This window comes from Vigna radiata, chromosome 1 (assembly GCF_000741045.1).
Source record: "Vigna radiata var. radiata cultivar VC1973A chromosome 1, Vradiata_ver6, whole genome shotgun sequence".
In the NCBI taxonomy this organism is placed as follows: Eukaryota; Viridiplantae; Streptophyta; class Magnoliopsida; order Fabales; family Fabaceae; genus Vigna; species Vigna radiata.
In genome coordinates, this window is record NC_028351.1 from 3,266,153 (window position 1) to 3,336,967 (window position 70,815).

Below are 70,815 nucleotides of genomic sequence, written 5' to 3' on the forward strand. Positions count from 1 at the left end.
GTTTTCACGCTCAAAGATTCTCTCTCAAATGTTCCTCAGATTACAAATCTGAAAATGAGAAAATGAAACCCAAATTTGAAACTTGCCCCCAATTCTCATTGNCACATCATTCTCATATTAAAAATTCATTTTCCACGTGCACCACTCACATTTGAACACGTATCCCGTGTCTAAATGTTGTCAAAATCTGTTGTTTACATATCATTTTCCTTTTCGAAGACCCTCCAAATGAGCTTATGTAACTTTTAAATATTTCTATTGTACTATAACTTAATCTTAGTTAATAATTACTAGTACAAAAATCATATTTTATGACGTACAAAAACAAACTATGACGTACATAATTTTGTAAGTTATAACAGGTCTACATATTTTATGAAGTAGCAAAGATTTACGTTATCTGAACATATTATGACACTGTTTCTAGAAGAAATAACTCTAATGAATGTGAACATAAATAATTTTACTCAATTAATATTATGACACTCTTTCTAAAATCAATCCATTTTTTTTATATGAATATTGAAGAAAATTGTTTCGAATTGATATTGAGTAAAATTATCTATGTTCACATTCATTGGAGTTATTTCTTTTAGAAACAGTGTCATAATATGGTCAGATAACGTAAATTTTTGCTATGTCATAAAATATATAGACCTATTATAACGTACAAAACTATGTACGTCATAGTTCATTCTTGTACGTCATAAAATATGACTTTTGTACTAGTGAATATATAAAAAATAACAAATAAGAAGTAACATAATATTAACGGTAAAAACTAAAAAATATATATATATCTATAACAGTTTCATACAAAATATATCAAAATAATGATTATTTATAAAATACTAATTAATAATTATATTTTTAAAAAACATTCCGTCATGAGTTATTAATAATTGCTATAATTCAAAATTTATCTTCAGAAACATGTTTGAAAAAACCCTTATCTAATTATATTAATAAAATAACAACTTCGCATAACACATTATACAGATTATCATGGATAATTTCATTCACAAACACACAAACACAAAGATTATCTGCTACCCATAAAACAATCATAATCAACTATAATTAAACACACAACAAGATACATATGTTCTGATTATAGCAACTATAATCAAACACACAATAAGATATATACCTTATGATTATATCAACCATAATCAAACACTCCATACATAATAGTAATAACAATAGGATTCCAAATCCTTTAACATAAACAATTCAATCATACTAAATTATCTGATCTTCGATCCCCGATCCTTCAACTTCATGAGAAGTTTCCTTCCAAACCTAAAGAGTAAACAAAACCCTAATTAAAGTTAAAAGGGAATTGTGGGATTTACTTTAGAATTTTTTTTTTTTTTAATAATTATATCTTGACAATTTTTTTACAACGCATATATGATAGTTTGGTCCGTTTTAAATACTTTTTAAAAATAAATTCAAACAAATCAATAAAAAGGTTGTACGTCAAAAGGTTTTTACAAAATGTTGTTAAAATATCATATGATCTGGTCATTGTTTTTTATATAATCTAACTGATTAAAAAATATATATATAAATAAATAAGAATTAAATATATTTTTAATTTCTAAATTTTAATTTCAAATTAAAATTTGTTCCAAACTTTAAAAATACATTATATAATTTTTATATAATTCTAATATATATATATATGTGTATGATGAGTTAGGATATTGTATATGATTACTCTGTTGGCTCATGTGTGCTCTACAAAAATTTCACAGATGTTGATGATTAGCATTTGTTTGTCCTTCTGGATAAAGTTCCCTCTCAAATTATATTAACATTTTACTTTTGAAGCTTTATGTAAATATTTTTTGAAGGATATTTAGATAAACATGATAGGGAAAGATTCAGCTATGATCAATAAAATCATTCCAATCACCCATAATAACTTTAATAGCGAAAAGAGGGTCCATTACAGAATTTTAAATCACAGCAAAAGGAAGTCTTATTAACATGTTTTTCTAGACTAATGATACATGCATACTTTTAGAAAGTACATTTTCTTAGTTAACGTTGTTTATTTTCTTTTTCTCTTATAATAAATAATTAAATTAAAGACGATGAAGAATAAAATAAAATATTTTTTATTTTATTTTTCTTATTTCTTAAGTTTTTTATTCTTTCTATTCATCTTTTTCTCTTTTTAAGGAAGGATAATGATATTTAGACAACATTTTTTTTTTACAAAATTTGAACATTGATTACGTGTCATTCTGTGATCTGTCCTAAATTACTCCATAATAGTGTTTATGATTGTTATTATTGATTAAATTGGAAAATTAAATACAAATTTATTATTTCTGCTTTCATATTAAAAAAAAAAATCATCCCATCCATATAGTATGTTTTTATCTCATGAACCTTTTTATACTATTTTTTTTAGAAACATAAAAGGGAAAATGACTGATATGTTTTTTAATGTGGCTTATAATTATGATACTTTTCCTTTTAGTAATCATCTCTCTTAATTATTAATTTTAGTAATCATGTCTCTTAATTTTTGATTAGATTTTGATAGTTTACTTTTAATTATAAACTTTATTTTTTAAAAGTAGATATATTACTTATCAAGAATAAAAGAATAAATTTATTTTTTAAAAGTGATAAAAAAAATTACATGTGAAGACGAACAACATAAACTCCATTTCTTTAATTATCTCGAAGAAAGATACTAATAATATTGTTCAATTAAGACGTCTTTTGTGAACAAAATTAATCTTTTAAATTGTAGTGCACAAGATAAGACTAATTTAAAACTTCGACTTCAACGTTTTAATGTTGATGCTATTAATTCACTAATCAGATTTGAAAAAATTATCAATTATGTTTAAATTGTGTCAATCTTTAATAAAAACAGAATAATAAAATGATCATATAGTATTCATCGCTTAATTTATCCTTTTTTAAATCTTCTTGATTTTGTAGTTACAACAAAAAGATAATATTTTGTAACAAAGATTATCAAAATAAGATTGTAAAATAATGTGAAAAATAAATTTCTTATATATATATATATATATATATGATTTATTTTATAATTATTATTTTTGAATGCATTATTTTGCCCTTTCAATATTATTCCTCAAGATCCACTGGCTGGTTTGGTTCAAAGACGTGGATGTTTCGTAAATATTCAAAAAAACTTTTGAATGCAAAATAAAATATCTGTTTCTATTTATCAAGAGAAACAATAAATTCATGAATTGAGAAATCTTTGCCTTTTTGTTTTCTTACTCTTTTAAGATATTAATCTTGGCAAAAACATTCTTAAGATACCTAACTTTTGAAACCCATTTAAGAAAAGAAATTAAATCATGTAAACTTCCAAAAAATTAACAAAACATCATTTGTGATTGTTCATGCATATTACCTAAAACCTACTCATAATATAACCCATTGTACTACAAAATAATAAATTTATATTTGTTACTTATTTCTTAATCTAACCCAATACTTTTTTTGAATATCATATATACATTTGAAGTTGAATTTTTTTCAACTATTTATTATTTTTCATCTACATTTATACTTTCATAATTCAAGAACATTTATTTTTAATGATAATTTAAAATATATAAAAAATTATAACACTATAAAGAGAAAATTAACAAACTAAATAGTTTTATTTATTAATCAACTTAACATAGTTAGGTGAAAATAACAAAATATTCATGCATAAGAAAAAAGCAAGACATTAAAAGTTCATAAAACAATTATAAAACCCTAAAACTAAAATATCCCATATATCCAATTATTGAGAAAAAAAAAAAAAAAAAAACCCTGAGCAGTGAGGATGATTGACGGAGGAAGAAGGGACGGGAAACCTATGGCCAGCGACGGAAACGGGTTATCGGAAAAGAGCAGTGAAATCTTGTCCCGTTAAACGATGTTTAGCAATTAAACCTTCTATCAGCAAACGAAGGCAGTTGAGGACATGGTATAATTCTCTCATGGCAGCATCATTATTTTGACTATCTGCAAACATAACGACACGAAACGCATGGTTTACTGCTATGATAGCGTAATCTTCATAAATGGCTTCATCACTGATCTGTGAGTACCTGTCAAAGTTCAATCTCATAAAGTGAGGATTGAGGATAAGGGAATTCCATGTTTTGGAAACGCATCTGAATCTCATAAGAGTCTTCAATGGAAGCCATGACAGAATTTCCGGTGTGAGGTCATCAGGAATTATTTCATCCGATGCCATCTTTTTTCAAAAACCTCCCCAATGAGCTGATGTAACTTTTAAATATTTTTATTGTACTATAACTTAATATTAGTTAATAATATATAAAAATAACAAATAAGAAGTAAGGTAATATTAACAATAAAAACTAAAAAAAAAATATCTATAACAATTTCATACCAAATATATCAAAATAATGATTATTTATAAAAAAAAATAATTAGTAATTATATTTAAAAAAATCAATAAAATTTATCTGCCGAAACATACTTAAAAAAATCTTATCCAATTACATTATTTTGAGTAATAAAATAATAAAATAATGAACAAAATATTCTAATTATACTGTCTTAACTTGTAAAACAAAAGTTTAATACTTATTTTGATTCATCATAGAGTATGTTCAAAGTTATCCTTTTTTCTTCAAAAGTTTACTAACATCCTACATTTCGCAAAAACGATGCATATTACTCCTTTTTCCTTACAACGTAAGGCTAACAATAGACTTGTCCCCTGGCAAAAAGTTAATGACTCGTACAATTTTGGTTGATGTGTTAAAATTAATTGTTGATTCATCCTGTTAGTAAAGTGATTCGTGCTACAGTGAGCAAAGTTGTTGTTCCCAAATTTGAAAGTAAAGGGTTAGGGTTGTTGGTGATTCGTGTTACACTTGTTCGCAAATTTAAAAGCAAAGGGGTTAGGGTTAGAAATGACTTCTTCACAAAGTTGTTCTTCTTGTTCAAAGACATCGAACAAAGGATTTTTACATTTCTCACACGGTGTTGTTTCGAGGAGAGTTGAGATAACCCCTATTTGCCACTGTGGTGATATTGTTGTAATAAAAGTTGCCAGAACTGTAAGGAATGCTGGAAGGCAATTTTGGGGATATCATCATTACAAGGTTTTTTGAATACCCTAGTCACTTTATGTGTATTGAGTTTTACGTGTTCATACATTTTTGTGTTTGCTGAATAATATGGTGGATTTTCAAATGGGATGTCATGTAATTTTTTCAAGTAGTGTTTTGAAGACAACACTCATGATAGAGATGGTACAATTGTGAGGCAAAGCAAAAAGGATATGTGATCTCGAAAATAATGTGAAGGAGTTGTAGAGAAGGATAAAGTTCTTAGTTGGAGTTGTGTTTGTTCTTATTGTGCTGAAAATTATCATATTGTGACTGTGTTTAGCTTGATGTTAGGTGGACAATGTGCAATGTATGTTTTGTTCATATAATGGTTTAGGTGTTTAGCTTCATGTTTTGTTCATGTAATATATGTTGATGTTGTAATATGAGTAAACAATATAGGTTCTTGTAATAAAGTTCGTTTTAATCTCCCTTATAACTTAAAAATGTTAAATGTGGTCTTTTTTTTCTAAAAAAATGTGTAATGTGTTCCCTAACGTATATATGGTTGTCATACATATTAAAAATACTTAACAGAAAATAATAACAGATATAATAACATAATATCACTACATTTAATAACCAACAAAGTATTTAAAAGTTTGTTATTAATACACTTAAGTTTTGAAACACCTTTCGAACTATTATATATTGACTTAAGTTTTGAAATACTTTTTGTAAGTAATACCCACACCCTAATTTAACGGAATTGTAAAAACTTGGAAATAAGGTAGTTAGAACTTTGAAACCAACCTTTGGTGTTTTGAAGTAAAATATAGTCTAGAGTGCTGAAGAGTGAATCTCGACTCCATATATATATATATATATATTTCATTTTTAAAACTTAATGATATTTTATTTCAAGAATTTGAACTCAATGATATTTGAGTCAAGATAATATTAAAAATTATTCATATACTTCCGTTTATCAACTTATATTATAGTAAAAAGTAATAATTATGCTAGATAATGTCACATAATAGTTTTAAATGATCTTCTTTTGAAAAAATAAATATTCAAAAAGTTTGGGACCATGACATCTGCCAGACACACTAAGGTCAGCTTCTAATACGAAGTGGTTTATGCTTTCTCAAATTTTCCCGTCAAAAATGCCAACAAATAGATTAACGAAATTTTTTGTCAGTCATTCTAAAAAAAAATAGTTATTCTTTTCATAAATTAAGACGTACAAAATAAAAGAAAAAAAATTAGAAAAATAAGAATACTTTTTTTACTTTTAAAAAACATAANTGAGAAATTTATAAAATAATACCCGTTATAATAGGCTTGCTTGCATTTTTATTATATTATTTAATTTCATTAAGTTAATTTTTATCTATATATAAAAGAATTTTTTTGTTTAATTTTTTTTTTAAATTTATCCTTTAAATAAAAAAATTGAATTAAAATAACTGTTTTGCAGATTTATTGTGTTTAAGGGATTGTTTAGTGTCTATTTTTATTTGATTGTTTTTTTAAAAAAAAATTTGACAAAGATTAAAATTTAAGATAAAAAAAAAAAAACTAAAGTTATTGATTAGAAATGAAAGAAATAAAATTCGAGAAAGTTAAAAAAAATTAAAAATATAAAAAATAAATGAAATGTTTATTTGAAGGAAAGACTAATAATAAAATTAAGGAAATACTAAAATTAATGCGAACAAGTAAATGTTTCAAGCAAAAAAAATTTTAATAATTTTTTTGACAATTTTTTGATAAATCATACTTGATAATTTATGATTGTTTCATTTTAAATATCTTTTCTGAAATAAATTGAAACAGACGAATAAAAATTGTGACACCCTGTTGTCAAAAAATTGTTAAAAAGTGTTATTAAAATATTAAGATCCATGTTTCAAATAGGGGAAATCAAGCTTGGAACATAGTCAAAGGAGAGGATGTCAGTGTCACATATGAGAGGGTCGATATTCAAACAACGTTCTACTTTATTATCCTTCAAAATTAAAGATAATAAAATTGAAATATCGAATGAGCACCAACATATCACCTGAAATTGTCAATAGCAGCGGCCTCCTTATATCATAGATAGAGAGACTTTTCAAAATTATTCTCAGCAGTAACCGAATCCAAGATGTTTCATCTCAAATATCCTTCACTACCAAAACAACAAAGTATGTCTGTCCATCATTGTAATAAACACAAAGACAACCATTCAAAACTCCCAACCGAATCCAAGATATTTCATCTCAAATGTTCTTCACTACCTAAACAACAAAGTATGTCTGTCCATCATTGTAATAAACACAAAGACAATCATTCAAAACTCCCAGAGAAGTTAAACAAGAATCTTTAAGGACGACTTCAGGCACCAACAAATATATGTAAGTATCGTTCTTTAGATTATATGAAATAATTTGTAGCTTCCCAATTTTCGATTCTTCCAAAGAAATGCCTATCCAATTAACAGTGTCATTGAGAAAGTATCCATTACTTTGAAGAGTGTGAAAAGCTGGAAGGATTATTACAGTTCGTCTCCAACATTCGTCACCCATGTCGTGAACCCACACACTCNATCAATGTGTACGGCTATCCAAAAACATTGCCACCACCTTGTAACTGTGCTTCCGATCATCATACCCAAATCCGTAATTCATTTTCTCACCTTTAGGGTATATGGGGCAATAGAAATGCAAACTTGGCGAATATCTGTAAGGAGTCCTGGTGGCAGGGTTCTCAAAGGAGACCCAATACTTTTCATACCCAGAATTATGGAAACGGGAATGATGCATGCAAAGCAAACCATTACAAGTACCGACTAAATTTTTATTTAAATTATCGGGGCAGAAAAGTAATATCGGTGACTATTATTATAAAAATACAGTGGAGGGTTTTGGATTAAACAAGGTATAGAGCATAATGAATCTAAGAATGATGACCACTCAATCCTGTGTCTCGGTATTAAGAATATCTGTGTTTTTGGATGACTTTTCAAGGTGCAATTTCACATAATAAAGGCCAAATATAAGAGAATTTCATGTCTTAAAACGCACCTGAATTGCATGATAGTCTTCAAAGGAAGCCATGATAGAATTTCTAGTATGACATCATCAGGGATTATTTCAAAATCCACGTCGTCATCTTCCTTCCAAAATCCCTAGCAATCCTCTCTCTCGTAAATTGTGATGTCTATCTTTTAAATATTTTTATTGTATTATTTAATAATATATAAAAATAACAATAAAATAAACATAATTTTGCATAAAACCTTTAGATAAAAACTAATAATTTATTCAGTACACATATTTTTATTTTAGTATAATAAATAGAAAAACTACAATCTTTTTACACAAAACTTAATTATGCTAATTTTACTAATAATTAATCACTGAATTTGATCTGTAGTGATTTTCATTCGTTTTCTTCTAAAACGAAAATTAATGTTATTATGTAAATAATTTTTAAAATATCCTCTATTTCTTTATTCTTTACTTTATAAAATTTAAAATTCTTAATGTAAAGAAGAAATTCTCAAATCAATAATTTTAGAAAGAAAAACAATTCTCGGAAATAATTTTGTGATTCTATTTTCAAAAGAAAAAATCATGTAAATTATTTGACAACTATTTTAATTTATTCACATTTGATTGTTCATTGACTATTTTGTAAGATGTGATTAAGGGGAAGGAATTCACTCTTTGATTTAATTGATCATGATAAATAAGAGGAATCTTTCAACTCACTTGTATCTATCGAATTAATATCTTTTTTATTTAAATTAATTTTAAGAAATATATATATATATATATATATATATATATATATATATATATATATATATATATATATATATATATATATATATATATATATATGAGATTTGTTAATTTGAATACGTTCTTTTTTCAGTTGATATATTATTATACCAGGTTTATCCTTATATATTATGAATTTTGTGTTTTAAGATTAACAGTATTGGAATAATTTTCATTCTCAAAATTAAAAAAAATCTTAAACCCTTATTGATCTCTCTCATTCTTCTTAACTCTTTCTTTCTCTTACATCTCTCTCATCCCAACATTTTCTCTGTAATCCTTAGGATAGTTCCAACTTTCGAAAACACTCGCCTAATTCTAATCTACCTTTCTCACTTATTCAATTTGTTTTCCACTTTAATAACAAAATAACAAAATATTCATTCATAAGAAAAAAAACAAGACATTAAAAGTTTATAAAACAATCATAAAACGAACAGAACAGGAATACAGTGTTTCCTGCTTTCTGTTCATTCTTTTTATTTTGAGTGTGAAAAGTACTCAAGCCTTGGATATGTGGTTAATTTTCCAGTGATAGTCGTAATACTTTTGAGTTGCCTGCTTGCACGAGCACAACATATGAAATGAAAAAAATTCCTTTAGCATCCCACCTTGCTACATTTTATATTTTTCACAATTTTGGTAATATTTTTATGACATCAAATATCTTCTCCCTTTTTTCTGTGTGCTATATGATATACTTAAGATTACAATGATGGCTATATACAGTATGTTTGGTCCGTAAAAGGTTTTTTAGTGAAATAATCATTTTTTACCAGTCTTTGGAATGCTTTAATTAACTTTTTTGGACACAAATTGGTTAATTTTTCAGATGAAAAAAAAGGGGTTTGTGTTAGGCTATGTTTGTTAAGCTAAAAGGATTGAAATAGAATTAAAATCTCTATGTCTGTGAAATCTGTCTTTAGAGTTTTTTTCTAGATATAAAAGTAAAATTTTCTATACCTATTTTAGAGTAGGTATAAAAAATCAAAAACTTTCTATATCCCCTGTTTCTGTATCTACTTGAAAATAGGTATAAAAAGTCTGTTTTAAAAAGTATAAAAAGCTTTTTTATACTATGTATGGTTTTAAAAACTAAATTATTGGTCAGTAAAATAATCTAGTCACTAATTCAATTAATGACCAATTTAAAGTTGTCATAAGTAGTTAAAATAGTAATAGCTAATCTTAACTAAAATATTGATAACTAATGATAACTTTCTAATTTATAAATTAGTTTAGTAACTAAATATATAAAACCAATTTAACAACCAATTATTTTAAAACCAATTTTGCAATCGAATATATAGAAATTAATTTAGTGATCATTTTAAATAGAGACCAATTTAATGGCTATATATATATATATATATATATATATATATATATATATATATATATATATATATATATTACATAAAATACAATTTAGTGACCATATTATTTAGAAAACAATTTAATGATAAAAAAATATAAAAAATCAATAGATATTCTGGTCGTTTATAAATATTTTCCACTTCTTCATTTGTCTACAAAATCGTTCATATCTTATATTTATTTGTAAATTTGATTTCATTAATGTTAAAATAAATTATCAATAACTAAAATTTATTTTTACTATAATTTAAATTATTGATTATAATACTTAATAATAAATTAATGATTTTTCTTTATACAGTATTTATTTTTCTCACATTAAATTAAATTAAATTATATTTATATTTTACTGTTGTGAAAATAACAATATTTAACTTACGTATAAATCAAATGGTAATATATTTAGAAACATTCATTTATATTACTTAAATAACCAAAAGAACCAAATCACCAACATATTTCAACTGACTAACATTTACATTATTTGCAAACTTTTTAATTTTATATTTTTAGTGTTTGTTTTATTCCAAATTAATTTCACTTCTTTTATTCATCTAATAAGGAGACTTCAAATTAAAAAATCTTGAATCATCGAAAATTCCTCTTTCGATGCACCAAACGAAAAAGTAACACAACAAAAAATTAATTTTATCACTGAATATTAATACACAATAAATCAATAATCATCGATAATAATCAATAATTAATAATATATACAAATCACAACCAAAAAGTTTTTAATATAATTCTATATTACTCAAACAAACAATTTCAAATTTCAAAAAAATAATATATACAAATCTCAATCTAACAAACAATTTTTTTAATATAATATTATATTCCTGAAACAAACAATTTCAAATTCAAAAAATAATATTATATTACTTAAACAAATAATTTTAATCTTTAAAAATAATCTACAAAAGAAAGTATCTCTCCAAAATGATAAGGTGTCATTACCTAATTTTTTTTTGTCAATAAAAAAATTTAAAAACACAAATATGATTATATATATATATATATATATATATATATATATATATATATATATATATATATATATATATGTTAGCATTCCAAAAATGTTTACACTTAGTCAAAAACATTTGACAAAAGAAAACTGAAACCAAAACTTCATATTTCACGTCTTAGAAAATAATAACAACAATAATTTATTATTTTTTATTATCATAAAAACATACGTAATGTGTTTTCAGAGGTGCTTAANAATTCTAATTATTTTTTATTAATTTGCAAACACATTAATTTTAATTTTAAAATATTTATTTAAATTTGATACCTTATTTAAGAGATTAAAATTTAAGATAAAAGAAAAGTAAAATTATTGATTAAAAATGAAAGAAATAGAATGCGAAAAAGTAAAAATAAAAAATGAAAAATATAAAAAATAAATGAAAGGTTAATTTGAAGGAAAAACTAATAATGAAACTAAGAAAATAGCAAAAATACTTCCAATAATTTGAGTCATGTACATACCTTTTGACATTTCTGAAAGTACTAACATAAGTAAATGTTTCAAATAGGCGAAATCAAACTTGGAATATAGTCAAAGGAGATGATATCACCGTCAAAGATGGGAGTGTCAATGTGGAAAGGTTGAGTACGTTCTACTTTATTATCCTTCAAATTAAAGATAATACAATTGCACATACGAATGAGCAACAACATATCACCAGACATTGTAAAAAACATCGGCATCCTTAAACTAGAGAAAGAGAGACTTTCTAAACTTATACTCAGCAACCGAATCCAAGATGTTTCATCTCCAACGTCCTTCAATACCAAAACAACAAAGTATCTCTCCCTATCATTAAAAGAAGCATAAAGACAACCATTCAAAACTCCTAAAGAAGTTAAAGTAGAACGTTTAGGGACGACTTCAGGCACCGACAAATATATGTAAGTATCGTTCTTTAGATCATATGAAAATATTTGTATTTCTTCAAAAGAAATGCCTATCCAGTTAACACTGTCATTCAGAAAGTATCCATTGTGAAAAGTGTCAAAAATCAGAACGTTTTATTACAGTATGTCTCCAACATTCGTCACCCATGTCGTGAACCCACACACTCGATTGTCGTGTATGGCTATCCAAAACCATTGCCACCACCTTGTAACTGTGCCTCCGATCATCATACCCAAACCCGTAACCCAAAATGTGGCAATAGACAGGCAAGCTTGGCGTATATCTGTAAGGAGTCCTTGTGGCAGGGTTCTCAAAGAAGAATAAGTGCTCTTCATACCCAGAAATATTGAAACAGGAATGCATGCAAAGCAAACCATTACAGGTACCGACTAAATCATTATCTAAACTACAGTACCGGCGACTACTATTATGAAAATGCGGTGAAGGGTTTTGGATTAAACAAGGTATAGAGCATAATGAAACTAAGAACGATGACTTTTCACTCCTGCGTCTCCATATTAAGAGCATATGTGTGTTTTTGGGTGACTTTTCAAAGTGCAATTTCCCAAAGTAGGAGTCTAAGATAAGAGAATTCCATGTCTTAGAAACGCACCTGAATCGCATGAGAGTCTTTGTAGGAAGCTATAACAGAATTTGCAGTACGAGGTCATCAGGCATTATTCTTGTCCAAGAAATACACGTCGCCATCTTCCTTCTAAAAACCCTAGCAATCCTCTCTCTTCTAAGGTCTATTTGGATTATAAGAAAATATGGTTTTAGAAACTAAATTATTGGTAACAAAATAATAAAATTAGTCACTGTAAGTGGTTAAAACCGTAATAGTTAATCTTTGCTAAATTATTGAAAACTAATGATAATTTTCTAATTTATAAATTAATTTAGTAACTAAATATATAAAACGAATTATTTTAAAACCAATTTGGAAACCAAATATATAAAAATTAATTTAGTGGTCATTTTAAATAGAAACCAATTTAATGGCTATATATATTATATAAATTCTTAGAAAACAATTTAATGATAAAAAAATATAAAAATCAATAGATATTGCTTGGTCTTTAAATAATGAAAAATTGTTTTTAAATATTTTCCACTTCTTTGTTTGTTTACAAAATCTTTCATAATTTATTTGTAAATTTAATTTCATTAATGATAAAATAAATTATCAATAACTAAAATTTATTTTTACTATAATTTAAATTATTGATTACAATATTTAACAATAAATTTATGAATTTTCTTTATACAGTATTTATTTGTCTCACATTAAATTAAGTTAAATTAAATTAATATTTTATTGTGGCGAAAATAACAATATTTGACTTACATATGAATCAAATGGTAATATATTTAGAAATATATATATATATATATATATATATAGTACTTAACCAACCAATATAACCAAATCCTCATACATAACTCTCAAAGCTGAACATTTGCATTATTTATTACGTACACATATTTTTAAGTATAATAAATAGAAAAACTACAATCTTTTAATGCAAAACTTAATTATACTAATTTTATTAATAGTTAATTACTGAATTTGATCTTTAGTGGTTTTCGTTCCTTTTCTTCTAAAACGAAAATTAATGTTATTATGGAAATAATTTTTAAAATATCCTCTATTTCTTTATTTTTTATTTTGTAAAATTTAATATTCGTAATATTGTTCTTAATGTAAAGAGGAAATCCTCAAATCAATAATTTTAGAAAAAACAAATTTCTCGAATTAATAATTTCGTGATTCTATTTTCAAAAGAAAAAAATCATGTAAAGTTATTTGACAACTATTTCTAATTTATTCACCTTTGACTGTTCATTGACTATTTTGTAAAATGTAATAATAAAGAGTGAAAAATACACTCTTAACTTGATTTAACTTATAAATAAGAGGAATCTTTCGACTCACTCCTCTCGACTTGGTTTTTGTTTATTTAAATTAGTTTTAAGAAATAATTTTCTTTTTAAAAATATCTTTCAGTTTTAGAAATTAGTTATTATTTCAGAGTTAGAAAATTAAGATTGAGATATTGTAAATATTTTATATTTTACATTAGGCTACATTTTGTAATATATATATATATATATATATATATATATATATATATATATATATATATATTTATTAATAAAATAAAATAACAAGTTTTTTCGTATAACATATTTTTTTATCTATATCATATATTTTATATCTTTCATATCTTCATAATTTCTAAAAAAGTCCAACACCATAATATTTCATATTATAATTATATAATTTCTAATATNTTATATTATAATTATATAAATCTTAAAAGTCTACATTCTAATTAAATCTGCAACATACTTTCCATATCAAAATGTGAACGGAGACTTATATGAATGTATATTATAATAGATTTTAAAAAAAGTTAACAAAAAAAAAAATTGTACTAATAATATATATTTTTGTTTTATTATACTGTAATAATATATTTATATGTTTAATTATTAATTTTTCTCTATATTTACACTACAACAAGAAAATGTGATTTTAGAAACTGAATTTTTGGTCACTAAAATGATAAATTAATAACTAATTCAATTAACGCCTAATTTAGAGTCCAATAACATCATAAATAGCTAAAATGTTAGAAAAAGATCAAAAGTTTGTTTAGAAAAGTTTAAAAAAAATCAACTTGCGGACAGTGGGAATTATTAGCTAAGAAAATGTTATGCAATTAATTTTTAAAAAATCTTCTATTCCTTTATTATTTGCACGGTAAAATTTAAAATTCATACTTGTATTCTTAATGCAAAGGAAAAATTCTCATGTCAATCACATGATTAAAAAAAAAAATTTCTACCCAAAATTGATATATAATATTGACAAATTGTCATCCCAAAATAAATGTTATGTTTATTTAAAGATATGTTATAATTGACTTTTCAGATAATTTTTATACATCACAAATACTTAAAATAAGGATTCCTGTGATTTTTCTGTTGAAACAGAGGTTTTAAGGAATGGTCAAAACAATTTCAACAAGTTAGTAATCAATATATATTACTAATTTACTGTAATATTAATAACTTCCATTTATAGTTTATAATTCATCCTGTGTAAAATGTCAAAAATTGAATTACATTTTTTGAATTTTTACATTGAACTACATTCGTTGAATTTCTACTCTTTCAGATCTGGCAGAGTTGTAAAAAACGTTATTAAGCACATAATTTTTAAATATCCTTAATTCTCATGTCAATAATTTTTAAAAGAAAAAATTCTCAAATTAATAATTTTTTGGCTTTATTTTCAAAGAAAAAATCATGTAAAATTGTTTAACAACTATTTTCAATTCATTCAATTGCATTTGTCCATTGATCATTTTGTAAAATGCGATAAAAAAGTGTATAAGATACCCTTAGCTTGATTTAACTCATTCCAAAAAATAAAAGGAATCTTTCAACTCACTCATATTCACTTAATATCTTTTTTATTTAAATTAGTTTTTAAGAATGAATTCTCTTTTTTAAAATATCTTTTAATTTTAGAAATTAATTATCATTTTAGAATTAAGAAATAAAAAATTGAGATATCGTAAATATTTTATATTTTGTTATATTTTGTAATTAATATATAAAATAAAAATAACAAATTTCTTCATATTACATATATTTTTTATTTATCATATATTTCATATCTCTCATATCTTCATAATCCTAAAAATTTTCAGTATCCATAATATTCTTTATTTTAACTATTTGAAATATATATTTCATATTATAATTATATGAATTTTAAAATTTCATAAGTCTACATCCCAATTAAGTTCCATCAAAATTCTCATATCAAAATTATCAAAATGTGGACTTGTAATTAAACAAATATATATTACAATAGATTTTAAACAAAATTAATAAAATAAAATAAAAATTGTATTAATAATATTTATTTTTATATTTTCTAAATCTAATAATCATAAATAGCTAAAACATTAACGAATCTTAGTTACTAATTTTAGTTTTTAATTTAGTAATCAAATATATAAAAATCAATTTAGCAATGAAACCAATTTAGCCACTAATTATATTAAAACCAAATTAGGTGTTAGAAAATTGTTTCAAGACTTAAACATGTCCACCTTTTAATTCAGTATCAGTTAGGTTTGTTATTTCTATACATTTTATTTAATGACTTAATTATAGGAAATTGGTAGTTACTTTTTCAAAGTTTATAAATTGTAATGCTTTTTTATTTAATAAAGTAAATTTTCATTGTTCTTCTTCAATATATATTATATTAAAAAAAAATTGAAAACCAAATATATAAAGATAAAAACTGTTCACTATATTGGTTTTTAAATAATGAAAATTTGTTTCTAAATATTTTTCACTTCCTTGTTTGTCTATAAAATCTTTCCTATTTTATATTTATTTGTAAATTTGATTTCATTAATGTCAAAATAAATTATCAATAACTAAAATTTATTTTTATTATAATTTAAATTATTGATTACAATATTTAACAATAAATTGATGAATCTTCTTTATAAAATGTTTAATTTTCTCAAATTAAATTAAATTAAATTCATATTTTACTGTTGCAAAAATAATAATATTTAACATAAATATGAATCAAATGGTAATATATCTAGAAACATTCATGTATATTACTTAAACAACCAAAAGAACCAAACCACCATATATGTCTCAAAACTGAAAATTTGTATTATTTGCAAATTTTTCAATTTTATATTTTTAGGATTTGTCTGGTGTGAATCTATCACAAGAAATCAATATAGTACACAATAAAGTACTATATTATTCACAAAACAGTTTCAAATTTCAAAAAAATATTATATACAAATCCTAATCTATCAAAGAACAAATTTTTAATATAACAAAATGAACGAATCCAAGAAAGTTGAAAAAGAGAAGTTTGATTTACAAAAGTTTATATCTCTACTTCCTCTTATATAAGAAAATGACGGAGAACAACCTCGTTAGCTACCAGTACGACGTGAAAGAGAAAAACGACGTGAACCACTATCAAAAGTGAAACATTTTGGTATTGTTTTTAAACACTTGTTGTAGCGACGACTCTCTTTATAGGCAGCAGCATAATGTCGATTTTTTAAAAAGATACAAATGTTGTATAATGAATTTATATTTGGTGTTGTTTAGTTCTTGAAACACATTTTCTTTTTAAAAAAGAAAATTGAAACCATGTGAAGAGTCCAACCTAATACTTCTTTTAATTACTATACACATCTGAACTTCAAAAAATTACTGTTATCATTTATGGGTTTTCATGTATATTACCTTATAACCTACATAATGTACAAAAACAAAACTGTAATCTTGTTTTTCACATAATGAATTTATATTTGGTACTTAATTTTTTGAATATATGTTTGGTATTAAAAAAAAAATTAAGTAAACTTAAAAAAATTACCATGTCATCATTTATGATTGTTCATGCATGTTAACCTATAACATACACATAGATGTGCAAAAACTTTAACATTATTTGCCACATAATAAATTAATACTTCTTGAAACACATTTGGTTATTTTTATTTTTCTTTTAGAAATAAAAGATGTCAAAAGTCATGCATATTAATCTATAACTCATTTGAACTTCAAAAATGTTAACAAAACATTATTTGTGATTGTTTTTGCATATTACGTAAAACCTACCCATAATGTAACCCATTGTACCACAAAATAATAACTTTATATTTGGTACTTATTTCTTAGTGTAACCCAATACTTTTTTTTATTATCATATACATTTGAAGTTGAAAAATATTTAACTATTTATTATTTTTCATTTGCATTTATACTTTCATAATTCAAGAACATTTATTTTTAATGATAATTTAAAATATATAAAAAAATTATAACACTATAAAGAGAAAATGAACAAACTAAATATTATTTAGTAATCAACTTAACATAGTTAGCTTAAAATAACAAAATACTCTGCATAAGAAAAAACAAGACATTAAAAGTTCATAAAACGAACAGAACAGGAATACAATTAAAACCCTAAAACTAAAATATCCCATATATCTAATTATTGAAAAAAAAAAAAAAAAAAACCTGAGCAGTGAGATGATTGACGGAGGAAGAAGGAACGGGAAACCTATGGTCAGCGGCGGAAACGGTTATCGGAAAAGGCAGTGAAACCTATGATGTAACTTTTAAATATTTTTATTGTACTATAACTTAATATTAGTTAATAATATATAAAAATAACAAATAAGGAGTAACGTAATATTAACGGTAAACTAAAAAAATATCTATAACAATTTCATACCAAATATATCAAAATAGTGATTATTTATAAAAAAGTTAATTAATAATTATATTTAAAAAAAAATCAGTAAAATTTAAAATTCAAAATTTGAAAAATATTTAAATAAAACCTTGTCCAATTACATTATTTTGAGTAATAAAATAATGAAGAAAATATTCCAATTATATTGTCTTAACTTATAAAACAAAGGTTTAATATCTATTTTGATTGTAGAATTTGTTCAAAGTTGTCCTTTTTTTAAAAAAATTTATTAATATCCTACATTTCGCAAAAACGATGCACATTAGTCCTTTTTACTTACAACGTTATAAAAAGGTTGATGATAGACTTGTCCCCTGGCAAAAAAAGTTGATGACTTGTACAATTTTGGTTGACGTGTTAAAATCAATTGCTGATTCATCCTGTTAGCAAAGTGATTTGTGCTACAGTGAGCAAAGTTGTTCCCAAATTTGAAAGTAAAGGGTTAGGGTTGTTGATAATTCGTGTTACAGTTGTTCCCAAATTTAAAAGCAAAGGGTTAGGGTTAGAAATGGCTTCTTCACATAGTTGTTCTTCTTGTTCGAAGACATCGAGCAAAGGATTTTTGCATTCCTCACACGGTGTTGTTTCGAGGGGAGTTGGGATAATCCCTATTTGCCATTGACGAAAGTTGCCAGAACTGCAAGGAATGTCGGGAGGCAATTTTGGGGATGTCATCATTATAAGGTTTTTTGAATACCCTAGTCACTTTATGTGTATTGGATTTTATGTGTTCATACATTTTTGTGTTTGTTGAATAATATGGTGGATTTTCAAACGGGATGTCATGTAATTTTTTCAAGTAGTGTTCTGAAGACAACGCTCATGATAGAGATGGTACAATTGTGAGACAAAGCAAAAGGATATATGATCTCAAAAATAATGTGAAGGAGTTGTAGAGAAGGATAAAGTTCTTAGTTGGAGTTGTGTTTGTTCTTATTGTGCTGAAAATTAATTGTGGCTATGTTTAGCTTGATGTTAGGTGGGCAATGTGTAATGTATTTTTTCTTCATGTAATGGTTTAGATATTTAGCTTCATGTTTTGTTCATGTAATATCAGTTGTTGTTATTGTAATATGAACAAATAATCTGGATTCTTGAAATAAAGTTCGTTTAGTCTTTCTTATGACTAAAAATGTTAAATGTGTTTAATGTACTCCCTAATATATATATATATTGATTACACATATTAAGAATACGTAACATAACATATATAATAACATAATATCACTGTATTTAATATGACTACATTGTAAGAACTTGGAAAGCAAAAGTATAGTTTGGAGTGCTGAATAATGGATCTCGACTCCACCCAAAATAATATATTTCATCATTAAAACTTAATGATATTTTATTTCAAGAATTTGAACTCAATGATATTTGAGTCAAGATAATATTAAAAATTATTCATAGACGTACCAACTTATATTATAGTGTGAAGTAATAATTATGCTAGATAATGTGACATAATAGTTTTATTTTTTTTACAAAAAAAAAAATATTCAAAAATATTTGAGACCATGACATCTGCCAGACACACTAAGGTCCGCCTCTGATAAGAAGTACATGTAAGATAATAGGCTTGCTTGCATTTTTATTATATTATTTAATTTCATTAAGTTGATTTATATCTACATATAAAAGAATTTTTTTGTTTAAATTTATTTTTTAAATTTATCCTTTAAATAAAAAATTGAATTAAAATAACTGTTTTACAGATTTATTGTGTTTAAGTGATTGTTTTTATTTGATTGCTTTGTTTAAAAAAATTCGATAAGATTAAAATTTAAGATTAAAAAAAACTAAAATTATTGATTAGAAAGGAAAGAAATACAATCCAAGAAAGTAAAATATATATATATATATATATATATATATATATATATATATATATATATATATATATATATATATATATATAAAGTTAATTTGAAGGAAAGACTAATAATCAAAGAAACACCAAAATTACGTCCAACTTGTACATACCTTTTGACATTTCTATAAATGTCCCAGTACTTTTCATATCCATAATTATTGAAAAGGGAGTGATGCATGCAAAGCAACAATTATATGTACTGACTAAATTGTCATTTAAATTATCGGGACTATTATTATGAAAATACGGTGTAAGGTTTTGGATTAAACAAAGTAAAAATGAAGCTAAGAATGATGATCTCTCAATCTTGTGTCTCGATATTAAGAATATCCGTATATTTTTAGATGATTTTTCAAAATGCAATTTCACAAATTAGGGATGAAAGATAAGAGAATTCTATGTCTTAGAAACGAACCTGGATAGCATGATACTCTTCCCATAAAGCCATGATAGAATATCATCATGATTATTTTAATTCAAGAAATCCACGTTGTCACATCTTCCTTTCAAAAATCCTAGCATTCCTCTCTCTCAAAAATTATGTATACCTTTTAAATATTTTTATTGTATTACTTAATAATGTATAAAAATAACAACAAAATAAACATAATTTTGCATAAAATCTTTACATAAAAGGTACTAACTTATTCAGTACACATATTTTTATTTCAGTATAATAAATGGAAAAAACTACAATCTTTTTACACAAAACTTAATTATGCTAATTTTATTAATGATTAATCACTGAATTTTATCTGTAGTGATTTTCATTCGTTTTCTTCTAAAATGAAAATTAATGTTATTATGCAAATAATTTTTAAAATATCCTCTATTTCTTTATTCTTTACTTTATAAAATTTAAAATTCGTAATAGTGTTCTTAACGTAAAGAAAAACAATTCTCAAATAAATAATTTTAGAAAGAAAAAAAATTCTCGGATTAATAATTTGTGATTCTATTTTCAAAAGAAAAAAACATGTAAAGTTATTCGATAACTATTTTAATATATTCACATTTGATTCTTCATTGACTATTTTGTAAAATGTGATTAAGAAGACCGATCCTGATAAATAACAGAAATCTTTTAACTCACTTACGTTGAATTAATATTTTTTTTATTTAAATTAATTTTAAGAAATAATTTTCTTTACAAAAATATGTTTCAGTTTTAGAATTAAGTTATTATTTTAAAATTAAGAAATCAATATATATATATATATATATATATATATATATATATATATATATATATAATACGCAGTTCTGTTTTTTCTTGTTTTTCAGTTTTGATTAACAGAGAAAATATCACATTCAAAGAACTATTTATTACTTGTTCACAATTTGGCATCCATCGCATCCATCTTCAGAGCATCAGCATCCTTCTTTAGAGCATTCATCGCATCTAACACTCTCTCTTCTCACCCTTTCACCGCTTGATGGAAGAAGTAAATAAGTTACGGCGTCGTTGCACAAAAACTCAAATAGCGTTGGCGATTGCGAAATCAATTCTGACAAAGATCATGAAGAAACGTAGAGGACTAGCACTAAAAGCTGATCGGATTGAAACTAAAAATCTTTCGAAGACTCTAATGGAGGAAGAGAGACTCAGGGACAGTAAGTTTTTTTTAAAAATAAGTTAGAAATTTTTTTTGTTTGACGTAGGAATTTTTTAGTACATTTGATTCTTGTTGATTTTGGTAGAATTGTGTTTCCAGAGTTTTGTTGCTAATTTTGTTTCGAACGGCTAATTTTGTCTAAAAAAACCTTTATCTTTTCTTTTCGCATATATTGCTTATTTTAAATCTTTTGATAAATTTGTATATTTTTAATTGAATCTATTTTTTTTAATTTGTTAAATACTTAAATTTTTTATATTTTTAATTAAATTTTAATATTTAACTTTTTTTTAATATTCTTAATATTTGGATAAAACTAAAATGTAAAAGTATGCAGATATTTTTTTTAATTATATAAATATAATTAAGCATAAAATAGAAATATAAAATGTATACATCGAAAACAAAATCCATCAATTAAAAGTTTTTCTTTAACGTATAATATATTCTTTAATTATATATTACCATCTTTAATTATATATTATAGATTTAAATTTTATTAATACATAAGTTATTAACTAATTCGATGTTTTGAATATATTTACAACTTTATAATATCTCAATTAATTCGGCATCAAACCTTCTGTGAATTTATTAGTAATTTTGAGTTTATATATTTTTGATCGCTAAAAAACAAAATTAGTCACTAATTTATTTATTGACTAATTTAGAATCAAATATTCATAAATAGCTAAAATTAGTTAGGATGAATAGCAAGAAGACCACATATGAAATTCAATCAAGTCAGTCTCAACCGAAATTCGATCAAGTTCACCCTAATAAAAAACCGGTTAGTCAAGTTAGTCTTAATCAAAATATAACTTTAGAGATTCAGTTTTCTAAAATTAAACTATAAAATAGTATAGTTTAATTTCTATTGTAAACAATTTAGTTTTTCAGTTGAATATAGTATAATTAATTAATAATTCAGTTTTTTTAATTTAATATAATACATAGGTCAGTTCAATTAATTTTGTGCATTCTTAATATTTTGCATAAGTAATTCCTTTTTCCTAGGATTTTTAGTTACTTTATATTTTAGCTATAATTATTAAAGAAATAGAATTATATTAGAAAAATGATATTTGACAAATAAAAATTTGACAACTTTTGACGAGGTGCATTTTACGTGGCGGCTTTTATTTTTGTTTTTGTTTTTTTATTTTCAAAAATACATTTATTAACAGACAAATAAGTTACGAAATTTTCATATCAATTAGTAAATTATGAAAATTATTCCTTTTTTTCATAAAAAACAAATAGCATTGCATTGTCTTTTACTAAGAATCCAAGTATTGAACCAATTCCATATTCATTATGAACGACTTATTTTAACCTATCTAATTTACTAACTTGATAATATTAAAGTTATCTTGTAAAACACTATTAATTTAATATTAAAATTATCTTGTAAAATATTATTAATTTAATAGCGTCAACATCATATAATAGTGGGTTAAATATGTTTTTAGTCCCTATACTCTGGAGCGATTTTAGTTTTAGTCCCTCTTTCAAACTAAGGTACAATGTAATCCTTTAACTTTAGAAAACTCTGATTTTAGTCCTTTTTACCAAATTTTTTTAACTTTATTTGTTGTTTCAAGCACGTTTCATATTGAAGCAAAAATGTGTCCAACAAATAATCCAAATGCATAATGAAACGTGCTTGAAACAACAAATAAAGTTAAAAAAATTTGGTAAAAAGGACTAAAACCAGAGTTTTCTAAAGTTAAAGGATTACATTGTACCTTAGTTTGAAAGAGGGACTAAAACCAAAATCGCCTCAGACTATAGGAACTAAAAACATATTTAACCCTATAATAGTAGATGTGTTCTAAAAATGTTCATATAATATTAATTAGTTGTCATTAGAAATGATACTAGTTTTTTCTCCGATTTTGAAGTTCCCTGTGTTATATTCTTCTGCTTATCATTTTTATCTTATTTATCTATACATGGGGCAATTTTTGTTGAAGATGTGTTTCTCCTTTTGAAGACATAATATATGTCTCCTAAGATCTCCATAAAGTCCATTATGTATACAATATTCTTCATGCATATTTTGACCATAATTCTTATACTTTAAAAATAAAGATTTTAATAATTGAAGGTTAATGTCAACTCTCCATATGACTTAGTATCAACGAATACAAATTTCAGAGTCTATAGATTAGAAAAAAGATGAATAATGCAAATCAGGACAAAAACTATCTTCAAACTAAATGTTTCTAAATTTCAGTGTCTATAGCTACAAACACTTGATCTGGGGAACCCTTAGTTCAAGAACTACAGCTACAAATTTTGAATGTTACTGCTAAGTTTGTTAGTTCATATATGTTAGTAACTGAACAAATTAAATTAGGCTAAACAATGTTTGCATTCTAAACTTATAGGTAAGTGATAACAAGGCTAAATAAGGACCTTTAAGTCAGTACCCTTCTGTATTAAATATGAAGATAAAGAAAAGGATACAGTGAAGGAAAGTAGAGACAACATGGTCATGCAAAGATAGAAAAAAAGGGTGAGAAATTTGCCCACAAGACATAGGAAGCTTTTTACTTCAACAGTAAGAGTCACAAGTGTGTACAATATTAGTTTTTACTTGTAAATTGTAATTCAGCATCTGTTTTTCATTCTTGTATCTCAATCACCATCCATTAGACTTATTTGATTCAATACAAAGAGTCACAGTTATTCAAGCAGTATCAGTGAAATTTACTATATTACAATGTTAACACTTATCGTCATAATTCAAAACTTCAACGGCAAGAATTAAAAGCAAGCATAGAGGTGTATAGTATAAAAGTGAAAGGAAAGAGAAGAAAAGGCAATGCTGAGGTATTATTTTCTGAGTTAAAAATGCTAGAGCAAGTGCATCTCACTAGTAAACATGTTTTATTGTATATACGAATAGAAAGATGTCATTTAATTTAGTTTCAACTAACAAGGTTGAAAAAACAATTCAAAAGAAGATACAAGAATCAACCATAAAAGAAAACTTATCCTACACAGAATTGGCTCCCTCTTTTCCCGTGCTTGCTTCATTCGGCAAGGTCGCCGGAGAATTTGCTGCCGAGTTTTCAGCTGTTACAGCACCAGTGCCATCACCATCTTGGTTGCTAAAAAGGGAAGAAAAGGAAAATGGATTGGAAGTGGAGCTTGCTTTCTGAAGACCCTTTATGGCTCTCATAGCAGCAAGAGTGCTACGATATATGTACATGGTTTCCTCCCCAAGAGTTGAGGATGCCTCAGGTAGGGCATTGGTTGCGCCGTCTACCTGCGGTCTAGCTGGATTTTCTGGAGGGGGAGAAGATTGGATTACTTCTCCTTGTAGGGGGAAGAGAAGTTCTAGATTTTCCTCACATTCATGAACTAATCTTGTGAGGGGTTCAGTGGTGAAAAACGGTTGACGAAGAACAAATTGTGTAAAAGGCAGACGCAACAACCCACCAGTTTTTTTATCATACTTCTTCAAAATTTTAATTAGTCCTGTGGGAGTTATAATAGGTTAATGTCTTAAGAATGAACAAGTACCTAACTGAAATCCCATCAAACACACAACATGAATCAAGTAATATGTATGTGCCATAACAAAAAACCTTATAGAAATGGCATTTCCACAGGAAAGTGTAGACTTATAGAAAAGATAGATATTAGATTACTTCGATTATGTACCTGCAAAGTTTAAAGAACTGTAGTTTTTGAGGAGCACCATTTCTCCATGGATGGTAACCAAGTCCTTCCTGATGTCCATCATTTCTTCACTGAATTCACAGTCAGATGTGTACATTTCACTGTGGCTGCTTTTATCTTTAAGACGCTCGATTCTCTCTTTCAGCTCCTGTTCAATGTTTCAGGCAAAAATCAGGGAAGAAACAGAGTTACATGTTTTCAGTAAATGGTATTACAAAGCGATATATTTTATATTGATCTGTTTTCCATGCAACAGTTGGATTCAGTACACAATTCATGACTGAAATATCAATAATTAATCCTCTAAAATAGGAAAAGCATACGTTGGATTAGCTCGAGACATCCTTAAACATTGTCAATATAGTTATGTCTTGTGCCATGGAAGATTCCATGTCATCTCACATTGAACTAGGATAAGTTTTGCACTAGATGATAAGCTTCATGCAGCTTGCAGGAATAACATAGAGGTATCTAGTATTAATAATGCTACAACGGTATGAATCAAATAAATATATATCTGCTACATATTAGAACAAGTTAATTCCTAATAGTTACTTGTGTCATTTTATTTTTCATTATAATGATCCAAACTTGAGAATCAAATTGTTTGAAGAAAATCAGTATAATTTGTATGGCTTCATAGGAGCTAAATAAGACACATTGGGGAGAAAACAAAGATAATATATCTCAATTATAAGCTATCCATGAAGAAACATACTTACCTACCATTTGTAAGTTAGTAAAATCTATAAATTCTATAAAATGACAGACAATTGAATAGTGGGATTATAAAAGACCGACAGATAGTATTGATTCCATTCACCCTTTCAACTAAAAACTATTATACAAATTTGAATTATACCAAGGTTATGTCATACTAGATTATTTTGTATGTTCCTTAAAAAAACCTTGAAGAAGCTACATGGTTTCAGACATCCCTAGGAATGCTTCTCAGCAGAACCCAACCAACCCAACTAATTTTAAGGTTACATAATAGTTTAGTAAAATTTTCTTCGTATCGTCATAAAATTGAACAAGCCAAGACCTTCCTAAATACCCAATTGTGCAAACACAATTTCCTTACTACCAATTTCCCATTTTGATCGAAATTAAAAATAGTGGATTAGGGTATGTTTTTCTACATAAAGTAAGAATGTATCTAAGTCAGATGATACATGTCCCAATTACATTAAAAAGCTTAAAAATGAAACTTTTCTGACTTCGAAATAAAAGGGCACTTGGTATACCAAAATCCCATAAAAAGCATGCCTATACATATACCAGATAAAAATTAGGGTTTGATCAAAGCCAGACCTTTCTCAAATACCCAACTGTGCAAACACAATTTCAAGGATTTAGAGAACAGTCCACGATTTCACCCACAAAAAAAGTTTTAGACTTTTCAACCACAACAATTCCGGCCACACGAGCTACATTTCCATGGAATTTTCTTATACATTAAAGATCGAAAACGAAATTCAAAGCCTTGCCAATTTACAAATAAACAATTTTAACAGAAACTAATAAGAAGAAGAAAATAAAAGTACAGAGCAAAAAATGAAACGAAAAAAGAAAGTGGGGGAAGAACCTGGAAGCGGATAACAAACTCTTCCTCTTTGTCCACATAGAAATCATTGAACTTTTCAAGCTCTTCATTGAGAATCCTGACAAACCAAGCCTGCAGGAGTTGTGGGGAAGAGGGTTGTTGGAGAAGGTGAAGAGGGAGGTTGATGGGGGTGGCGGCGGCGGCGGTAGTGGTTGAAGGAAGGTGGTGATTCAGGAGTTTCTTCAATGGTTTATAACAGAGGAACTTGTCCCTCCACTCAGGGATGGTTTCTTCCAAATGGGTCTTGAACTCTTTTCCAAATTTCATTGCTGCTGATTGCGAGTGATCACACTTCAAGATTCCACAATCGGATTTTGGTTTGAGATTTTTGCATACTTAAATAAGATGGAATTGATGAAAATATAGTTTTGTTGTACGATGAGTGAAAGTATCATGAAATTCTTACATTTTTATTTACTCTTCACCTATTTCTTTCTAAAATATTTTTCTATAAACAAATATTTTTATTTATTTATTTTATCTACTTACATATATTCTTTTATTTTTCTTCACTTCATTGATTTATTTCTATCAAACCGATTCTTTTGTCTTATTTCATAGGTCAAACAGGAGTGTATAAAAAAAAAAGTTGTCCATATGATAAAAGTAATGTAGAAATAAAATAGGTTTAATCACTATTTGTTTATTTTATTTCTTACTTTAATTTTTTTAGTGTGTTTAAGTTTTTTGGTGTTCTAAATACAAAACTAATATTTTAAGTTTTATAATTGTAAAATACCTTTTTTTTGTGAAATTAAAAAAGATTGTTAATTTTTAATTTTCTTTTGTAAGATGCAACAGTGAGAAATTGGAAAGTAGGTTTTTGTGAGTTGGAAGGAATCTAAGAATGTTATTTAATGTGAAAGTTGAATGAATTGTTTATGTGAAAATGTTGATGGAATGTGATGGTGGACATGAAGTATCTTTGCCATCATCATCATGATCATCTTATAATGGTGAGATTACCAATAATATCAAATACCACCTACCAACTCTTACACTAGTTTGTTTCATTTGTGGCCGCTTTAGCCGTTTGATTGAAATACTTGGTGAATCAAAAGTTTCCGGAAAGAGAACAAGATATTAGGTTATAACTTAATGCCTTGTTGCTATTAGATTTTTTTTTTTTTATTAGAATGCTAGGATAATATTAAGATTTTGAATTTTAAATGAGATAATGGTGATAAAAACTAAAAGCAGTTGGTGTCTAGGATGGAAAAAAATTTGTTTCTACAGATATTCGAGGATACTTAGTATATGTGGTTATGGATATTACATTATCCGATTTGCAGATATTCGTCACAAAAAAATTAAAATTACATTTTTATCTTTAAATTTAAATTAAATTTTATTCTTTTGTTACTTCGTATATTTATACAACAACTTTTCTTTATTTATTCATTTAGATATATATTTTAAATATTATTTATATTTTTTTTGAAATTTAATTTGGATTTCATTTAAAATTTATAAAATAATTATTTTTAATATTTATGGATTAAAAATGGATATCCAATGGATATCTACGGATTGAAAAAAATCTACAGATTTTTTTTATATGATATCCAACAGGTAGCGAATCGAGTTACAGATACACTTTTATCCGGATCAAATTATGGATAGACACTATAATCCAATCCCATCTGTTATCAATTTGTGTCTTAAACACTTTTTATTAACAAATTGAGGATAATATTAAAATAAAAAATAAAAATAAATTTAAAAAATTAAATTCCTATATTATATTGTTTGAATGATACAAATATATAATAATATTATAATTTGAATTATTAATATTTATAAATTAATAATTTTACAATGGTTCAGTTTTGAATAAATCTCATAGTAAGAGTTTTAGTCTATTAAAATTTGAGATGTCAAGATATGTAATATTATTATAATTTAAATCACTATTACTTACCAATTAAGTCCTAATTATTAAAAATATAATATAATTTAACATCTAAAAATATAATAATTATTTTAATTTATTCAATAAAAATATTAATTGATAAACAAAATTGATACAAATCAAAACACTTTAACTAAGTTACTGTTTTACTACTCCTAATTAAAATTAGTGTTAATAAGTGAACTTAAGTTTAACTTAATTCTAAAATATTTAACCATTGATGCCAAATATTGTGTCAAATCCACTAATTGGAGGCCATGCCAATCTACAATAAAGGCTTCGCCTTTAATGGTTAAAGAAATTGAAAAACAAAATATCAAGACCAGCTATTAGTGTTCCATTGCCTAATATAATTTTATGGTTTTTTAGATTTTTTTTTTCTCTCACTTTAAATTTTTTTTATAAATAAAAACAATTGATATCGGTAAAAAATAATGATACTATAGAAATTAAAAAAAAAAGACAAAATAAAAGTATTTGATTAGAAACATATTTCAAATTAAATAAATATTTCACTAATATATATAAGCTTTTCAATTTTGGTGCCACTTATTTTCAAAATACAGATATCTAGTCCCTTATTCTTTTTTAAGTAATTTGGCTACATTTATACTAATTTTTATGTGGAACACTCCAATTCACATTATACTATGACTATTTATTTATTTATTTTAAGAATATTAGAATGAATCATATACTTTCATATTATCGATTAAAATTTTTCAATTGTCTATATATTTTTTATCATGCACATGTCATTTTGTGGTTAACAATCTTTGTTTGGAAGTATCTATACTTAAGAATTTTCCATTTTAAGAAGTTCTTATAAATAATCAATGTTGTTTTGCCTTTTGCCAACTTCTCTATGACCATGACTCACTTTTTTTATTCATGGTATATTCTTGCACACAAAAAATTTAATATTATTATAAATATTGACTATAAAAGAGTTATTCCCAAGTATATTATATTTTTCATTAATCTATATTATCTCTTCAATTTGTTTCATATATAGCCCTTTTAAGAAAAAAACAAAACTGTTTGTTTCATTGGTTTTACTTAGAGATCTTCAAAACCTAATTAGTGATTATTATCCTAATTTTAATCTTTATTTATCATTATGATGGAGAGACTAATCAACCATAGTTATGAGTAAAAAAATCTCTCTTATTCATTACATAACATTTTGTTAAATAATTATGAGTAATTCTACTGTTGAATATTATGTTTTGTTGCTATAATATGTTTGAAGATGTAACTACTTAATTATACATTCCTAGTAAACTATGTATTAATATCATCCATAAATAATGAAGGTAATAGATGAAAGTTATAATTTAATAAATTTATTGGTAAAAAATATTTTATATAAAAGTATTGAGAGTGAAATCCACATTTTATAATTAATTAAAAAACTATAATGGCAATAGTTAAAAAAAAAATCATATGATCTAAATAGGTACTCTATCAACAACATCTCAGTATTTTAATAATTTTCTTCACAAAAATTTTTTAAAAGCAAAATTAAGACAGGTAAATAAGTTAAGAATAATCAATTATATCGAAAAGGAAGAATATGCATGTCTTTGACTTAGATCCACTTTTGGTTTTGTTTGGGTTATTTCTAAATTTGAAATACGGCCATTTTTTCTGTACCTCCTTTTTTTCTCTTTGCACCAAATAAAACTTTTTATCCTTCAAATACCCTTCGGTAAATTAGATTTAAACCATTAACCATTTTCCCTCACACTCCTATTATTGAAACAATTTTCTGGAGATTTTTTATGGGGTGCAGTAAGAAATTCGATGCGATTCAAGCTTCTTCCTTCTCTTTCCACATTTCCAATTTGTTATTGTTTCACTCATTGAGGGATGAGTTTGGTGTTCAGGATTCTATTAGATTTTAGATTACATAAAAATTTAAACTATATTTTCAAATAAAAATACATTTTTTATCATACAATTCGGAATACAATAACAAAATACATTTCAAATTCCATGTTAAAAAAATCTATTTTCAAATCTAAAAACATTTTTAATTGTATAATTTGAAATACATATATTTTAATTGTATTTTGAATTGCATAATATAGTTTAGAATGTAATTTTAAACTTGAAAATATATTCAGAATCGTGTAATCCAATATTATTATTAATATTACAGTATTTATTATTATTATTATTATTATTATNNTATTATTATTATTATTATTTTAATCAACATTATTATTATTATTATTATTATTATTATTATTATTATTATTATTATTATTATTATTATTATTATTATTATTAATAAGTAACATCCCAATTTTCATAATATTTAAGTATAACAAGATATATCACATTTTTAACCGTATACAACAGTTCATTTGAGAAAAATATATAAACTATTATTACAACTATTCATAATTAACATATAATTGTAAATTATATATATACATCATTCTACACTACAAGAATATATTACACTGAAGCTAAGAACGTAATATAGACTATATAAAAGAAAAGAAAAGGACAAAACATCCTACTCTAAGCTTAAGCTTCGCTACCAGCTAGCTTCTGTTCATTAAAGACACCTCCTAAGCTCACACCATTAAGGTGATTATTGCAAAAAGAGAAAACAAGCACACACACACACAAACAAACAACACCAAGAGAATGGTAAACTAAAGTATTAAAAGAATATGCATACACTTTAAAACAATAATAACACATCCATACATAAATCAAGCAATATAAAAATAATCTCATCAACCTTAAACTTTAACCATCCGAATATATGTACTGATGTCAGAATCATGGGAGACTTGCCTCGTGTGTAGTGAAACAATTTGCCCAAACCATAGTACCATACCATCAAACTTTCCACACACCAAGCTTAATCCGTCAAACATCTATGATCAATGAATGACCATAGACTAAAGATCTCTTGCTACTCTCCATGACATAACCACCCATCTCTACTTGAGATTAGGAGTTATTGAGAGTGTCAAAATCATCCTCCAATCTTGGAACCCCTACTTCAATACATTACACAACATAACAACCATAAGGATTTTTCCCACGAAATCCTTTTCACATCATACTTAATCCACATTTTCCATTTCATTTGAATATCATCATACATATAACACATACTAAAATCCATATATAACCTCAAGAACAAACCATCATAACATGCAATATTTATCACTAAAAAAACATTACAATATCAAACATACCTTCCATCCATAAGAATAAAAGTGGTGCTCAACCCAACGCTATTGGAAAAGTGGTGTTCAGCACAGCTATCCTAACGCTCAGCCCCAACGCTACTGGAAAAGTGGTGCTCAACCCAACTTCCCCAACGCTCAGCCCCAACAAAAGCAACTACTCTCAGGTTTGACAACACTAAGCGTCATACAAGAAAAGCCTAAATTCTGACGTCTTAATTGAACTTCTAATTACAAAAATGTCACTAGTCATTTTTAACGTTGGTTTTTCCGTTTTCTAATGTTGAACGTGAGACGTTGAAACCTTATTTTGCACTAGCATGAATAATTTATTTTAATTAATAATATATCATATTACCAAGATTATTGAAGTTAAGAGTAACATTTTGTCTTAAGGTTTTTGGTATAAAAGTTAAGAGTAACATTGGATAAAAATAGAAAGTGGAGCACCATATAAAAATGAAGACCAATTAAGCCATTGTCTTAAGGTTTTTGGTTGAGAATGATGTCAATCCTTTATGTAGTTGTAGAAGAAAAAAGGCCTGAGAAGAAACATAATAGAAAAAGTGTGAAAGTGTGGTCTTATTGTATGATTGCAACCCTCACAACTTTTTTGAAATAGGCTTATAGTCTCGATTCTCTGACCAACCGAGGCAAAAAAACCCTGACAACTTTTTCGAAATAGGCCTACTACCTTGGTTATCTGACCAATCAAAGCAAAAAACCCTAACAGTTTTTTTGAAATAGACCTACTGCCTCGATTCTCTGACCAACCAAGGCAAAAAACCCTGACATCTTTTTCGAAATAGACCTACTACCAATCCAGGCAGCATGTCCTCAACTGCCTCTGTAACCGCGAACCAAGGCCTATATTTAATAGATATTTTCAAATTTTCCATTTACAATTTTATTTTGAATTTTTTCTGAAAGGTTTACGCAACAGTTGTTTTTAGAACTGAGGTAATAGCCTCTTCGATAGTTAAAAATCAGAAACGTAAAACAATAACTACTCTTCGATAGATAGTAAGTAAGAAAGTTGGAGGAAGAATAAAGTGAGAGAAATGAAGAATGGGACGAAAAGCGTCGCAAGGCACAAGATCAACTTTCCAAGCTCCTCTAGGAGCCCGCCTTGCTCGAAGGGTGCGACGTCCAGCTCACGTTGTTCACGTGGGATAACCTGGAGGTGTCGATGAAGGTTCGAAAGAGCATTCTGGCCGAGAAGAACCGATTCTTCGCGGAGAAGCTTCGCTGCGACGGTGCAGTGTCGCACTGGTGGAGATCAACGACTGCGACGATGTGGAAGTGCATGTGGAAGTTTTGGTTTTGATGTACGGCGAGGATCTCAAGGCCAGGTTGCGTTCTTAAAGTTTTGAGCTTGCTCAAGGTTCCTAAAGTTTTGAGCTTGCTCAGGTTGATTTTCGTTGTTTTGTACATTCTTTTTGTTCCTATTTCTTGACTGCAATTGGTTTCTTATGTTTTTACTTTTAGTTGCGTTATTTTGTAGGTATTGACATCAATTATGTTTGGTCTTGGGGTTGTGTCATGCTCAGAATATTTGGAATCTATTCCATGGAGTGAGGATGAACAAGAGGAAGTGATATCTCAGCTAAAACATCTATAGATTCATGACTCTACAGCTGAAGTTCTTCAAAGAGTATCATCGGATCCATCTATTCCTCATAGGACTGATGACATCTTCTTGAACCTAATAAAAAAGAAAAAAACAAAAGAAGTCTGATGAAAAAAAAAATAAAAAAAAATATATTGAATACCCTCTACTGCCTCGGTTACATTTGAACCGAGACAAAAGTCTACTCTTTTTTGTCTCAGTTCAGAACCGAGGCAAAAAACATATCCTTTTTTTCCTTGTTTGTATATATCTCGATTCATCAACCGTTGCATATAAAAAAATAATTGTTGTCATTTCATGTGTATAATTACATCTATACATGTTTGTGTGCTTATATGTTTCATTTATTAAATGTTTCCAAATCTTACTATTCATAATACAATACAATTCACATACGTACTTTGCATCACAATTCAAGCTACAGCAAATGAATGAGCTTCAAAATATCATAATTTTTCAAAGTCAAAACAAGTTTGGTTCATTTTACTATTGTATAGGACACATTATGACACCTTTTAACATTACGTGGTGATTTAACATACTCAAACTCTTAGTCTAAAGTTGTGTCTATATTTGCAAGTACACAAAAATTAATTCAATTCAATTTGTAATATGGTAGATGGAAATTCTTAAATTAATAAGTAGAAATATGTCCATAAAATCCGCCAACATGTTTCTAAACTAATATTGAAAAATAGATCTCTTATTATAATTCAATTAAAAACATGAATTACTAAGTATGACTGAAAATTGTTCTAATAATAATCAGCAAAATAACAGTCTTTAATGAAATAAACATAACTTTTAATACCATTAATGACTGAAAATTCAGTCTTCGGTAATGTTATAAAATGCTTTCAGTTTCTAAAATATCTCTAAATTATTTTCTATATTGTGACTAAATATATCTGTATATTTTAGTTTCTAAATTAACATTATTGCGTAGATAATAAGGTTTGTATATATTTATATTATAAATTAACTTATTTCGATGTATCATGCATGTATCACATGTATATTTACATTAAATTTCTCTATTCATTTTTTTTTTCTCAATAATGTCATGTAACTTGTAATGTTCAACTCCACACGTCTCATCATTTTTGAAACATTGGTGTTAAAATTCATTAATTGTATAACTTAGGGAAAGTTTTAAAATTATAAGAAAGCTATAGTTTTTTATATATACAATAGTCTTCTTGAAAAAGGAAAGAGAGAAAGAGAGAAGATGGGAAGCATTCTGTTGAATCCATGTCAACCCTTCTTCTCACACACCATTTTCGCTCCATTGAAGAAGCTTCATCACCATGTTTCTGCATCTGCTTCAAGGAATAATTTCAAATGCAACAATATCAGTAGAACTTCCTCCTTTAATTACAGAAGCTCTGCTTCTGTTCCACTTCATGAGTTACCTTCGGTATCTTTCTCCTTCTTTCTTCTTGCTAAATGTCTACATTTTAACCATAATTAATGACATTTCTCTTGTTAGGATTTTAAGTTAAGAATAACATATAAAAATGAATCTGAAGAATAACATATAAGAAGTTGGTGTTTTAATCTTATGAGTGATTCTTTAAAAACTAATAAAAAAAACTGATGATTATGAGAAGTATTACAAATGGTTATCTAATAACTTTTTAAAAAAAATATATATTTTTTGTAGTGATTACATGAAGGAAAATTAATCATATAGAAGTTGGTGGATACTTTAGATTAATACCATGATTAAAAAAATTGTGCATTAGAATTTGTGATAATACTTATTTGTTTATAATTTGTGTTAAAATATAATCAAAGTTAATTTCAATCATAATTTATTTTTGCGAGGCTTCATTTGATGAATATATAGAAGATAAGGGAAGAGTGATCCGATCTATATTTTCAGAAAAAACCGCAAGCCAACAGCTCAATGAGGTACTTTCATTTTGAATATTGATGTTTCTTTATAATTTTCAAAATCAATCTAGAATTATTATATATATATATATATATATATATATATATATATATATATATATATATATATATATATATTTCAAACATGATCTAAATCTTCTAAATTATCCTTATGGCTATAGGAACTGATTATGAATCAAGGATATACTTGTTTTTTAAAAATCATTTCCATAAATATAAATGTTTATTTTTAAAGTTTTTTTTTTCAAACATCACCCTTTCATAAGTATCTAAATTTTGCACTAATATAATTAATCATTCATTAAAAAAACATTGTGAATTATGGATGTGTAGGAAGAATGGAGAGTTAAAATGACTCCCATGGAAGTTTTGTTCTTAAAGTGTCATCCAGTAATACACATTATAGCTAAATGCAAATCTGAAGTACATGAATATCCACCTCAGGTTCCTCATCATGTCACCAAATTTCTAGAGGTTCAAATTGTAAGTATTACACATCAACATATATGAAATTAAACTTTTGACAAAAGTCTCACATTGACTAAAAATAAAACGATTTCATAGTATATGAGTATGTACAAACCTTACTTTGCAAAACAATTTTTCAAGGTTGAATTATGCTTAAAGTTCAGTTCTTAGCATGGTATGGTATCAGAGCCATGCATTAAAACCTATCCTATTGAGATTCTTTTTGTTGAACATATCGTCTCATTTGTTATCATACCACTATCGATTAGATTATCCATTCAATTTCACTTCTTAACAACTTTGATGAAGAATAGTTAATTGGTTTAATGACATTTGAATCTAAAAGTTTTAGACATGTGATTACTACTATGCATTTTTCTTTGACAGGCAAAGGTTGAGTTTCCTGATTTGAATACTGATTATATACCTCCAAGTTTCAACATCAATGCAAAAGGAGCCTTGTATTTGGAAAAGAAGGGAAGGCATAATTGGATGAGGAACCATTTAGACATTAACATAAATCTTGCTTTTCCTTCATTACTAGCTTGTGTTCCTGATTTAGTGTTACAAAACATTTTACAATCGGTGAGAATCATATACTCTTGTTTCACTATGTCATAATCTTCATTTATGATTACTTTTATTCTAACAAGAGACATAATGCCACAGGTTCTCAAAGGTTACGTGGATGATGTTAATAATGGATTTGCTGTTAGATTACTAAGTGATTATAACTCGTTCAAAAGGAACAAGTCTAAAAGTTTGAAATAATTATACTTGTAATTTGTATTATTATGTTATAACTTGTCGAATCAATGTGAAATTTGTGTTTCTTTTTATTTAAAGCACTCTCACTTTCTACAAATTTTTAACAACTTTTACTCGTCAAATCTTCAAAGTTCTGGTTCATTTCGACCATTTTGTTCTCTCTCTTGCATATTCTCATTTTTTTTTATGTTGAGATGGTTCAATGAGAGAATCATAGTGTAGATACTTTTATTTGTTGCTAAAGTTATAGATACTAATCACGATTGTCAATAATGTCCCATCAAAGAAAAGCATGAGAACCAAAATATAAAATAAGTGAATGAATTTAATGAATAACTTGAGCAAGTTATCTAACAGTATCTAGAGGTAGATTATTCCATCTTGAATGAGAGGAAATGATGCAAAAGTTTATGTTTGAAATGGAAGTATAAGTTACGTTTTTTTGTTGGCTAGAGACAGAAAAATTGAATATTTTATAAAATTGAAAACTTATAAATTAATAATTTTAGGTTGAAAAGTGATTTAATCTTTTACGTAAAGTGTTTTTATTTTTTTGGTGTTGTATATTACTAAATATTCTTTTTGAAAAGATCTATTATAAAAATCAAAACCAATTATTCATCTTAATATATAATAGTACAAATATAATTAATTGTTATATAGAAAGATAATTAATTTTTATTTTTTCTTAATAAACTGTTGTCTCGAATGTAAGATTTATATTAGTTTAATATAAGGATTAAGAAAAAAATTTGTATGAACTTAATTATTAAAATTTTTTGTTAATTAAGTAAAAGTGGTATATTNGTTCAGACATATTAATTTATTATTTAAATTTTTTAATACTTTGTTTAGAAAAATAGCTACCCTAGAGAATTTACACAATAGAGAGATAGATTTGTAATGAAAAAAATTGTTTTAACAACTTTTTTTTATAACGGATACGTGGTAGTTTATAATTGGTCGATTTCATATATTCTTTTAAAAATAAATTTAAACCGACCAATAAAATAGTGACATATATTTTATTATAAAAAAATTATTAAAAAGTATTGTTAAAATACCATTATCGATTTGAAATTATGATTGAAGTCGATACACTAAATTACAATCTTGGAAGACATCTCTTCTACTGATTTAGATTAAGCGTGTGGAAATGGTGCGACGACCATAGAACTCGCTGTCGAATGAAAGACGAAGCACATGCTACGCATTTATGGTGAAAGGCGAGCTTGTATGAAGGTTATGGTGACTCACTTGTGTACTTGTTCCATTTGAGAATGGTGATTCATCTTTTACTTTTTTTTATATTTCAAACAAAAATACCTAACTGCATAAAGAAGGAAACACATAAAAAGAAGAGAAAATGAACCCGTACATGAATGAGAGCTACCTACATTTCTTTCTCGCAAAAAGCCAAAAAAAAATTAATTTGAATTTTGTGTTTTAGATTTGAAAATATATTTTAAATTATATAATAAATTATACAATCAAATAGACAGTGATATGGATTGATATTCTAAAATATAATTAAGAATCCGAAAATGTTTAGCATTTAATCCAAAAAATATTTGTACATTCTAAAATTTATCTTTTTAAAATACTTCCAAATCTAAAGATGTCTTTTGAAATAGCTAATCTGAAATGTATAAAATAACACATTTTATATTGAGTAATTCCATAGTTATATACGAATTTAGAAATTCCTTACAAAACATTCATTAAAAAAAATAATTTTATATCCTGGGTGTTTTAAAAAGTATTTTCCAAAACACATTTTATATAAAAATATTTTTCTCAAATAACTATTTTGATAAATATTTTCAAATTTGGAAATACTTTACGAAATAACTAATCTAGAATATAAAAGTATTTTTCAGATTTAGTATTTCAAATTATATTTCCCAATCCTAAAATACTTTCAAGAATCCCGAATTTGAAATGTATTCTTTTATACTTCCCCAAGTAAGTATTTTTTTTAACACATTTTTTGAAATATCTTTCTAAACACTTAATCTGAAAAATATCTGAAAAAAAGTGTTAGAAGGTTTTTTGTTGTAATTACAATGAGGTGTAGTTTGGGGATTACAGATTTTATGAGGGTGCAGAAAGAAAAAATGATGCAGGACGAGGAACCCTAAAATTTTAGGGGAGTTACTCCCTGTACCTCCCCAATTCCAACCCCCAACCCCCAATTATTTTGGATTTTTTTTAAATACAAAATTAACCTTTATGTTTTTTTATTTTTACCGTTTTATCCCTATTTACTAAAGTTAACCTACTCTTTTACGGTCTGCCTCAGTCAAAACACACAGACTCAGATTCCTCTCCTTTGTATTCCCACCCCCACCCCCACCAAAGCTTTTGAAACGCTCCTCCTCCAAACGCTCTCTGCAACTCTCAAAATATATTTAAAAATAATACATCAAAACATATAAATTCCATTATTAAAATATCTGAAAATTAATATAAAAAGTAAACTAATAAAAACAAATCTTAAAATATAAATCTTAAAAAAATAAAACTAATGAAAACAAATCCTAAAAAATAAACTAATAAAAACAAATCTTAAAAAATAAAATTAATAAAATAAAAATCTAATAAAAACAAATCCTAAAAAAATAAAACTAATAAAAACAAATATTAAAATATAAATCTTAAAAAAATAAAACTAATAAAAACAAATCCTAAAAAATGAAACTAATAAAAACAAATCTTAAAAAATAAAACTAATAAAAATAAATCTTAAAAAATAAAACTAACAAAAACATAATCTAATATAATCTAGAAAACCCTTAAACGGATGTGGGAATCCGTCAACGGATGTCAACATCCGTTTAAGAGTCAACGGATGTCAACATCCGTTTAAGGGTCAACGGATGTCAACATCCGTTTAAGGGTAAACGGAAGTCGCCTTCCGTTTTAACGGTTTTACTAACCTGGACTCGAAGAGGATCGCTGCTTAAAGGTTGGATACAACACCACCACGCCAATGTAATGCAGAGATATAATAATTGAAGGACAAATTCTTCCAGAAGAAATCGATATCTCAATTATCACTTGAAATACAAGAAGAATGGGAGAAATAATTTTTAGAAAAATAGAACAAAGAATTTCTGGGAAGAGAGCGTAAAGATGAAAGCATGAAGATAAAAAAAAAAAAGAATAAATAGGTTTTGTGGGGGTGGGAGAATAAAATTATAAAATTTTATTTCTAAATATAAATTTTTGCTAAAAGATAAAATTGGAATAAAAAAATTAGAGTAAAGGACAAAAATGGAATGAGGGGTGGGGGTTGGAATTGGGGAAGTACAGGAATAACCCCAAATTTTAGCCACAGGCCTACATCAGATAATATGAGCGGCAATACATTGGGCTACATATTCTGATCCGCCCATTGTAGCACTTCTTTCTTCTTCAGTGATACAACTTGTATGGAATTGAGCTTTTACAATAATAATCTTTTTATATTATTATTTTAAACATATAGAATTCTAATAATGAAAAAGCCCTTAAAATACCTTGCTTTAATTTTTCTATTGAAAAATAGTTACATTAATATTCTTTTATAAATGTCATATTTCGTTTAGTATATGATAGTATTAGCACATTCGTTTTTTATTAAAAAATTTCATAAAATGACATCTATAATAAGTTGGTTATATTATAACTTAATTCTATTACCCCATTTAATATTTTTCTTAAATTGGTTTTATTCCACATTAACAACTAATCTTATTTTTTTGGTACTAATCCAACAACAAGTATATATATTGAAACTTGATATAAAAATATAACATAAAATATTATATTCTAACAAGTTTATACAATCATTAAATTACAAACTTTTTTAACTGAGTTTGGATTCAGGATATACAAGACACGTGACACAATTATGCTAATGTCTTTATCAAATCGATTCATTCGAAATAGAAAAAATTCACTTGTAAAAGATTCTATAGAGTAAGTAAAAAATTTAGAGATAAATTTAAAATATAAATAAAAGTATGAAAAATAATTTAGTGGAATATTTTTTTAGTCGAATTCTTAATATAAAATTAAGAAGATCTAACCATTTTGCTTGATCATCTTAAAAATAATAGTAAATAATTATAAAATAAATAAAGTCACAATAATTAACTATTATATGTATTTGAATGTTTGTTTATTAGTGAAAATTGTAAAGTAAATTTATTGGATTTTGCACAATCATCTTGAAAGGTGATTTTTATGTGTTATAGAGTTATTTGAAGAATTGAAGTTTTGTAAGATATAGTTGAATACAATGATGTGGTTGCCATATTTTTGGGATTTTAAGGAAGTTGAGAACCATAAATTTGAAGGTCACAGATTCCATGATGACCACATAATAATATCTTCAAAGCTCATTACTCATTTTCTGTATCTCTTACATATGTCAGAATGCAACTGCTGCCTTTTCCTATAAGGCCAACCTTTAATTGCCAACTTCAAACTCAATTCATAAATATATAAAAAAAAAGTTATTTTATTCCAGAGTTTAGGACATTTATGGTATATATATATATATATATATATATATATATATATATATATAAAGAATTACAATATGAGAAAAATAATATATATTATGTGAGTGGTGGATTTTAAGTTTAATTCAATCCTACCATACTAGTTTGTAAAATGATGTTTGTATTTATTCATATATATTTTAAATTGGTTTTATTTATATTCGATGTGAGTCTTTTAACACACTTCTTTACTCAAGGTATATCTATTTCGAGTGTCAAATTAGACATTAATAGGTAGTCCGATAGTGGATGAAACATTATGCCAAACAAACAACAAATATCACTCTAATTCGACTGTGATCTTTAAATCTAACTCAATTTCATAAAACTTTATTATCTATTTATATAGTCTTATTTTTAGTTGATATTAATCGAAACATATATGTTGATATAATAAAATTAAAAGTGAGGATAAATCTAACAAATAATAATTTTTTTGATAAAAATAATAAAATAAATTGATTAAACAATAAATGTTATTAAAATACAATTTGTATTGGTGTAAATGTGTGAAATTTTGACCAATAATTAATTATAATCCTAATTAACTAACTAGGAGTTAAAGTTTTATAAATAGCACATGTTAAAAGTGAGTGATGTATTGGTCTTGATCATTTAATTTGATCCTGAAAATAGTGTTTGGTGTTAGTTATATCCATTAAAATAATTTGATTAGTCTAAGGGAAGTACTATGAATTGTGGAGAGAGTGGTGTATTGTAGACCACACAACTTTTCTGAAGAAGCACTGTCGATCAAACTTAAACAAATTTGACAATAATAATGTCAGAGTTGGTAAGCATTAACTTTAATTTGACAACTCTTAGTCTCTTTTTTGCCTAAACAATCACTTTTTCCTCCACCACTACGATAACATCTTCATAAAGGATCTTTTATATAATCTTCTTCAATTTTTATTTTTAATATTTTTCATTTTAAATTTAATAATTTCACAAATACATTTCAATAACTTTATATCAAAATTAGACATTAAAACCATAAATACTTTGTTTAATTTTATTTAATGTAATTTAAAAAAAAAACAGTTAATGTGATTCTTTCTATACGTTAATGTTGATTTATCATAAAGAACTACACTGAATAATAAGCACATAAAAAATCTTGTAAAATCTTTAGATTTTTCAAGAGTTTCTATAGTGTCACCAATGTCCTACTTATATAATTCTAGGAATTTAAATTTGTGTTTAATTCAAGTTGATTTTACAAAATTGATTTTGAGATTATATTTTTCTTTATTTGTATACTCAAATTTGTTATATTATTAATTGCTAAGAGATTTTTAACACGTCCAACCACTATAATTAAATTTATTAAGAATTAAATAAGTCTCTTAAGCATCAACGAAAAACCTTCAATTTTGTTATTACTAAGAGTTGAGTTACTAAATATATTTGAATATTATAATTTTAATCAATTTCTTTTTTCTATATTAATTTAGACTAATATGATTGTTGTTTTACTATTATAATTTTTTATTAAATTCAATTTAAAGAATAATGTGATACTATCTATAAGTTCAAGTTATATATATAAAATACAATAGATTGCATATATGATAAACTTGTTATTTACGTGAGTGAGTATGTACACTTTCTCACATACGTCACTATTAAAGACAATTATTATAGTGTCTCTGGCCTGACCATTGTTTGGATACACGATGGTTACGGATCATATTAGAAGGCTCTGGAATTCTTTTCAAAAGTTACATATATACAATAAATGTTTTACATTATTTATATTTGTAAGATTGAGGTATTTTTAATGTCCATATTTTAATATGATATTAAAATTATAAAATTATTTGAATGACATTGGTTGATATATTATTTTATCTATTATCAAATTATTTATTAACTTTTAATTTATATTTGAGATGTATATGTTTTGGTGTGAGAATGTGTTGGAAGCTTTATATTGATATAAGATAAAATCAATTTATATTATATAAAAAGAAGTTAACCTCACATCATATATTAGTTTTATTAAGGTGAGTTAAACTTAGAGTTATAAGTTAAAGTATATATTAGGTAAGTTTATTGTTTGTTGATTTATTATTATATATGTTATCAGAACACTAAATTTTATAATTTAATTTTTAATATTAAATTAGACTTAAAGTCTATTATTTAAAATGTTATCAAGTTATGAGTTAAAATTATTTTAATAAAATTTCTTATTTGTTAAATTTATTGTTTTATTCGTTATTAAATTTTTATAAAGGACAATTGACTAATGTCTAATTTTATGCTTAAGATGTATATATTTTGACAAAAAAAATATGTTAGAATTTTCATAAACTAATATACAGTGTATAAATATGTACAAACTTCACTTTACAAATAATTTTGAATGATTAAATTAAGGGTTAAATATGTTTTTAGTCCCTATACTTTGAGGTAATTTTGGTTTTAGTCCATTTTCAAACTATGGTACAATTTAGTCCTTCAACTTTAGAAAACTCTGGTTTTAGTCCCTTTTACCAATTTTTTTTTTTTTTAACTTTATTTGTTGTTTCAAGCACGTTTTATTATAGCATTTGGATTGTTTACACTGTTTGACACATTTTTACTTCAATGTTAACTGAGAAACGCGTTTGAAACAACAAATAAAGTTAAAAAAATTTGATAAAAAGGACTAAAACCAGAGTTTTCTAGAGTTGAAGGACTAAATTGTACCATAGTTTGAAAATGGACTAAAACCAAAATCGCCTCTAGGGACTAAAAACATATTTAACAACATAAATTATCTTCCTAATAAATATATTATAAATTCTCTTCTTAACAAATAGATTGAATGTTTTTGTGTCATTTTTAGTTTTTATCCAAAATAAATATATGATGCATATTTTTTAAATATATTTTATCTTATTTTATTTTTTGCATTTATAAATTCATGTTAACTGAATTTTTGTCTATCACATATTAATGTGTTATATCCTTGATAATAGACTTAAAATATCTATTGTTTCTAAAATAAGAAATACACATCAAAATAACTTAGAAAAAAAATATACAATTGAAGAATAAAAACATGTACAGAGTCTATTTTGAAACAATGTAGAAAATAATAATTAGTATATTTTTTTGGAGATGTATCTTACCGTGAAATATTTTTATATGTAAATATTCTTTCAGAAGAGCACTGACATTATAGTTGAAGAGATATTCTCCACTTTAAGCTAAGTTTTCGTGGTTTTGTTTTTGGTAAAGAAGATCTCTTATCGATAAAAGTATCTTATTTATATATAAACTTATATCTATATCATATTTTATATAATCTGAAACATTTTATATGATGTGAGACTTTATTTATCCTCAATATAAACTAATAAAAAGTACAGTTTTGCATGAAATTAGTTGTCATTTGTATAAAAAAAAAGTATATAAATTTTGAAATGCTTGTATTAACTAAACTCTGGTTAATTATTTCATCTGAGTCTCGTAAAATGTGAAATCCAACCTGATTTACAATGCATGGTATCCTTATGAAAAAGTTAAGAAAAAGAAAAGCTTCATTTGTAAGAAGAAGAAAACCCTACTGCAAAGAAACCTAATGAGAGAGGAAGCACCATTTTCAACACACAAAAGCATGAAAGTCAAAGTGAGTTTTGGGTTTTTGTTGTGCGAACCACATTGAATATATCATTGCCTTTCAATAAATAACCTTGCATGGTTTGTCGTAGTCATGCATGTGCCTTCATAACACCTCAAATAAATTAACATTGACAACCCTAAAACATACAAAGAAATAGGAAAAGGAAACTGTGAATGAGCTGTATTTCATGCATCGTGGCCACAAACTAACCACTCCTTTTCTCTCTTCTCTATACCATCATTTAAATCATCTGTCAATTATAACTATATCGTCAAACAAAAACTATAATTAAATTTAACTTTTATTTAAGTTTCCATTTATTTTATATTATATTTAAGGTATGTATGAGATGGAAGTATGTGAGTTTTAAATTTAGGTAAGGGAGGCTATTTGTATTTAAGATTAAGGGTGAGAATAGTATTTTTAGAGGTGACAAAGGTAAACAATTGGATATTCACATCTCGATATCTTTGCTATATAGATGGAAATAGATGGAAAGTGGATACTTTAAATGAATATTTATAAGTGACGAATAATAAATAATTTAATATTTATTTATAAATAGATTAGGGTAGATATTATACTCTTCATATTCACAAATAAAAAAAATTAATTTATATTTTATTACATTAAATTTAATAAAAAAATAAAAATTATACTTTATTAGATTAAATATAACTAAAATTAAGATTTAATTTATATTTAATTTTCATTATAGTTTATACATTTTTTTTATAATTTAATTATATTTTATTTTAAAAATCTATAAATTATTATTTTTTTAATATTTATAAACACTAAATATATGCTAGTTTTATATTTTTTAAACCAATATTTGATGGATAACGTACATGTAACAAATCAAATTTTTGTTGTAAATTAAATAACAGGTAAGTACTATTATGGTTCTTCTTATTTCTAATTACAATAAATTATGTATTAGCTTAGCATGTGAATGAGTGACAATAATAATTTAGAAAACAAAAATATTATTTTTTTTATTACAAATAAAAACTTATTTGATTCTCTTTTTTTTCATTGCAAATCTTCATGTAAAAAAAAAATTATTCACATATAATTATTCTAGATATATTCTCAATGGTAAGAAGAGCAAATAAAAATTTTTAGAAATATAAGAATACATATGTGTCTTCAATTTGATTGTATTCTTTGACCAGAATTTAGGAAGAGTAGACTGAAACATGATACTTCTAGCAACATTTAAAATGTGTATATGCTTCCTTTTTACACATAATTTTGTTGAGGAGTTGATGAACAATTTCCATTTTTTCATTGAACATTTTACGCTCAAACTTTTTTTCCATTATCTGTCCTAACAGTTTTATCATTTTCATTCGACTGTGCATGAGCATAGGTAATAGAATTCTGCATATCGAAAATATCCTTAGATATAGCATTTCTTTGAGGGAGAAAGTCATTGCTGTTTTTACATAACAATATTTTTATTTTTCTGTTTCATCCAAATACGTATTTTAAACAACATAGTATGATCTTTCTTATGAAAATAGGAACATGATTTAACTTTTCATCCACATTTTCCTTGCAGTTTGAAAGAATTAACTTCAAAATTTTTAGAAATATACTCATTAACATTGTTGTTGACACTATAGAAAAAAGTATTATCAACAATCATAATTTCTCGATAATAGTAAAAAACCGTCGGTAATGACCAATAAACGTTGAAGTCTAATGAACAATCTCAGGAAAACATAAACCTAAAAATATATTTGATGTTTGTATAGGTTGTAAGTTTGATTAAGAACAGTTATATGTAGTCAATAAGTATGTTATGGAGGGAGGAAAATGAATATTGTGGAAAGGCAATTATTTGATATTGGTGAGTAACCGTTAAAGAATATAATAAATGAGTGACGTTGTGTTTCATTTGTAGAAACTTGATTTTTGTTTGAAAAAACATCCACCTCCTCGCATTGATTGAACAAAGCAATAGGATCCTATGTTCATTGCCAAATCATGTCCAACTTTGTTTTAGATTGAAAACGTGACGTAATACATTAAGAAACAAAGTGTCTATTTAGCAGTCATCTTCTTCAATTTAATTATTTTGTCATTTATGGTTTTATCTTTAAAAGATATTTTAAAATATAAAAAAAAAATTAAACTATTTTAAGTTTTCACTTTAAATAATATAAGAGGATTGATTGTGGTAAAAATAATTAAGATATAAAAATACATTAATGTTAACATATTTTAAAATATTAAAATCAATATACCTCAATAATATAAAATATTTTTCACCAATATCAGATGTTCTTCTCGAAGCATCATGGCTGGGTCCATTTGAATGTGTGGAAGAAAAAGCACTTTTCGAGAAGCAAAACGTGGCCTTTAGCATGATTGATCCTGTTTCTGATCACATAGCCACAACAACAAACAAATAAATAAATAAATGAATAAACTTTTGGAATTTCTTACAAGTTTATTTTTTTGAACCATTCGTTCTTGGATTGAATAAACTTGATTTCTCAATGTTAATTATGATGCCAAGCTGTTCGCATTTATTTTTCCTTTTTTTTTCTAGTTGGAAATTCACGAGAAAAGTTTTACAACACTGTTAATATATATTAATGGCTCAACACAGTTGATAAATAATTGAATTTCTTAAATATTTTTGTTAATGTGTAGAAAATTTTGAGAGGATAATAAAAGTTAGCAGTGTTATCAATTTTCTTAATAATTTTTAAGTTTTTAGATTTTATATCTACTACCTAATATTAAATTTCTTGAATGTCATGTAGTGTCATACCTAAATTATAATTTGTTTTGTTAACTTATTGTTATGATAATTTCAAATAAATTACTGTTCTTTATCTATTTATTATTTGTCTAAGTAACATTTATTTATTTGTTAGTGTTTTCTATCACTTTTTCACCAACTAAATTTCTCTGTATACCTCTATAAATTATAACGCTTAGAGAATCCAGTTTTAATGGTTCAGAGGGCATAGATTAAAAAAAAGTTAAATTTGAAGTTATATATTTAAGAAAAATAAGTTAAAATTTTAATTACTTAGCTATTCATTTTAAAAATTTAATATTTCTCTAAAATTTCATTTTATACATTTTCTTTATATTATTTTTACCTTTTTGAAGCTAATTTCATCTTCTTTTTGTCTCTTAGAAGATAATTCAATTTAGACCAACTTAATAAGATTAAAGTTTGATTTGAGGCAAGTTTCATTTTTATTCTATCCGTGAATATATATATATATATATATATATATATATATATATATATATATATATATATATTTATATATATATATATATATATATATATATATATATATATATATATATATATATTAAGGTTTTAATTTATAATCAATACGTACATAGAGAATTTTTATGGATAGAGAAACAAAATTTGTTTAGATATATTCAGTAAAAAAAATGTTATATTAAACAAGATAATATATAATTCATTTGTTATTCTAACCCACAAATAATGCTAACTACTACACGACAAGCAATGGTTCACTAGGTTTATATAATTAACGGTGTGAGACTTTTATGCAATATAGGGTACTCAAATTTGAGGTGGCTAAACTAATCTATTCAAATAAGAGCAAAATCAAAAGGCAATTCTCTTCTCATTAAAGAAACGTAGAAAAGCTAGAATATGAACTTAAATAGACAACCTTATACCAAAGAGATATATCATGCAATTCATCAAGATTTTTTATATTATATTGTTGATACGAAAAAATCGTTAATTTTTTTAATAGAATTTCATATTGACCAACTCTAATAGAATCTTTTCTATCAATATAATTCTTATTTTTTTCCATGAAATTGGAATTCAATGTACTTAAAGGAAAGTAGTAGAGTTTCACTTCAATCAATGAACTTGGCCTTGTCCTTGATTTGCTTAATTAAATTTTATATCAATTTTCAATTAATAAAGGTAGTACTTACTAGACAAAGGAATCAAAGAAAAGATGGGGGGACCATATTTGCAATTATACTTTTGTTGGACTTATTTCTCTTTCTAGCAAACTTAAATAGCATACCCTCCTTTCTCCCACTTTATTTTAATCCTACTATCAAAACGTGCCTACATCATCTTCACATTGCAAATAAATTATACTTTTCATTTATTTTATAATCATAAGTTCACAATTACAAAAAAAGAAAAAAATTGCATTCAACTTCTAGTTTTTCTTGTACAAAAACCTTTTTCTTAAATAGCATGGAAGGATGACTCATTAAATCTATATTATATATGTTCAAAAAATTGGCTAAAAAATTCAGTGAAAAAAAAGAAATTAAAATAGATAAGAAACATTTTAGCTGTGATATATCTTAACTTTCGAAAATATGAAACATAAAGCATAACTTTGTTTGGTTAACAGAAGAATGTACGTAAGTCCTCTTGTTATCATAGTAATGTATATGATTCGGGTATTAGTTTTGTTAATGTTGTATGTATTTTTATTTTATTTTTCTAGATAGAAACTTTTATATAATAGTATTCAACGAAAAATTTTGGAGTTTTCACAGTCATTAGATCATAGAGTTGATATATTATCACATGTTACGTACACAAGTGTTTTAGCGTTAGGTTATAGCAATGACATGTCACCCTACCTCCATTATTAGGAAAATTTTTTATACAAAAATTTAGAAAATTAAATTAAATATCAATTTTTATGCTTTTCTTTGATTACAAGAAAAAATAATAAAAAAACAAATCTTGACGAATAAGTTACAAGTGAAGTATAAGTTAATTTGACTGATAATTCAAAACAAAACCATAAAATATCATATTTGCATGTATTTCTTACTTAATAATATACACATTTAGGGTTATCCATTACTTGCACATTTGAATTCCAACAATATACTATCTACTTATGCTTCGATGGAGAATTAGTAAAATAATTTATGTTTGACTTAAAAGTATAATTTTGCCATAATAATTAGCGTAAACTTTTACACGAAGCGAAAATTACTTGTATTACTTATAGGTTAATAAAATTAATTTATCTATCAATTAGGGTGCCTAGCAATTATTAGGAGGAGGATAGATAAAGAGAAATTTAGATTTATTTTTTATTTAATCCTTTAAAACGTTTTTGAGAATATAAATATGATAGAATTGTGACTTTCAAAATAAACAATATTTCATAAGTAATGATTGACTTTAATGATATTATATCTATAAAATTGAGGTTAACATATCATCTTCTAGAAATAAAAATAGGTTCCAAAATTAAAACTCTCATACTCTTCAAAAGAATTTATTAGTGAAAAAATGGTTTTAACGTCACCCTTTAGACGTTTGACTCTCGAATATCCAATGTAAAAAATGACTAATGGCATTTTCCGTAAATAAAACAATTATTAGACGTCAACTATGATCAGGGGACCCGATTTCTAAAGCCATTTAGATGTGGGAGAACCGACGTCTAAATCCTTAGTCCAGAAATCTAAAAGGTCACTTTTTGACTCCATTTAGACGTCTGATCCCATCACTCTGACTTCTAAAGCCATTTAAACATCTGTTGTGGGAGGAACCGACGTATGTAGACGTGGGTTGTGGGGGGAACCGATGTCTATAAACGTCTGTTATGACAGGAACCGACTTCTAAATACTCAGCCCAAAAATTTAAAACGTCACTTTTGACTCCATTTAAATGTTTGATCACACCACTCCGACTTCTAAAGTCATTTAGACATTTGTTGTGGGGGAACTGACGTCTATAGACGTCTGTTATGGCGGGAACCGACTTCTAAATATTTAACCCAAAAATTTAAAAAGTCACATTTTGACTCCATTTAGACGTCTGATCCCGCCACTCCGACTTCTAAAGCCATTTATACGTGTGTTGAGGGGAACCGACTTCTAAATGTTTGCATTAAAACACTTCGAACGCGAGGCAACAATTATGCGCACTCAGTGTTCATCATCTTCCTCGCGTTTTCTCTCCACAGACTACGTTTTTCTGGTTCGTTTTCTCACTTTTGCACCGTTTAAAAATAAATTTACTCCAATTGCATTACTTTTTGATGATTCATCTTTCATTTGAATCGATTAAAATGCGTTTTCGTTGAGTTTTTGTGCAATTTTGCTCATGTCTTTGGGTAGCATTCTTGGATGACGATTTTTTGCATTTTACACTCTTCCAAGTCCCTCCACTACATTATTAAAACCATCCAATACAAAAAAAAATGTAAAATTAATTCTCTTCAACTGAAATATAAAGTTGTAAACTCGAATCATCATGAGCCAAGAGCAACTCGAGAGGCCTCAAGCGGAGAAAGATTCAATCAAATACGGTGACGTTTTAGACGTTTGACCTATAGAGTCTGACGTCCTATTAACATCACCCACAAAGACGTCAGTTCGGGATCTGACGTTAAAAGTCCAAAATAACAGATTTCTAAAACCCTTTCTACACTAGTGATTGAAACTCTTAATCCATTAGGCTTCGATTAAAAGATTTATTTTAATATATCTAATAATTTCACAAAACTTTAGAGTCAAAATTAAGAGTAATTTAAATAAATATTCCTTCTTTAATCCTTCAAAATACTTTTTAAAAATAAAACTTTAATAAAATTACAATTTAAAAAATAATATCTTGAATATATAACCATAGACTCTAATAATATTATCTAATAGACTTGATGTCAATACATTAACCATATATATACACTCACTATAAGAAAATTATTAAATAAAAAATAATTTTAGAGACCAAAATAATTAATTCCTGTTTTAATTAAGTTAGATACCATTTTATAAACTAAAAATTTGTAATATCTAAAATAATTTATATTATGAATAAAAAATTATAATTGATTCTTAAACTAAAATCTAAATTGATTTAACTTTATTCCTTATAAATTAGTTTAATTTTAATTATAGACTAATTTAAAGAATAATTTCTTGATAGTTAATATTAAAAACTAATTTAAATTTTAATATATCCTGTGTTTAAATTAAGAAGATTTCACAGCAGAATTAATCTTTATATATATATATATATATATGGTTGTATAGTTAAAGTTAAGGTGATATAAATAAACTAAGGTGATAAGGTGAAGTCATTGACATTGCTCTTTCATGAGTAATAAGGGACATGCCCTGTCTGTGATTTTTCTGTGAAATTAACTTCATGTCCTTTAGATCATTTATAAGGATTGCAAAGTTTCGTACACATAATTTGAACTTGCTGTGAGTATTAAATTTGACACACATTACTGAATGCTAGAGAAGAGAACATGTAAAAATTCAACACAACGAAAGTCCACCATTTCTCAGTCAGAAGAAATCTCAAACTCTTTCTTGAAGATATTATGTTAGAGATCTTATCAGGAAAAAAAAATAAAATTCATAAGTGAGACACAGAAGAAAGAGAGACCACGTTGCGTAGTGCCGAATGAATGAATGAATGAATGTTGTACACGACAACAAATGATATTTTCTCTTTTGTAAGAAATCTTGGGATTTGTTGACCACTTCTTAGATAATTTATTTATCTTAGTTAAGAATGGTTACTTTTTTTTAAAAAAAAAAACTCCGTTAATAATCATGAGTGATTGCTATTCAAACAATACATGTTTAAGAAGGAATTTGTTGAAAATACTACACTAAGTTACAAGTGACTTGTGAAAACAATATTTAGTTAACCTAGAATTCTTTTGTTTAAAGAATACTTTATTAAACTAGGCGTGACATGCTAAAAAGAATTTTAAGACAAAATCCTTTAAGAAAAATTTATTTTGAAGTTTAACATAATTGGACATTTATTAAATGAACCATATAGGATAAATACACTAAATGTTATCCTAAAAGCTAAATGTTACTCCAATTAGACTTTGCCTAAACGTTAGTATATGTATCATACTTAAATACTTAAAAATGTTTAACACTTGTAATGCATGTATGAAATAGTATTCTATTGTTTGTTATATTGTACTCTTTTTTTCTATGCAGATCATTAAAGTGCATAGTTTTATTCAAAAGTTCTCCATTGGATCAGAAGAACGTTAAGATATAGGAAGATATTATGAGAATTTTTCCTTAACACTTTCTTTCTGTTACATTCGTATAAGCAACACAGTTGTATCTACAAGAAGTAGTATAACATTTGATCTTGTACCTAAAGGCTATCCAACTTACGTCAAAGTCAATGCTTTGAAAACAAATATTTTTTGAAGAAGTCTATATAAAGAGGATTTCATGAAGATAAGACAACAACAACAACAAGATTTGTCATTGCTCTTACGCTGTCAACATTTTCTCTCGCTTACATCATCTAGACATTCTATTTGAAAAAGAAAATCTTTATTACAAGTTTTTATATATTTATTGTATTGAAAATATATCCTCTCTAAGAGAGTCATCATCTTTACTTTTTTACAAAAACTTTTGTTATTTTGTATATTCATAAGTGAATTAAAATACTTGATGGTTTAACCTAGTGGAGTTAAATGATGCAGTTAGTTGGATTAGTGTAAAACTGAATGATGAAACTCGTCTAACCAGTTAGGTTAATTTGTAAAACTAGGAGTGGTCAAACTCGTTTGTAACCTTTTAAAGATCATTGGAACCCTTTAAAAGTGTTTAAGGGATAATTGAACGTAACTTAGAATAGAGTGAACCGGTATAAAAATAAGTCTTCATCCTTGTTTTCGCTTTAAAATCTTTTTAAATGCTTAGCTTATGAAAATCTTTAAGTGTTCAACACTACTTGTAGACCGTCTAACTCCTATAATAACGTTTAACACTTATTTGCGAAAAAAATTTAAACTCTATTCAAGCTCTCCCTAATCCACCCCCCACACCTCATCCCCCTTTCTAGAGTTTACCTACGTTTCAAAGAATTATAAATTAAGTAAAGAGTGATTTGTGGGAAGAATAATTGATTTAGACATAAGGAACTTATTGAAAGAATACTTGAACGATGTCAGATATAAGTGGTTCGGAGCTAAAACAATACTAAAAAGATTATTTATGAGTGAATACAAGCTCAAACAATACTAAAGGGGTTAGCCAAAAGTAACTACGAGTCCAAAGAATACTCACTTATAATGGACAACATAATTTGCTGAGTAAAACTCAATTCGTTGATTGACAACTAAACATAATATGGTCAGACAAACCTAAATAAAAATACTACAGTGTATGTCTATTTCTCCTTATATCTCTGTCTTATTTTTATTTTTATTTGCAGTAACTTGAAAGGGATAGTTAATGTGAAATAAAAAAAAAAAAAACACTTTTTGATCATTTTCAATGCAAATTAACGATATTTGTGAAAAGACCGTAAATTAAAACATAATTTAAGTTTTTCTTCTTTTATTTTTTCTTGTTTTCACAAATTTAATTTGGCCCTCTTGATCGTCCCAAGTAGATGTTGGAGAACAATAGTGTCCTTAATCAGAAATTTGCTAGGGATTTTATTTCTTTTCTTCTAAAAACGTGTGGTCTAATTGTATCCTTTTTGTCAAATATTTAGTCCTTTCGAAAGTTCTTCATAAAAAACTTTCTACTAATAAAAATGCTCAGAAGATGGGGTTTCTTTGTGTTCTATGTTTACTTTACGTAAGGTATAAAAGGAGACAATTTGTTATTTGTTTTTTTATTATCCTATTGTCAAACATGTTTGGAATTCAAAATGTCCTCATTGATTTTATGAATTTTCTCTTTGGGGATTAATTTTTCTTCATAAAACTATAAGACATTTGATCAAGTATACCTATTCTTTGTGAATGATTTGAAAAATGAGAAATTATTCCAACAAATTCTTAACATTAACTCGACAATACATAATATTATTATTAGAAACATTAAATAATGCTTATAAGAAATATATGCATGATATCATTGACTTTTCTATTTTGAATAAAATATAATAAAATATTTAATTTTTATTCTAATATAATAAATACTTAAAATATATTAATAAAAAATACAATTAAATAAGAATTAAAACAAAATTAATTAATTTAAATTTTAATACTCCTTATATATTTTTATTTTGAGATTTTAATACTTTCAAAACATTTATTTCAAATTTATAATATAATAAATAATTAAATAAATAATAAATATAATTTAATACCTAGTAATAAATATATTTCATATTCAATAACTATTTTTAAAAATATATTTAATTAAATAATTTTATCAACTTTTATTTATTTCTCAATCCATCAGATCATTACAAACTTTAATACTCCTTCATTTTTTTTTTCATAATTTTTAATCAAAATTTCACCACTTTTTTTTATAAATTCATTCGTTTTCAATTTCTCAAATCCATCCTCCAATTGAAATACAATGTTTGATTTGTATCTTTCTTTTCTTTTTTCATTTTTATGATATGGTTCATATAATGAGAAATAATTGATAAACCTAGATGTTAAAATTTCTAGTTACATTTAAAAAAAATAAATAATGCACAATAATATTATAATTCAAAATGAATATATTTACATGCAATGAAATTTTCCCTCAAAAACTCTAAGATGTATTAAGTCTTCTACGTTGTCTGAAAATCCAGTATTTTCACCTGTTCTGCTATATATGCTGCTTTCATAATTGCAAATCCTTTTGTCAATATTTCGATCAACTGAGTTCAGATTTGACAAATCAAAGGCTCATTTAAGAGATGCGAGCAAGCCACATGGGATGCTTCCCCTTCCCAACTTTTATTACAACTTTATATATAAAAGATTTCTTAATTATAGGTTTCTTATATCGAAACCTATCATTTTTACTATTCCTATATTTTTATTTTTATTTTTATACATTTATGATTAAATTTAAACATTTAACAATTAATTTCAACATTCAAAATTTTAAATTTAAGCATCTATGTAACAAAAATACAATACTACGGATGACAAAAAATAATAATAAATGGAGACTTATTCATACACGGATATTAAATTTTTGACATAATTAACACTTGTTATAATCGTGAAAATAATTTTAAGATTAGCGAAACTCATAATTATAGAACATTAAATGTTAATTATATTTATTTTCAAATTATTAATCATAAATATCAATATCATTATCCGACCGGTCATTAAGCAAGGTTGGAATAAACAATATTTTCAAACACATTTTGATGAAGAACTCCGAGGTTATTTATTATATATAGGTAAGTATTATTATGTTTCATCTAGAAATACGATAATTCTTTTAAAGTAGAAGTATCACTACGAGTTCTATCTTAATAAATTAAATGCTTAATTCAGCTTGTTCATTCTCATCAAGAAAAAAATAAATAAAAGACCTATTCAACACAAATTATAGGATTATCCACCTAAGTTAATGCATATTATACTTAGATTCCAAATTTGGGAGTGCATACTACTATACTTTTAGATTCCGAATTTGGGAGACTAGCGTAGCCACTAACTTTATAACTCAAATAAAATATAAATCAATTTTATTAACATATTTATTTTTAACCATACAATAAATAAAGCCTAACAACTCGACTTTTTTCTAATTTAAATCTATAATATAATATTAATTGTAATAAAGTTTCTTAAAATAAAAAGAAAATGTACTGAAACCTGTTCTAAAGTTTTAGCAAGAGAGAGTGCAAGAAGAACTCATAGAATTAATGGGAGATGATACAAAAGTGTGATAATGGTATAGGACTGTATAAATTTAGTTTGAAGATAAGGTGAAATGGAAATAATATAAACATTAAAAAGCAAGAATGCGACATGAAACCAACAGCAATAAAGTCTATACTAAATGTTTCCTTTATTGAATTTTTTTGTACACAGTTAAACACCGGAAAATTAATTACTTGGCGTAAAAGTCATTTAATTCGCAGACACACTTGTCTACAATAACTTTGACCACAGATCCAATTGCACATTCTCCGTTCAGAAATATCAAAATCAAACAAATTCATATAAACATTTGATGCTGGAAACGACCAACCAGTGAGCTGTTTTCCAAAACTAGGTATCAGAAAATTACAATAACACACTTCCAACGGAAGAAAAATATAGAATTAAAAAAAAAAAAAAGAGTCTCTGTTAAAGCATCAACAAAAACCACTATATGGAACTCCACATATTTGTGTGAGCATGTTCATTTCATGGTGATGTGGGAAGAAAAATCAACCATTTCTGACTTTGGTCATGAATTTCAGGAATATGCAGCTTCTATGTGACTCACACTGACATAACCCTTTCCAACACGAAAACAAATGCTCCTGTGTTTGAATTTTCACTTCATCTTGTCGCATGAATTTGTGTTTATCTCGTTAAAAACTTTGGCGCTGTAAAAATTGTTGTAAGTGGTTGTGATCAAGTAAGAGATAAACATAACTTTTCACCCAACAAAACTAGGTGAAAATTCAAGCTTTGATGATCCATTCCTCACCTAACATCAGAACATAGGAGAATGAGAAGGAGATGAATTCACTAAATTAAGGATGCTGTTCCAATAGTTGTTGTTATCTTCGTAAAAATCACTGTGACCGGCGCTACCACCGTCACCATTGTTAGACTCTCCTCCACCTTCCGACGACAAACTTGGATCTTCCGAGTTTGTCTTAAGGAGAAGATTGGTGAAGCCTTCTTCAACAATGTCATCATGTGAGCCATTTGTTCTGAGAGTCTCGTGCACCCAAGTTCCCTCCATGGCCATTGTGAACTCATGCAAACCAGAACTGAAAGTGTTGATAGAACTATCATAACCTTTCCATTCTTGCTCACCCTCTTCTTTCACAAGAGAAGAAGAATTACCCGAACTTCCCACAAACTCGATCATAGGCATTGCGTTATCATTGTTGTTGTTATTTTCTCCTCCGATCGAATTCATAATCGGTGGTGCATTCTCAGAGAAAGATAACGTAGAAGTAGGAGACTCAAGGTCTCCACTTACCCCAACCGTGCTTGCAATGGCGCCACTCCCTTCACTGGACTTCAACCAACCTCCGTTGTTCCAAGCCTTGAGGACGTCAAGGGAGGACCGCGAGGGCGGCGGGGGTGGCGGAGGTGGTGCTTCTGGTTTATTATTGTTGAGAACTGAAGCTGAAGTGGATGCAGAAGATGATGATGCAAATGTAGAAGAACTTCCAATTTGTTGCTGAAGTGAATGTGAACGTAGCTTTGACTCTCTCACTAGTCTTGCTTCAGCTTCAAGTCGAGCACTTTCCCACTGGGCCATGTGGCTGAGGTTTGCAGCGGTTTTTGATTGACCATCACTGGAGAGAAGTGCATCGTTTTTGGGTTTGTGTGTGACAGGGTCAATTCCCATTTTTGTTAACCTTTTCTTAAGATGTGTGTTCCAGTAGTTCTTGATCTCGTTATCCGTTCTCTTTGGCAAGTGTGTGGCTATTGCCGACCACCTGAGTACAAAGACAGCACAACCATAGTGCAGACAACGTTAAATTAAACCCTAGACCAGTATTCCAAAAATACTACTAAATCAGATTACTGTTTCTTCTTTTTAACTAACCACTATAAAAAAATGTGAGAGAGAACGAGAAGGGTATGTAGTATGTAGTATACATTAGATAATCACATAGATGATGGCTACATGCCATTTTGATTATGGCAGAAGATGTGTATGACATATATGTTTTGCAATTAAGATTGGCCTCGAATAAACCTGTATGTCAGGGAAAAATTTATGGAAATGGCACAGAGGACAGTGTCTAAATTTTATTTTTTTTTGTTGGGGGAAGTTGGGTGAAGAAATTGAGAGGTCATTGCATTTAAGACATTCTGCTGCACAGGAAGGGCACAGGAACAGAAAAGAAATTATAGCTCTACACGGAAAATGAATGAATGAATGAATGATTCATGTAGTTACTGAGGAGAGAGTATGAGAGAATAAAATATCAAGTTGTTGAGGTCAGTGTGTGAAATACTGTCATTTAGAAAAACAATGCATCACTTTCACATCTTCAAAAAACCCCATAATGGGTCTTGAATTTTGAACATTCTTAATGTTACCCTTGCTTCCAAGAAAAAACTCAATCAAAACAGTTTCCTGAGATTTCAAGCCTGAGCAAAAACACTTGATTTCAAAACTGCAAAAACAACATAGCACAAACAACAAAGATTCCAAACAAACCTGTTTCCTAAGAGGGCATGGAGTTGAATGATGGTTTGTTCCTCTTGCAGACTGAACTTTCCTCTCTTAATATCAGGTCTGAGATAATTGGTCCATCTCAGTCTACAGCTCTTGCCACACCTCTGAAGCCCTATAAACACACACACACACACATAACAGCACAAGCAGTTTCAGTTCAACATGAACTACATTGCAACACTACACAAACATGTACTACTTACACATGTTGTTACACACTACATAAGCAATATTACACCAAAAAAACAGTGTGAAGTACCAGCTTTTGCTGGCAAGGCACGCCAGCTTCCATGACCATGTTCTTCAATGTAAGCCAAGAGCTTCTGATCTTCTTCCGGAGTCCATGGTCCTTTCTTTAAACCTACCTTGTCGCAGCATGGTGATCGTCCCATTTGCAAGTGGAAACTAGCACTAAAGACTGTAGTAGCTTTTGCTCTTACTTATATAGCACAATGAAGGGAAGAAAGAAAACTATGGTGTGAGAGAAAGAGAGAGAAAGAAAGAGTGAGATGGAGTTAATTATAAATGAAGAGATAGGCATGGAAGAAAGGTCAGCGGCATAAATGGCATAATAAACTAAACTAAATTATAAGGTACATGTTTGTGGACTATATCGTTACAAGAGTAACCTTCTCTACCAACTCATCAATTTTATTTTATTTTTTGGTAGTTATGTTACTCATATAAAATTTCTATTAAAATAATCATGTGATTTTTAGGATTTAGACACCGTACGTTTACATCTAAGAATGATTTGCTTAACAAACAATTTTATGTTGGATCGTTGTTGTGTGTGAAAGATTGTCATAGTTGCTAAATATCTAAAGTCATTGTTTTTGTGGATAATCTCTTTTTCAATCACATGTGAAAACTTGTTGGACTTAAGTGAGATTAGTTTATAATTTAGTAAATTAGGAATAGTTTTGAGATGACAAAAAAAAAACATGTTTTGACTATTAGGGTAATTTATGAATTGTATAAAATTCAAATTTTACTTCTTTACGCAATCCTTAAAATAGATGTGGGTGATTAGGAAAATGAGAATTTTATAAATTACTTTAATTTCAACTCTTAAATAATACGAAAGTATAACTTAAATAAACCTTCAATCAAAACTAAAAGACTAGAAAGAGTTAGATTCCTATTTAACACAATTAGAAAGTTAAGAAATGAAATGAAAGTATTTATAGATTTTCATATATTCTTATATATAATATGGAACTTTTACATATACCATTACAAAATATTTTAAAATACATGTGTATCTATCCTTTGTTCATCTAATATAATATAAAATATTAGATTATCATATAATATTTCACAAAATATTATAAAATCTTTCTGTCCAATTATATATTTCTTTTTTTTTTACATAATTTTAAAATGATAAAATTATATACAAAAAAAATCAAATTTCATTTCACTCTTTTTCTCTCAATGAAAAATAAATTGTTTAAAGAGAGACACTTAAAATATTATAACTCATTTACACAAATAAATTTACAAGAATTAAAATCTTAGTGAAAAATACATGTAAGAAACAACACTCGTCACCTAAATCAACTAGATACTGTGTGTATTATTGTAGCATATTATAATTAGAATTCAAATAAAGATAGTATGTAGAAATCGAGCTTATAATAAAGTAACTGCTTCACGTTGGCAATAGGAATTCAATTATAGAGATAGAACTTGCAAATGATTTTAATTAAAGGAGTGTAATTTAATAAAATATTTTATATATAATGACTATTGTATTAAAATATTCTAGGTATGAGATATTTATATATAAATAAAAAATATTGAGAAATATAAATGTATTGGTGGAAAGATTGATATGAAAAGGGAGAGGACTGTCTTTTCTTATGAATTTACTTTGGGTAGAATTTTGAAGCCATAGAGCAATGAGCTATACCAAGTTATTATAGCCATAAGTTGTAAGTGATACGTCATCTAGCTGTATTTATGGCATGGCTAAGCCCAGTTTTTAATTATTCATCATATGATTCCTTTTCAGTATTTTCTTTTTCTATATCAACCAATATCAGTAGGGAAGTACTCTTTTTACAATTATTCTATTTATTATTATTCTCTTTACATCAGTCTTAATTATGAAATAGTCCACACTAACTAGTTTGATATGGATTTGCCTGAAAAAAAATAAATAAATAAAGAGTGGAAACTTTAAATTGGTAATTCAAAAATGTTTTTTTTTTTTAATTTATTTGCCTTTTGACTTAATTTAATATACCTTGTAAAAGCTGAAAATTTTAGACTTTATTGAGAGGTTTAATTGTTTCTTTTCTACCCAGTTTGGTTGAAGTGTGTCAAATTCGTTCCTCTTTTAGAAAAATGTCAATTTCATCTTCATATAGAAAAAATTTGTGTCAATCAAGTCATCTCCGTTAAAAATAATTGCTTTCAAAACTCACTTTATCCACTTCAATATCAGGGATTAGACTCATGAAGTGGTTATTATTCAAAACTCACTTTAAGTTTTTAACACTATTAGTTTGTATTTAACGGAGATGACTTCATTGACACAAATTTTTTCTATATGGAGACGAAATTGACATTTTTCTAAAAGGGAGACGAATTTGACACACTTCAATCAAACTAGGGAAAAAAAAACAATTAAACCTTATTGAGACGTGGTTCATTTTAAAAACTTAAACTGAAAATAATATATTTTTTTAAATAAAAAATAAATATAAAATTTATAGAAAGAAGTGAACTAGTTGTTTCTAATTATTTTTATACTCAAAAAATACTTCATGAAAATAATTTCCATCCTAAGAAAGTAAGTTGCTTTCTTAGTTCTAGCATTTCTTATTAAGTTCAACACATAAAAATTTCAATCTGACTAATGAAATAACTAAACTATAAATGATTAACTCTTAAGCATGATTATTAAATCATTAAAAATTGAATGGGAAAAAGACTATACCTTTGTTTTACCCTCAAACATTAATTTTTTTGTGCTTTTTCGTAAGTTTGACCAAAAAGTTGAAACCATAGTCTTGTCAGTCCTAAGTGATGTTTGAACAATAGAGTCTTCATAGCAATCAAGAATTACTGCTAAAAATTGGAGATATCCATTGGAGGTCGGCTACAACCTACCATGAGAGTAGTTCCTTAATTCAGTTTCTGATGTGTGTTTAGCTTCTGTTTAATTATGCAGTCACAATCCAAAACTATCAAAGTGCAATAATTTCTATCAACTTATATAAACGAGAACAAATATTATTAATATATTTTCCAATACATTTTTGTTTCTTATTTGTTTTTTGGATATTGTACGAATTCATTTACTTTGATTTTGTTTAATATTGTTATTGTACTTTACTTTCTTTCTGTATGATTAAATCACTTCAAAGATTTCATAAATATGTATATAAAAAAGTATACTTATTATTAATAAAAAAATAAACTTTCTCTCTCCAATTTAACAAAATTTTAATCATGATAATATCTTTGTTTTTTTATATGATTCAAACATCACAACTGCACTGCATCTCTTTAATTTAATAAGATTGTTTTGCTCTGAAAAGACTATTTTCAACAACAGTATAACTAATTAATTTCTGACAGATTATTAAATTAAAATTTACTTTATTTTGAGAGTTTTGATAGTTTGTTTGGTATCCAATTTAGAGAGAAACAAGAATAAATATTTTGCAGCAAAAATCAACTAAAGATAAATGAGTATAACAAGCATAATTTTTTTTTCTAATAGAAATTTGTGATAAAATTTAATTCAATATGAGTCAAAAGCTCACATTTAATAAAAATGAAAAAGTTGAATAATATTAAAAAAATAAATAAAACTCACAAACATTTAGTCATAAGATTTAACCTTGGATGTAATGTTTTGTTTCTTAGGTAGAAAAACTCATGAATCTCTCTTGCTAAAAAAAAATATTCAACATAGTTAACATATAGTTTCCTATTAAACAACAAAGAAAAATAAATATATCTAGCATAAAAAGAATTTTAGAAAGATATGATAGAAGATTTGGAATTATCCAATTTACACTTACCAGCTTTATCTAAATTGAAATTGAATTTAATGAGAGACTATGTTTTGTTTCTTTTTTCTTGTGTGGTGACAAAAATGTTTGAATATTCATATTTAATGTTCAACAGTAACTGAAACAAGATTTTTAAAAAAGAAAAAAGAAAAAGAAGAAGAAGGAATCTTGGAATGTAATCAATTAGTTTGCTTGAGTTTGATGGTTTTGGAAAGCACATCTTGAAAATGTGCTATTAAGAGTAAAAGAAGAATTTTAAGAAATAGAAAAAAAAAAAGATGGGTTTTATTTAAGGTTGGAAATTAGAGAGATGAGAAAAGTGGGGTGCCAGAAAAGGTTGGCACTTAATAATAGATTGAAAGAAGAAGAAGAAGAAGAAGAGAAGAAGAAAGAAGAAAGAAGAAGGAAGAAGATAGGGGTGTTTTTGTAATTAAGGAGAAATAAATGAGGTGGGGGCTCTAGGGTTGAGAAGGGGTATCTTGAATGATTTGGTGCATGAAAAGACAAAAGAAGGGTCCCGTGATGAAAAAAAAGGGCTAAAATAGAAAACTTAAATGTGTGTGGTGTGAGATGGAAAAAAGTCTCATTGGAAGGACAATGGGGACAAGCTCCTTAAATTTTATCGTTGCCAGCTCTAAGCATCGTAATGGTCCAACATAGCCTTAATGATCCCATTTAATGTGTAACTATTACACTTGTCAAACTGATTCAAGTTCCACATGCCCCACTATCTCCTCAAAACATTTTTCACTTCCCTTTTACCCACCTTCTCATCCAACATTTTTCTTACCACTTTCTTTTTTATCAATTATATTAACATTCAAATATACCCTCTTTTATCAATTCTAGAGAGAATTAACACTCAGAAGACATTATCCGCTACAATTTCAAAAAGTCTGTTATTAAAAAAATATTATATTAGTATATAATTCTACATACATCTTTTATTTTATAAGATTTGTTTATATCTCAATAGTTTCTTCGTCAATTAAATAAGGTTTGATGTTTTGGTAGGTCTTTATTTTCGTTCAGAATCTTAAATAAAATTCATTTTTTTTCGACGTCTCAATTGGGTCTTTATTTTTGTAAAATTGAATCAAATAGAAGTTTATCGTTAAATTGGACAAACGTCATTTAAGAGATCCTAATGTATCATGTTGACAGTATGCTTTTAATTGACGTGGCAGTATAAATTTGATTGTGAAATAAAACTCTGGTGGTCGACTTGGTGGTCAGCTTGGTGGTCGGCCACTTGGTCTGGTGGTCGGCTTAGTAGTCGGTCGACCTAGTACTATCAGGAAATCAAACTGTACACAAAGGATTTTTCAAAAGCTTAAATAATGAGAACATTTATATATAATTTCTCATAGCATTCTAGGGGTAGTAAACTACTAAACAAGTCATATGTTACTGCTATAACAAGTCATAAATCTTCATTGAATTGGGTTACCAATCCTTATAAATCTTCATTGAACTGGCACCTCCAGGCCAACCACCCACCAGACCGAGTGGTCGACCACCAGGCTGACCATCAGGCCGACCACCCACCGGGACAACTGACCACCAAACCGGGTGGTCGACCACCAGGCCGAGTGGGCGACCACCATGTTTTTACCTCTCGATCAGGTTTTTACTGCCACATCAAGTAAAAATATATTGTCAGCATGCCACATCAGGACCTCCTAAACGACATTTGTCCAATTTGACGGCAAGTCTCTATTTGATTTAATTTTATAAAAATAAGGACCCAATTGAGATGCCGAAATAAAAAAACCTATTTTAAGATTATGGACAAAAATAGCAACCTATCAAAACATTAAACCATAAAATAATCATCCATCTAATCATATTATTAATTGTAACAATGAAAATTTTAGATAAGATTGTATTGTATTCTATGTATATGGATCAAAACAACTTAGATGCATTCATACTTTTGTTATATCTTTATTTAAGACGGTGTCATATTATTCCGTCTTTTCAAAGATTAAAATTTATCACATAAAAAAAATTGCTATTTTAGGATTATCATATTTTATGATTGTATTAATTGAAATTTCAATTATGAGTTCTTATGTCATTAAGTCACTAACTTCTTTAACATTTTAGTACTAGACAAGTGTCAACTTCAATATACAATATTATGACTTTGCAAAAATATGTATTATTTTATAAAAAAAAAAACATTCAAAATGTTTCCATATTTATATATTTCTTCGTTAATAATAATAATAATAATAAATAATAATAATAATAATAACAATAATAATAAAAAAAAAAAACTTATCTTAGATTACTAGCAACACACAATGATTAGAGTTTAAATCTTCTTGTCCAACTATCTCAACGCATGATTCTTCACAATCACACACCCTATATAGACTATAATTCAAAGATAATTAAAATTCAGTGAAAGCAAAGAGTAAGATACCTTTGTGATATTATGCAACCACCAAGATATTTGAAAACAAACTTATCTCAATAGTAACTTTAAAACTCAAAGGTAATTTGAGATCACGGTGAGAAACAATCTTTATGTAGATAAAACGAACTTTGTAAATATTTTTTATAAGTGGGTTAGAGCAGTCTAAATATTTTATTATTAATATTTTTTTTTTGCCGATAAAAAAAACTTAAAAACTACTTTTATATATGATAAAAATAATAACCATTATTTATCGAATTTATCCTGACGGATCAAAATAAAAAGGCTTAAGTCATTTGTTTTGTTTTATTAGTAAAAATCATTGTTGTTTTTACACGATTAGGAGATTGATGGATGTTTGATGAATGACGATTTAATGAATTAATTCAAAGAAGTAAATAACTAAATTGACGAGATTGAAGTGACGCAAATATAAGTATAGATTGGTGGAACTTAAAAAATATTAATTAGAAATACTACGAAATTCAGTTAAAATTTTGCACTATGTAATTAATAAACAGTATTATTGTGATGAACATGGATGTGTTCGATCAATAATGGAATACCAAACTTACTACGTTCTACAAGGGTACTATAAGAGACTAAAACCGTTAAAGTTACTATGAAAGTCAATGATGAAAGCCAATGATGAAATCTTCATCCAACAAGGAACTGAAAGGTAAGCTTTTCTATGTTTGCTTTTTTATTACTGATTCACATAAAAATAATAAATTTATCGAGTGATATTGTTAAGATCAATAATTATGTATTGTCAGCTTTGAAGTGTTGATATCACAGTTTTATCCTTAAAAAACGTTTTAGAATGTGAAATAAATATTTAAATTATCTTAGACCTTAACTTATATACAATGTGAAACTATTGAATGTGGTAGGAACATAAGTCTTCAGTCAAAATCTGAAGAGAATGACTGATCATCCCAATAAAGAGCTTAAGGGATCAAATGTTTGGTTATAGACCCCACGGTAGAAGTCAATATTTTGATTTCAAGTTTTCTGAATAACATCGTTAGTGTCAATCACCCTACATCTAAAGTATTATCCACTTTAAAATCATCATTGTTTTGTTCTTAAAATTCATTTCAAATGGTGAAAGAAATATTTAAACTATCTTAAACCTCAATTTCTAAACAATATGAAATTATTGGACATGATAGAAATATAAAGTAATAATGATGACTTTTTTGTATTTCGTATATAAAACAAAGATAGAGAGTGAATTATTTGATTGAATTGACATGTTTTTAATGAAGTCTTTGAGAGAGGTTAATTTTCTAAGTCACACCATACTAATCACTTAAACAAATTAGCATTTGGTTCCCACATAATGTAACAAGAACTTAAAGAAAAGAGAAATATAAATAAAATTATGTTTAATAAATCGTTGTGGGTATACATGAAATAAATTTTTTGGGTTGTAATAAAAGTTTTGCTAGGTCCTTTTTAATGAAAACAAAACCTAAATGGAAGCATAGCCATTAAATCTCAAAATCCGTACTTAACTTGATAAAGAAACTAGCAGTGGACGAAGGCTCTTAATCGTACAAGTGGAAAAACAAGCTATTGATTTCAATCATTTATGAAGATGATGGCAATGCAAAAGGAAAAATTAAGTTTTAACAACAAAGCGTATGATCGTCAAATTAGGCAAGAAAAAAAATAGCTTATGTGGGTCATGAATTCATTGAACAACAACCAATCAAAAAGGTAAATAATCAAATCAAGCTCTTATTATTATTATTATTATTATTATCATTATTAATTTCATTAGTGTATATTATTATTAATTACTTTTATTATAGCATGTCTTTTTCACAAGAAATTTCTTCCAACAATGTCATAATCATCATGTGGTGACATTGACTTTTTGAGGGTTTTAAAAACTTAACCACGAGTAGGTTTGAGTTGGTGCTAATTTCACGATCATGAACATGATTATCTACTCATTGTGTTTCCATATTCACAACAACACACATATGATCTCACATTCTTGAAAAATTTTTAGGGTTTGCTAGGGTTCAATCATGCATCTTTTAGGTGTTCCTCAAATATGTCCATCCTAATGAGGGAGCAACTTTTTCAATGTCACCCACAAAATGGTGTTTTGGTGATAGAGTGATTGCAACACATAACTTTAATTTAGTTAAGTTGTTTTAGCTTGAATAGGAAAGAGAATCCATTAAACCCATTTGAGTAGTAGTACATTTTGTTTAGTCTTTATGTTAATGTAATGTGGTCATGATTTATGAGAACCCTTTTGGATTAAACATTTTATTCCTACCAAAGAGAGGCAAGATCCTATGGACATCAAAGTTTAGGTAAATTTTCCAAGTACCTTGGAGAACCTCCTTGCTTAGGTCAAATCCAATATTAGAAGCCATCTTGGAAAAATACAACATATAGACATCAATTTCATCCCATGGCTAGGAAAGTAGGTAGCTTTAGTATAACCCACTCTCTTTTCTATTTAATAAAGTGCATAAGCTATACTTAATTTTTTCTTTCATGCCCTACATTCAAACCACTTACACCATTCAACTACTACTTATAACTTATAAATGAAAACAAACTCACCAAAACAGAAACCTATAATACAATAATAACCATATTATTTTTATTGCTAACTTCATGTTCTTTTCGAAAAATATGCCTAATTGTCTTTATGTAAATTTTCTCATTCAATCATATATACTTTCGTATAATGCCACTTCAATTAACTATTTGTTAGTAAGTAATTTGATATTTGATTGCCTTTAAATTAGAGAATCATGAAGTTCTTAGTGAAAAGATTACCGGTAAAACCAATTTAAGATTAACCATAGAAAGCTCGTGGTTATAAAAATAAAATAAAATATCACCCTTTAATTATGGTTGATTAATTAAATTATATATTACTCATGTAAAAATATGATTATATACTTTTTTTTTTTGCAATGCAATTTCATCTTGATCACATTTCACTATGAATTCAAACCACCATTTTCTCATAACAATTTTCTTTTCAAGCAAAATTCCTTGTAAGAATATTTTCAAATATTCCGCAACAGTAAATGAATAATCTTGATAAAAATTTAAAAAAAAAATTTGACAAATTAAAAGAATAATCCCTCTCGTGAAAAATAAAAAATGAAAAAAAAAAATTGGACCCAAAATGTAGATAAAGATACATTAAATAGCTTCATTGTTGATTTTGTACTGTTTGATGCCGAGTCTAATATTAGATCACACACCACCCTATTCGAAGCACATCATGCCAACCTTAGCAAAATTGTCATTGACCAAAAATAAAAACTTAGTAAAATAGTCTAATTAATTTCATGTTTGTTTAATTAATTTATTTATTTCTTTTAGTTTTGCAAGTGTGTAGGGAGGAACTTTTACTTCAATTAGTGTGTTAACCCGCATGATAAATGTTTATTGTATGTCTCTAAACTTTATAATAAATAAATATTTATTTAATTTATAAATTATATTATTATTAAAATTTGTAATAGGCTAATTTTTCTTAAATAAATAAGTTATACTTTAGATTTATGTAACAAAATTTAGAATGGTTAAAACTCCATTTAAAATAAAAGTGAAGATGATATATTAAAAAGATTAAAATTTTAGATAATATCTAAAAGTAATATTTTTATAAGAGTGGAAACACGTCAACAACGTGTACATCCTTTGTTATTTTAGGAAAAAAATTAAATTATAAACTAATTTTAATTAAAAATTGTTATAAATATAAAAAATTTGAATATTTTTTTTCGTTAATTATTTTATTATAAATAATTATTTAAATTTTAAAAAGTGGTTATAAAAAAAGTAAAATAATTATTTTAATTTATAAAATAAGTAAATTTAGATTAACTATTATTTAAAGAATAAAAATGAAAAATGTAAAAATAACAATAATTTAAAAAATAAAAATGAGAAAAAAATGTGTAAAAAACCCTCTCTGAATATTTTATATATATATATATATATATATATATATATATATATATAAAGAATATTCTTGTCATACCCTTTAATACTTTTTATAGTTCACGCTTATTATCTTCCACATAAAATACATGAATTATCATTTTTAGTATGAATTATTTTCATACATGAGAATTGTATATATATAGATAGCAAACACAGACGAAAATATGACAGACACAGAGAGTGAATCAGATAGTAGTGATACAAATATAACAATCAAACGTTGATAAAAAGGACAAAAAGATTTATTGAAGAAATTTCCGGAATATGAACTTGTTTTTGAAATTCAAAGACATAGGCTACCTCGAATAGCAAGGAAACAGACAGAGAGGAGACTTAGATTAATAATGCAAGAAAATTATAGGGAGGCTAGACCTAAAATTTCGAAAGTGATCAAACATATAACAGAATGCAACCACTTATATCAGAGTTAGACCTGTTAAATAGGCCCTTATAATAGGTCATGGCCCTAGCCCATGTGGGTTGGGGCCAAAAAAGCCCCCAGGGCTAAAAAGCCCCATAGCTTTATGGGTCAGGGCCAGCCCATGGGCTTTCTTTTTTACAAAAAAAACTAAATATTCAACAACAAATTGCATTTTTGCAGAGAAAATGAACATTTATGTTAAGTATTATAACTTGAAAAATACATGTAAGCATACATGTAAGCATCTTTCTTTTACTTTAATAAATATTTTTACATAATTATTAATTAGAAAATAAAAAATAGGATTTCATATTTTTCATCCCTAAATTTGACGTTAAATTGAAATTAGTGTATATTATAACATTTCACAAATTTTAATCTTCAAACTTATTTAACTTCTT

The 70,815-nt window shown here is 26.4% G+C and overlaps 3 protein-coding genes across 4 annotated transcripts; 1 reads left to right on the plus strand and 2 right to left on the minus strand.

Annotated features, from left to right (window-relative positions):
* Positions 1-24,852: 24,852 nt before the first annotated feature.
* On the minus strand, positions 24,853-27,715 carry LOC106764683 (SPX domain-containing protein 4). Its single transcript, XM_014649017.2, has 3 exons — positions 27,317-27,715; positions 25,711-25,876; positions 24,853-25,524 (listed from the first exon to the last, which is right to left on the minus strand). The coding sequence occupies exons 1-3, from the start codon at positions 27,599-27,601 to the stop codon at positions 25,040-25,042; spliced, it is 936 nt and encodes a 311-aa protein (XP_014504503.1). The 5' UTR covers positions 27,602-27,715; the 3' UTR covers positions 24,853-25,039.
* A 7,555-nt stretch (positions 27,716-35,270) lies between these two features.
* Positions 35,271-36,527, plus strand: LOC111240685. The gene is made up of 3 exons (XM_022776223.1): positions 35,271-35,508; positions 35,919-36,005; positions 36,342-36,527. Exons 1-3 carry the CDS (start codon positions 35,320-35,322, stop codon positions 36,516-36,518), a joined length of 453 nt encoding a protein of 150 aa, XP_022631944.1. The 5' UTR covers positions 35,271-35,319; the 3' UTR covers positions 36,519-36,527.
* A 20,799-nt stretch (positions 36,528-57,326) lies between these two features.
* LOC106775449 (transcription factor MYB16) lies at positions 57,327-60,047 on the minus strand. Of its 2 annotated transcripts, XM_022782006.1 has the most exons (4): positions 59,801-60,047; positions 59,524-59,653; positions 57,823-58,792; positions 57,327-57,718 (listed from the first exon to the last, which is right to left on the minus strand). In XM_022782006.1, exons 1-3 carry the CDS (start codon positions 59,931-59,933, stop codon positions 57,829-57,831), a joined length of 1,227 nt encoding a protein of 408 aa, XP_022637727.1. In that variant the 5' UTR covers positions 59,934-60,047; the 3' UTR covers positions 57,327-57,718; positions 57,823-57,828. The 2 variants fall into 2 exon arrangements, with proteins under 2 accessions (XP_022637727.1, XP_014518062.1); XM_014662576.2 differs by having other exon boundaries at positions 57,327-58,792; positions 59,801-60,046.
* Positions 60,048-70,815: the final 10,768 nt, after the last annotated feature.

Bases quoted from the DNA above. Each gene is read 5' to 3' on its own strand.
- LOC106764683 (XM_014649017.2), bottom strand. From the start codon at position 27,601: ATGAAATTTGGAAAAGAGTTCAAGACCCATTTGGAAGAAACCATCCCT. The intron at 25,877-27,316 runs GTTCTTCCCCCA...AACATTGAACAG, and splicing joins AGTTTGTTATCCGCTTCCAG to GAGCTGAAAGAGAGAATCGA. The intron at 25,525-25,710 runs GTACATAATCGA...TAACTCCCACAG, and splicing joins CAGTTCTTTAAACTTTGCAG to GACTAATTAAAATTTTGAAG.
- LOC111240685 (XM_022776223.1), top strand. From the start codon at position 35,320: ATGGGAAGCATTCTGTTGAATCCATGTCAACCCTTCTTCTCACACACC. The intron at 35,509-35,918 runs GTATCTTTCTCC...TATTTTTGCGAG, and splicing joins CACTTCATGAGTTACCTTCG to GCTTCATTTGATGAATATAT. The intron at 36,006-36,341 runs GTACTTTCATTT...ATGGATGTGTAG, and splicing joins CAAGCCAACAGCTCAATGAG to GAAGAATGGAGAGTTAAAAT.
- LOC106775449 (XM_022782006.1), bottom strand. From the start codon at position 59,933: ATGGGACGATCACCATGCTGCGACAAGGTAGGTTTAAAGAAAGGACCA. The intron at 59,654-59,800 runs GTACTTCACACT...GTGTGTTTATAG, and splicing joins TGCCTTGCCAGCAAAAGCTG to GGCTTCAGAGGTGTGGCAAG. The intron at 58,793-59,523 runs GTTTGTTTGGAA...CTTTGTACTCAG, and splicing joins CATGCCCTCTTAGGAAACAG to GTGGTCGGCAATAGCCACAC.